At 37.4% G+C, this 72,089-nt stretch overlaps 1 protein-coding gene across 1 annotated transcript; it reads left to right on the top strand.

Moving 5' to 3' along the window:
- Nucleotides 1–15,469: 15,469 nt before the first annotated feature.
- LOC121374031 (eukaryotic translation initiation factor 2A-like) lies at nucleotides 15,470–62,936 on the top strand. The gene is made up of 18 exons (XM_041500910.1): nucleotides 15,470–15,526; nucleotides 18,481–18,550; nucleotides 20,359–20,433; nucleotides 22,781–22,899; nucleotides 23,324–23,423; nucleotides 24,779–24,861; nucleotides 27,557–27,657; nucleotides 28,881–28,998; nucleotides 30,012–30,122; nucleotides 30,946–31,014; nucleotides 32,182–32,283; nucleotides 33,783–33,957; nucleotides 36,683–36,849; nucleotides 38,835–38,936; nucleotides 41,551–41,618; nucleotides 42,799–42,924; nucleotides 46,053–46,118; nucleotides 61,419–62,936. The coding sequence occupies exons 1-18, from the start codon at nucleotides 15,508–15,510 to the stop codon at nucleotides 61,479–61,481; spliced, it is 1,734 nt and encodes a 577-aa protein (XP_041356844.1). The 5' UTR covers nucleotides 15,470–15,507; the 3' UTR covers nucleotides 61,482–62,936.
- Nucleotides 62,937–72,089: the final 9,153 nt, after the last annotated feature.

Genomic DNA, 72,089 nt, shown 5'->3' with positions numbered 1-72,089 from the left:
TTTACAACACCCCTAATTTCGCACACAATTTTAGTACTGTTTTTTACAGGTACCCCATACATGGTTCAATCACAAGGCTACTTATCACAGCGGTACCAGATGAAATAAAATTGCATACATCTTTTGTCCAGAAGAAACGTTTTCTTCTCTTTTTTTACAACCAACACACACATTGTTTTACTAATCACAAAACTTGTGGTGTTAACTTCTCGAACTTTGACCCAGCTGGAAGTTATTTGGTTTAGTACTACTTTTAGGGATACGACTAGGGTATCGACGAATCGGCATATAACTACATACTATACCTGTTCACATGGCTTGGGTTGCAAAGGCAGCTCTGTGACACTGCGGATTCGAGGGATTGTTGTACCCACCCTATTTCTGGCCCTGTGTGACTTCACCTGTTTTCCAATTTGAAGGGTTGTCGTCTCCTTTGGAAGCACTACGATGAAGACGACGTTGTTGTTGACGTTTATACTTATGTTTAAGGGTGGGACGTAGCCCAGTAGTAAAGCGTTCGCTTGATGCGCGGTCGATTTGGGATCGATCCCCGTCAGTGGGCTCATTGGTATATTTTTCGTTTCAGCCAGTGAACCATATTTTTTACATCCAATAGCCGATACACTTAATGTTTTGGTTTACCATGGTTTGACACCCAATAGCCGATGTATTTTTCATTCATTTTTTTTTTCCAATAGCCAATGATTAATAAATTACTGTGCTCTAGTGGTGTCGTTAAACAAAACAAGCTTTAACTTGATTTTCGTCAGCTATCTGGGCTGTCTGTCCATGACAGAGGGTTAGTGGTTTGTAAGAGAGAAGACGGTGCAATGCATTTACGCCTATACTACCCAGGGCGGGAGGTAGCCCAGTGGTAGAGCGCTCGCTCGATGCGCTGTCGGTCTAGGATCGATCCCCGTCGGTGGGCCCATTGGTCATTTCTCGTTCCTGCCAGTGCACCACGACTGGTATATCAAAGGCCGTGGTATGTACTACCCTGTCTGTGGTATGGTGCATGTAAAAGATCCCTTGCTGCTAATCCAAAAGAGTAGCCCATGAAGTGGCGACAGCGGGTTTCCTCTCTCAATATCTGTGTGGTCCTTAACCATATGTCTGACGCTATATAACCGTAAACAAAATGTGTTGAGTGCGTCGTTAAATAAAACATTTCTTTCTTTCTTTCTATCCTATACTACCCATTGCGTCGTTAAACTCTCTCTGGGTTGGAGCCGGTACCGGGATGCGAACCCAATACCTACCAGTCTTAGGTCCGATGATTTAACCACTAGAATACTGAGGTATGTGAAGATGATGAGCACGTCGGCTACAGAACAGTAATTAAACGAACAAGACAAATTTAAAGGAACATACCCTAGTTTTTAAACACTAAGGCATATTTCTGACTATTATAGCTGTTTTTGACAACTGAAATCGTACTTTACTTACATTTTATGGTTTAGATTATCCATTTCCGTACTTTCGAAGTGTGTTTGGTCATCCTAGTGTTTTTTTATATCACACAATGCATTTCTCATATTTTTAAAAACGCACGTGCGTCTGAGAAGTAACAGTTATGGATTCGAGTTTTAGTCTATTTTAGAGGGTATTTCACAATTTGAAAGTCACAGACTCATGTTTCACTCAATTGTAACTTTATCCAAATGTGTTACAGGTTTGTAGATTAACTAAACTTAGTGTTAATTTTCACAGGTTGAAATTAGGGTTTGTCCCTTTAACTAAACTTAGTGTTCCTTATCACGGGTTGAAACTAGGGTCTGTCCCTTTAATCTTGTATTTTAGTGGTTTAACAAGAGTATAACTGTTCGTGGTGACGATATATAAAAATAAAGTTAGTTATCTTTTACTGTCGTTAAAAAAATAAAAATAAAGGTATTGTTTGGTGTTATTTGTGCTTTTAATTACCCATATATCCAAGAATGGACGCTTTTCTTCACTTTTTTCCATTGTGAATTTTATATTTTGGTGCAGATTTTGAACGACAGTGTCGATTGTTTTAATATTTCCTTTTGACTGAAAGTTAAAGGTGTTTTGTTTTGGGTTTTTTTGTTAACGACACCACTAGAGCACATTGATTTATTAATCATCGGCTATTGGATGTCAGACATTTGGTAATTTTGACATAGTTTTAGAGAGGAACCCCGCTACATTTTCCCATTAGTACCAAAAGCGTTTCGTTTGTTTAACGACACTACTAGAGCACAAATGATTTATTAATCATCGGCTATTGGATGTCAGAAATTTGGTAATTTTGACATATAGAGTTTTAGAGAGGAAACCCGATACATTTTTCAATTAGTAGCAAGGAATTTTTTATATGCACCATCCCACAGACAGGCTGGCACATACCACGGAATTTCTTATACCATTCGTGGTAAAAGCGAGCGCTTTACCACTGGGCTATGTCCCAGATCCCTTTTGATTAATCTCAAAATATAGAACAATCGGGTAAATATCATGTGTTTAAAGCATTCAAAAATGTTTTATCCAGTTTACTTTTCTATCGTGACGCACCACCATGTTATATCTCCAAATCTAGAACACATAAAAGTCGAGTTCATCCAGCTTATCTCTACAAATCTAGGGCATATGATAAAAAACCAACACCACACGCACACAAAGGAAAACCTATTTTGGTGTCACGTTTTTCGGTAGTTTGTTTTTTTCCCCCTTTATTTTCCCAGAGTTCAAAATTATTAAACTTCAGCTTGTATGATGTATTTTGTTTGTTTCATAATGTATATTCAAGGGGTACCAATCCATCCGAGCCCAATTACTCGTCAAATTGCTTTAAGCATATCAAACTTTAAACTAATTTATTTTTTAAAACAATTAATAATTAATTAATTAATAGGGCCTAAATAGCTAAACAAACGACCAAGATTTCAATTCCCACTATACTGATGACCTTTTACCATTCAGGTGAGTGACGTAGCCCAGTGGTAAAGCACTCACTCGGTGCGCGGTCGGTCTGGGATCGATCCCCATCGGTGGATCCATTGGGCTATTTCTCGTTTCAGCCAGTACTTCACAGCTGGTGTATCAAAGGTCGTTGCATGTGCTATCCTGTCTGTGGAAAAGACCCCTTGTTACTAATGGAAAAATGTAGCAGGTTTCCTCTCTAAGACTATATGTCAAATTACCATATGTTTGACATTCAATAGCCGATGATTTATAAATTAATGTGCTCTAGTGGTATTGTCAAACAAAACAAAACCGTTTTGTACAGGTTTAAATTGGTCAAACACGCCTTGAGGTTTTTATTGATTCCGTTGAAATAGTTCAGTGTAAAGCCTACCCCTAGATCCGGACACTGGCAATGCCAGATGTGGTGCCTACGAGTTGGTGGTAGTGGGCGGGTGTGTCTGAACCTTTTGATGATGGGGCACGTTAATAGATTTACTTACGTATTTAGTGTATCATCCGATGTATTTTTGTGCCGGTGTGTCGTCCCAACCAGTGCTCCACGACTGGTACTTCAATGGCCGTGTGACCGGCCTCGGTGGCGTCGTGGTTAGGCCATCGGTCTACAGGCTGGTAGGTACTGGGTTCGGATCCCAGTCGAGGCATGGGATTTTAAATCCAGATACCGACTTCAAACCCTAAGTGAGTGCTCCGCAAGGCTCAATGGGTAGGTGTAAACCACTTGCACCGACCAGTGATCCATAACTGGTTCAACAAAGGCCATGGTTTGTGCTATTCTGCAAGTGAGAAGCGCAAATAAAAGATTCCTTGCTGCCTGTCGTAAAAGAGTAGCCTATGGGGCGACAGCCGGTTTCCTCCACTAGAGTTCACGAAGCTTTCCTATCCCACTCAAATAAAAGGTTAAATTTGTCTTTCTCGTTTAGTTTGATGTGTTTAACAACACCACTAGAGCACATTTATTTATTAATCATCGCAGACATGTTTTGTTTATTATTATTTAACGACGCACTCATCACATTTTATTTACGGTTATATGGCGTCAGACATATGATTAAGGACCACACAGATATTGAGAGAGGAAACCCACTGTCGCCACTTCATGGGCTACTTTTTCCGATTAGCAGCAAGGAATCTTTTGTATGCACCATCCCATAGACAGGGTAGTACATACCACGGTATTTGATATACCAGTCGTGGTGCACTGGCTGGAACGAGTAATAGCCCAATTGGCTTACTGACGGGATCGATCCTAGACCGACCGCACATCAAGCGAGCGCTTTACCACTAGGTTACGTCCCGCTCCCGATATTGGACAAGTGCACATAAAAGATCCCATGCTGTTTTATCGGTAGGAGTAGCCTATGTGGGGGCAGAGGCTTTCACTCACCTCTGTCTCTCGTCGCATGTTTAAACCATTTTAGGTGCCACATAGCCTTTGTTTTAAGAAAAATTCTATGGGGGTGCAACTTTGATGGCGCTTTGAATGATTACGGTGAGACGAGTTATTCCTCTTGTTTCTGTCAGGCTAAAAAGGTTAACCGTCCCAAATCTATCGGTGGGCTGGGCTGACGCTCAATCGAGTTTCAGCAGGGCTTCTAGATTATGATAGCCCCACTCCCGTGGCTAGTGATATTCAATGTGTTGCTAGCAAATCACTCCTATTGCCATGCCAGACGACTAGTGAAAAAAAAAGTTGTTAAATGCTGCATTTAAGTCTTGTTTTGTAAATACGAATATCCTGCCCACACTACCCCCAATCTTAGTGTGTTCATGCTCTATCTGTCTCTTTAGGTGACCTCCGATTATTAGTATTAGTAAAATTGTATTTACTTAAAGCAAAATAGGGCTAGTGGATTTTTAATCGTGGTTAGTAAAAATTACTAACCCAGACTAGTGGATTTTATAAAGCTGTAGGCCTATCTTAACCAGCCGTGAGCGATTATTTAAGAAATCATTGATTTCAATTGCCGCATCCTAACCGCAATAAATATGTCGCGTCGCACGCGTCCGGTTAAGATACTGCAATAATGGAAATCAATGCTTTCTAAAATTATCGTTCGCGGCTGGTTAGGATACAGATTAACAGGCAGTGTGCTCAAATGTCCTTAAACAAATCGGGAAAGGACCCAGATTTAATTTGGGTTTTTTTTTAAGTCATAATATACAAAACTAAATTGCGGCTCTGGGAATCTGTATTCCTAAAATATCTGGTGCGCATGTCTTCGACCCTGCCTACAGATTGGTCCCTTTGGAAGCTCGGCTTATTTGCCTTCAACAAACCGATATTAGTCTGTAGAATTTTGTGACCACCCCCACCTTTTTTTAATATACATAATCCTGGATCCGCCCCGACATCTTAACAAATGTTACATCGATAGGCCTAACCGGCCTCGGTGGCGTCGTGGTTAGGCCATCGGTCAACAGGCTGGTAGGTACTGGGTTCGGATCCCAGTCGAGGCATGGGATTTTTAATCCAGATACCGACTCCAAACCCTGAGTGAGTGCTCCGCAAGGCTCAATGGGTAGGTGTAAACCACTTGCACCGACCAGTGATCCATAACTGGTTCAACAAAGGCCATGGTTTGTGCTATCCTGCCTGTGGGAAGCACAAATAAAAGATCCCTTGCTGCTAATCGGAAAGAGTATCCCATGAAGTGGCGACAGCGGGTTTCCTCTCAAAATCTGTGTGGTCTTTAACCATATAACTGTAAATAAAATGTGTTGAGTGCGTTGTTAAATAAAAGATTTCTTTCTTTCTTTTCGATAGGCCTACTTAGTCGAGAGAAAAAAAGAAGTTTTTTTGTTGTTTAACACCACTAAAGCACATTAATAATCAAAAGCATTGGATGAGGTTAGGGAGAATGTTCCATTCAACCCATTATATGATGCAACTCCTCCCTTGTCGAAAGCCGAATCAACAGGGGTCTAGCTTGGAATGTTCAGGTGGTACGCAGACTTTTTCGGCGATCGAATAAAACTCTCTTGGCTGTGCGTTTATATCAAATATTTTAAGTTTTAAAAAACAATTGTAATCTCAGGTGGTACGCAGCTGTGTACCTGCGTATATAGAAGCTAGATCCCTCAATATAGCTGCGCCATTTCCCTCTTCTCAGTCACTATCGGCTTCCAACGCCTACTGCATGATAAGAAAAAAAACTGAGCTAGGTTCAGCCATTTAACCGTTTAGAGCACGGAATACAAAGAAACTCACATGTACATCAATATTTCAGTGTTTACACATACACGTGTATCAATATGTCAGTGATTACACATACACGTGTATTAGTATTTCAGTGTCTTATGGGGAAAAAAAAGAGAGCACAAATACGATTATGGTAGCACAGGTAATGTTGGGCTAGTAAATAACTACTATTGCCATGCCAGATGGCCAGTGAATTTTTTATTTTGTCAAATGTTGCAGTGGTCCATTTTTGTAAATATGAATATCTTGCCCCCATACCAACTCCCCAATGTTAGTGTTGTTAAGTTACAAGTTATATCTTACTCTTTAGGCGACATATCCGATTGTTACTATTATTTAGAATTGTATTAACTTGAACTTGTCAAGTGCCACAAAGCTTCACGCCACCCTTTAAAGAAAAATGGGAAAACGACAAAACAAACACCTCTGCTGGGTGTACAACTTGTTATATACACAGCGTACTTAAATTCTAATCTACTGGCACCAAGCTAAGCCTGGAAACTTCAGAACTATCAATGACATCAAACATGACAACGCCTTTCCTCAGATTTTTTTAAAAGACGCTTATATTTTAGCATCAGTAACACAAATCAAGCCAACATAAGTGGGGTAGTGGATTGAAAACAATTGTTTGCCTTCAATCCAGGAAATCATGTTTTTATTTTATTTTATTTTTAAATTAAAATTATTATATTATATTATATTTATTTTATATTTCTTAAATTATCTCTTTAATTTATATTATTTTATTATAATCATTATTTTATGTTATGTCAGCATTCTGTTTAGAACGGGCAGTATTCTTGTTGCATGAAAATTAAAGATACGTGGCTGAACGACTCCGACCCCCTCCCCCAGTTACCCCTCGTCCTTCCAAGTAAATCAGAAGAAGAAATCCATTAAAGACATTTGAACGCTTGGCTACCGTATATCGTTGCGTCTTAGTTGACTACGGATAGGCAATTGATTTAAGGTGTTTACACGCCGTCAAAGCGCTTACTTTACGGACCAACTCAAGGCGCGTTGGGCCCCTGTGCCGTACGGCCCTGGGGGAACCCCTGATGACATAGCAATTTGGTTGGACAAAAATGTTAGTAATAGTTTAAATGGAAAGTGCAATGCAAATAAATTGAACATATCCATATTAAGACAATTTATTTCATCAATTTGTAAATAATATGTACACAACATTCATGCAAAGGCATGAAGTTTGAACAAAACAGTCTCCATGGAAACAACCAAAAAGTGCATTGTAAAATTTTATTTGTACACGACTAAGTATGTACAAAACTGGAACAGTCAGAGAAACTGGGCAACTGAGTTGAATCTTCACGTTATGTTTTAGTCGGGTGTTTCCATTGAAGAGAATTGCATCTGATAACAAGCTGTCATTCTGGTGTCGGTCATAAAATATATTTGGTCCAAGAATGTTGAGATGTAGCGGGATAGAGGTCGGTCACCATGTTACGTCAGTCGAATGCTCTGGATGATTTGAAACACAGCTGGAAAGATAAGACAGCATAGCAGTTAATTATATGATCAGGGTTTGTGATTGCATCAGAGTCGAGGTAACAAACTCGGCCAAAATAATCACGACCAGAGTTTCTGCCTAAGGATAAAACTGGTATGGAAGGAGGGAAGGAAATGTTTTATTTAACGACGCACTAAACATATTTTATTTATGGTTATATGGCATCAGATATATGGTTACGGACCACACAAATATTGAGGGAGGAAACCTACTGTCGCCACTTCATGGGCCACTCTTTTCGATTAGCACCAAGGGATCTTTTATATGCACCATCCCATAGACAGGATAGCACATACCACAGCCTTTGATGTACAAGTCGTGGTGCACTGGATGGAGTGAGAAATAGCCCAATGACAGGGATCGATACCAAACCGTCCGTGCATCAAGCGAGCGCTTTACTACTGGGCTACATCTCATCAAAAATGGGTATGGAGCCATACCCAAATTTGTTGTGTAGGTTTTTTTTTAAGTTAACCATTTGACAAAATTAGTTAACTGTTTGAAAAAATTAATTACTCTTATCATTACTGTATGATTTTCGTAACCATAACCTTAAACTTACGCCATTTTCTTTCTGTTGACTGTAGTTGCATTCAATTTCATAGCGCTATACCCAAAAATATCTTTCTGGCAGAAACACTGACACCCAGATTAAGTACAAACATATTGACTCAAAATCGTTCACCCCAAAACCACTTAAATGTTATGTTTAATTAAGATTAAAAATAATTGAAATGTCTAAAATCTCAATATTAACAACTACAGCAGCTGTTAATGACAGTAATGAACTACAACCACCTTCCGCACTCAGAAAAGAGAAAAGTGCCTGTTGTGCCCAAATTAATGAGATCTAAAGCTTTGGTGATGTGAATCTTATCAGGATTTCAGCCAGAGGGTATGAAGGGTAAAATTATGTACCCTAACATCTTTGAAATTAATGGATACATTTTTACAATTTTTAAAAAGATACTAAGAGAACTCATGACTAGCTCTGGCACTTGCCAAATTCGCCAATTACGAATTTTAGAAACAACTGGTGAATTTTATTTCAATTTGGTGAATAGATTTCATATAATACTAATAGATGTTATTTTATTACAAAATAACAGTTTTTGCAATTTTTGAAAGTTAAAATGTTTATTTGGCGAATAGATTTCATATAATAGATGTTATTTTATTACAAAATAACTGTGCTTTTGCAATTTTTGAAAGTTAAAATGTTTATTTGGCGAATAGATTTCATATAATAGATGTTATTTTATTACAAAATAACTGTTTTTGCAATTTTTGAAAGTTAAAATGTTTATTTGGCGAATAGATTTCATATAATAGATGTTATTTTATTACAAAATAACTGTGCTTTTGCAATTTTTGAAAGTTAAAATGTTTATTTGGCGAATAGATTTCATATAATAGATGTTATTTTATTACAAAATAACTGTGCTTTTGCAATTTTTGAAAGTTAAAATGTTTATTTGGCGAATAGATTTCATATAATAGATGTTATTTTATTACAAAATAACTGAGCTTTTGCAATTTTTGAAAGTTAAAATGTTTATTTGGTGAATAGATTTCATATAATAGATGTTATTTTATTACAAAATAACTGAGCTTTTGCAATTTTTGAAAGTTAAAATGTTTATTTGGCAAAGTTTTCTGACCACCCAGAGCTAGCCCTAGAACGGCTGTTTAAAATTTGTCAAAGTACATGAAACACAGTGAATTGGGTCAATGTCAGAGTTCAGCCTGTATTAACATGAGTTTATCGATAAAGTGCTTAAATTTGCATAAAATGTCTGTCCTCAGGGCTAGATCTGACACTCGCCAAATTCGTCAATTGTGAATTTTGATAACAAATGACGAATTTTATTTTAATTTGGCGAAAGATTTTCAAGCATTAATTGATATTTTATTACAAAATAACTGGGTATCTATAAAATTTCGAAGTTTAATATATAATTTGGCGAAATGTTCTGCTGATCCAAAGTTAGCCCTGGTCCTGTTAACTGACATCACTAAGTTCAGCGATTCTTTCTCTCTACCAAAGGAAATTATTCTTAAGGGGAATTAAGATAGTCATTAAAATTATACTTTATAAATTTTGCAGTATTTGTTTTTCAATTAACATAATATTTTCCTTGAGCAGTATTCTGACATATTTAATGATTCAACCTGTACCAATACTCAGAACTTTATATAAACATCTGTTATCATTTAAAATATTCACCAATATTTTGGATTCCATCCATGCATTGTTGTTAATTAGAAAAAGAAAAAGAAACTTTAGTACAGACATTAAATCAAATTTAAAGTTTAACAATATATATATATATTTAATTATTTGTAAAAAATATGTCACACAGATTTTCATAGTCCTGAGGAAGTGAATCAGCCAATTTGAAACGGTTGGTGGTACGGTAGTAGGTTTCCTCTCTAATTATTCAGGGCTCGAAATTAACAGTGGCCATGCAGCAGATTTCTGCAATGCCAGTCTCGCTACCAGACTGGTCGTAACTTATTTCACTTGTTAGTAATTGGTCATCATACTCCAAATACATTCTGAAACATGTTTTATTACAGAAACATGAAACTGTTCAAACATAGTTATTTTGAATGGGTTCTGTTTTGTTGTATTAAGACAAAGGTTTGCCTTCTTATCCTGCTCTTGGCCATGTTCACCCCACACCCACCAGATCTCCATTGGTCTATGCCACAATGCCTTGCCCTCTTTATTTGTCACAATTCAGGGCCTGATTACATACATGTATTGTATTAAACATATGTATGTACGTACAATGCCATAATATAACTGTAATTAAAAATGTGTTGGTCATTAAATAAAACATTTCTTGCCAACATTGCCAAAGGAAAGTCCTTCCCATTTGCAGGGCTCGAATTTATGGATTCATTTCCCATGGAGAAGATTAATAGACTCCATCATATGTGGTGATGTGGGATATAAAAAAAAGTACACCCGATGTGGTGTAAATTTCGACCCAGCTTGCTTAGTCCCAGAGTCGAAATTTCCACCAACGAGAATGTAATTTCCTATCCCACATGACCGCATATGAGTGAGTCTATTAATCTTCTCCATTTTGTTAGATGCCAAAGTCAAAATCCTATTGATGCCGAGCACTGTAAATATATTATATGCATCAAGAAATAAGGGATAACAATCAAAATAAACAAAATTTTTATAACATTAATACCCATTTCTACTAGTCACTGCATGTGTATGTATATATGTTTACAAATTTGTGTCAACACACCTGATGTAAGCCAGTATATATTAGGTTATTATTTACACAAAAACATAGCCAGCTGACACAGTGAGAACTTTCTCATACATGCTGCAGTATGTATCGATAACAGACCTAATCAACTAAGGAGTGCCAGTCATGTGTGTACACTTATTTTATAAATACAAACTGATCGTACACATGTAGTTATCACACAATAATATATATTTATTATTACAAAACCGTCCATTTGTCATCTACAATGTAGGTCATCATACAGAGAACATTTTGTTTGACAGTGTTGCATTGCGATTCACTAAGCAAATGTCAGAGATCACTACACAATTTAAAAACATTTACTATTTAGCACTAGTTGCCAATCATTTTTTATTTGACTAGAAATATTGCCAATCAAGATTAAAAAAAAAAAAAATGTTCCCTGTCACACAATGTAGGTGAAATGACAAATAATAGCTTTACACCTTAATCTTTATGAACTGCGGGATAAAAATAATAACTAGCCAACGACGTAGGATGTCAGCTTTATCCTGTTGAAACTGGGATTTTTTGTTCACCAAGTCTCGTAAAGAGCTTGTCATGATGTTCAGGCCTCGATATTTAATGATGGCTGTGATATGAATTTTTCTATAGGAAGGGATCTTTTACATGCACCATCCCACAGACAGGGTAGCAAATACATATATACCAGTCATAGTGCACTAGCTGGTATGAGAAATAGCCTAATCGGCCCACTGACTGGGAACGAAGGAAATGTTTAATTTAATGACGCACTCAACACATTTTATTTACGGTTATATGGCATCAAGCATATGGTTACGGATCACCAGATGTTGAGAGGAAACCCGCTGTCGCCACTTCATGGGCTACTCGTTTTTGATTAGCAGCAAGGAATCTTTTATATGCACCATCCCACAGACAGGATAGTACACACCATGACCGTTGTTACACAAGCACTGGCTGGAACGAGAAATAGCCCAATGAGACCACCGACGGGTATCAATCCTAGACTGACCATGCATCAGGCGAACACTTTACCACTGGGGTACATCCCGCCCCAACTGGGAACGATGTCAAACTGACAGCGAATCAAGCTTTACCACTGGGGTACATCCCGCCCCAACTGAGAACGATGTCAAACTGACAGCGAATCAAGCTTTACCACTGGGGTACATCCCGCCCCAACTGAGAACGATGTCAAACTGACAGCGAATCAAGCTTTACCACTGGGGTACATCCCGCCCCAACTGAGAACGATGTCAAACTGACAGCGAATCAAGCTTTACCACTGGGGTACGTCCCGCCCCAACTGAGAACGATGTCAAACTGACAGCGAATCAAGCTTTACCACTGGGGTACGTCCCGCCCCAACTGAGAACGATGTCAAACTGACAGCGAATCAAGCTTTACCACTGGGGTACGTCCCGCCCCAACTGAGAACGATGTCAAACTGACAGCGAATCAAGCTTTACCACTGGGGTACATCCCGCCCCAACTGAGAACGATGTCAAACTGACAGCGAATCAAGCTTTACCACTGGGGTACATCCCGCCCCAACTGAGAACGATGTCAAACTGACAGCGAATCAAGCTTTACCACTGGGCTACGTCCCGCCCCAACTGAGAACTATGTCAAACTGACAGCGAATCAAGCTTTACCACTGGGGTACATCCCGCCCCAACTGAGAACGATGTCAAACTGACAGCGAATCAAGCTTTACCACTGGGGTACGTCCCGCCCCAACTGGAACGATGTCAAACTGACAGCGAATCAAGCTTTACCACTGGGTTATATCATGCCTTAAACAGAGAGGTTCTTGCTGCTGAATAAAAATTATTGTTTTTATTAGTTTAATTATTATCCACCCAGCTTTCAACGTTAAATATATAATTTTGAACCTACATTATTTAACCTCAAATTGTAAAAAAAAACCTACTAATTTAACACTATTTTCATGTCATAGTTTAGAGGACATATTAGTGAGTCAAATTATCAAAATAAAATTTACACAAGAACTCTCAAAATCTGTATGGTCCTTAACCATATGTCTGACGCCATATAACCGTAAATAAAATGTGTCGAGTGCGTCGTTAAATAAAACACTTCTTTCTTTCTTTCAACACATTATTTACAGTTATGTGGTGTCAGACTTACATCACTTTCAGTATTTTGTGCTAACATTTTTTTTTTTAAACCCTTCGATCACGATCCATATCATTGAAATAAGAGAAATAGCCCAATAGGCCTTCCGACGGGGATTGATCCCACACCGACCGACCGCTGTACTGCTGGGCTACGTCCCACCCCAGATAATGAGAGAGGAAACCTACTACCACCAACCTTTTCAAATTGGCTGATTCACTTCCTCAGGACTATGAAAATCGGTGCGACCCATTTACCGGTTACACAAAAATAAATCCAGGAAACCCATTTAGTTTTTACGTAACCCTTTATAACCAAGTAAATGGTGATCCAAATTTTGTGCTAACAAAAAACAGGCTATGCCAAATTAGATTTGTGAAAGCAACACGCAAACTGAACGATCGTTCTCGCAATATTCAGAGGCCTGTTTCCTTGAGGTGCATCTGAGCCAATTTGAAAGAGATTGACTGTATGAATGGTCGGCAGACTGAAAGTGATGTTAAAGTCTGACACCACATAACTGTAAATAATGTGTTGAAAGAAAGAAAAAAGTGTTTTATTTAACGACGCACTCAACACATTTTATTTACGGTTATATGGCGTCAGACATATGGTTAAAGACCATACAGATTTTGAGAGGAAACCCGTGGTCGCCACTACATGGGCTACTCTTCCGATTGGCAGCAAGGGATCTTTTATTTGCGCTTCCCACAGGCAGGATAATACAAACCATGGCCTTTGTTGAACCAGTTATGGATTACTGGTCGGTGCAAGTGGTTTACACCTACCCATTGAGCCTTGCGAAGCACTCACTCAGGGTTTGGAGTCGGTATCTGGATTAAAAATCCCATGCCTCGACTGGGATCCGAACCCAGTACCTACCAGCCTGTAGACCGATGGCCTGCCACGACGCCGGTATAATGTGTTGAGTGCATCTTTCAATAAAACATTTCCTTCCTTCCATTATAAAACAATTGTAGCATTTGGAAGAACTTGTCAAAATTCTTGTAATCAGTGGCTAGTATTATACAGTCTTAAATTGGTCGATGGAAAACAGTGTATTCACTTTTACCATATCATGTAAACGCGATTTGGCCAAATTGGTCACACCCTCTTCCAAATATATATGCATAGAAGTAAATCTCATGTTAAACTCAGCTGACAGCAGATATATTGATTGGATCTCAAGCCAAATTGCTCTTTTAACTGCACCACATAACCAAAATTGCATACACCCCATCTGACTCCTTGGGATGGGAGGAAAAAAGAGAAAAGTGAGTGAAAAACATAACTTCCATATGGAAGGAAGGAAGGAAATGTTTTATTTAACACATTTTATTTACGGTTATATGGCGTCAGACCACAAAGATATTGAGATAAGAAACCCGCTGTCGCCACTTCATGCACTCTCTTTTCGATTAGCAGCAAGGGATCTTTTGGAAGGACTTTCCTTTGGCACTGTCACTAACTCTAACTATTTATGACAAGTATTTCACTAACCCTAACCCCAACTATTTATAATGTTCTTTATACGTGACTGTGCCAAAGGAAAGTTCTACATAGAAATCGCCCAATGGGTCCACCGGCGGGGATCGATCCCTGACCGACAGCGAGTCAAGCAAATGCTTTACCACCGGGCTACGACCCACCCATAACTTCCATATGGAGGCTCACATCTAGCTAGATATGGTCCACATGATTCTGGGTCAACCTGAACATGCGAAATTTACAAATAACATCAGTGATTTTGACAGAATTTCTTACCAGATCCACACACAACAAAGACAAACAATCCAAGTAACCAAGGCCCAACTGGATATTTCTCTTCTGCAGGTTTCTGGAATAAAAAATACAATAAAACACATAAATTATTGTTATTAATATTACTTTTTAATTCCATATGTCAATTCATTGTTTACAAGACTTGAAGACAACTTGTTGTCTACGTGGAACATGTTACTTACCAAACTTTTTGGAACATTCCCTCTCGTTAATATGTTTTTACTGTGTTTTTCATTAGCAAGTCTCATCCGCTGCTTTCCTGCCATTTTTGGAGTCAGAAATGTTACGAATTATTGTAAAACTGTTTTAAAACGTCGATGCTGCGAAATAAACACAAGTTCTCAATTCCAGAATACAGTGAAAAGAAGGTCCTATTTTCATTTCATCACTGTATTATTCCGCACCAATGCGGAAATGCATACAAGTAATAATTTTTCAAATGCAACACAAATTGTCACACGCAGAAGACAAACATTTATACGGACAATTATTTTTGTAAATAAAACATAAAGAGAAAATAACCTTAACTTTACTATATATTATAAAATTAAGGGATATATTTTTTAAGCGAATGTATTTTAGCTAATAAGTTAGTCGGCTTGTGGACGTGGACGTGAATATACGTGATTTTGTGAGAGTTTGTTTCCAAGATGTCTGCGCCCTTAGCACGTGAGTTTATAAAATAGTAATACTTTTAAATATAGATCTCTGTAAGATGAGTGTCAAAATTCGACATTCCATAATACAGCAACCATAATTATTTAGAAATAATCTCGCCCCGCCCTCCCTCTCTCCCCCCCCCCTTCTCTCCCTCAATCCTTCATTCTTGTTTACCTCAGCCCCACACCCCTTCCCTTTCTCTCCGCTCCCTCTTTTTTTCTATCGCTCATTGTCTCTCTTTCTTCATCCCTCCCTCAACCCATCTCCCTATCCCTCCTTGTTACTTGTACACCCTACTAGTCATTTCGTACCAAAGTCATTTCGTACCATAGTTTATGGTCATTTCGTACCATAGGCATTTCGTACCTTAGGCATAGTCGTTTTGTACCATAGTGCTTTGGTCATTTCGTACCACAGTCATTTCATACCTACTTTTTACCATCTCGTACCATAATGTTTAGTCATTTCGTACCATTCTCGGAACCGAACATACGGGTACTCGACACCTGGCCGCCATTGTTTATCACGTGACCGGGTGAAGCTTCTCCTTAGTTACGTATGGTTTGATAGTGAAATGAGGAATCTTTGGTCGATCATTTACAACAGTTAACGATCACGATGCCTAAAACATCTTGTGCATTTGGCTGCATAAACCATAACATGATGTTAAAAAAAAATATTGTTTTACAAATTTCCAAAAGAAGAGACTAGGCGATCATTAAAACGACAAACCTGATGGAATTCCATGGCTTCCCTCACAGAATGTGACTACGTTGACTTTAATGTTGTTGCTTGTTGACACCAACAGAGATTAATTTAGTAAACAAAATGGTTAAAGCATGTGCAGTGATAAAAATCCCACATTATACTCTAAATAAAATACACAATTCCATCGTCTTCCATGAAAAGAAAAAAACCCAACAAAACGATGCATCCAGTTCTTGAATAAAGAGTATATTCCTTTATCATTAAATTTGTGTGAGTAGAGAGAGACGATATTTTCGACATTATTTTCTGAATGTCAATTATATTAGCTAGACCATAATGTCACGCATGGTATTGTTCCATTTTGACGAAAGTGGGTCTAAGAAACCCATAAATGAATTAAAATCCACTGTCATTGACACTGTCGACTAGTTCTAATGGCGAAAACATGCTTACATTTGCACGTAAATTAGGGCGAAAGCGAAAGGTCTGCTAAGTGCCCATAACTTGCTTTTTCACAAAGCGCTTCATTTGCACGCTTTGCATGTGTATTCCATGTTCCCAATGCTGAATTTCCGTATAATTGGAGCTTGCGTTCGTGTACGTTGCACACTCCAAATTCGACAATCGTACGACGTCAACTGACTATCGAAGATCGAGGAAGGGCTATTGCTTGGCTTCAGGATGGCAATACGCAAAGAAATGTTGCTCTGAGACTTGGTGTCAGTCAGAGTGTCGTTGGCCGACTGTGGCAACGGTACCAAGCAACGAATTCTGTTCGAAATCGTCCACTTTCGGGAAGACCCCGAAGCACTACAAATAGAGAGGACCGCTACATCACCAATATGGCTCTACGTCAACGCACAACCACTGCACGCCGATTACGTGACAATCTGCGGACTGCGACTGGAACTCGAGTGTCTGATCAAACCATACGCAATCGTCTGAGAGCCAATAATCTACGCTGCCGTCGCCAGGCTGTTCGACCACCACTCCTACCACGTCACAGAACGGCCAGACGTCACTGGTGCACACTTCATCTGCGGTGGCAACGTGTTCAGTGGGGTCGAGTGATGTTCACTGATGAGTCCAGGTTTAGTCATCAGTTCAACGACGGTCGGGTTCGTGTCTACAGACGTCCTAGGGAGCGCTTCGCTGACGTTAACGTTAGACGTCACCGGTTCGGTGGTGGCAGCGTCATGGTGTGGGGCGGCATCTCTATCCACCACAGGACCCCCCCTCTATGTGGTGGATGGCATTCTGAATGGAATCCGCTATCTGAATGAGATTATCCGGCCGTTGGTTCTCCCAGGCCTTCAGCAGATTGGCGGCGGGGCAGTTCTGCAGGATGACAATGCCAGACCCCACCGCGCCAGGGTGGTAACGGACTTTCTCAGACAACAAGGTATCGCCAGGATGGATTGGCCAGCATATTCGCCTGACTTGGCCCCAATAGAGAACGCCTGGGACGAATTAGGCAGGAGAGTTCGGGATAACCATGCCCCTCCGGCCAACCTTCATGATCTGGGTCAACTTCTTATGGCAGAGTGGCAGGCCATTCCCCAAGAGTTCTTCAGACATCTGATCAACAGCATGAGGCAACGATGTGTCGAGTGTATTCGCGCCAGGGGTGGATTCACACACTATTAAACTAATGTTCTAATGTGTAAAATCCATGTTTGACAACCTTCAACTTTGACAGCATGTCATGTGACTTTCTTGTATACAGTGACGTTTATTTGTGGTTTTTTGTAAATATGGAACAATAAATTAAATTTTTGGTGTAGTTTACATCATCAATCTAATACACTCTGAAACTTATTTGGTTATACATTTATAACCCTTAAATTCTTTTGAGTAGTATATAATTACCAAATTTCTGCATTTATATGATTTCCTCAATTCTGATTGGACAATGTCGAAGAAAAACTGAATGTTATCCTTCGATAAACCTCAGAAAATGACGTCATTACACCAGCTGGGATGTCATTTCGTAAAACAGGTTAGGGGTTGGTTCTAGAATTATTTTAAAATACACTTGCCATGTGGCCAGTGGATTTGAAAATGCACTGGCCATGGCGAAAAATTCACTTGCCCAATTTTAACTGATAATATGTAAACAAAAAGAAAAACCATTAAATTAAAATAAATAACTTTTTAATGTTTATTTTGCATACTTAGATCATGTGACTTTTTTATGAACAATTGTTATATATGTACAGTATACATGTATGTATGTTTATATGTTATTTTTGCAGTCCGAGGCTCGGAGGGAATATCTATGATTAATGGACCACCACAGCTTGGTTCTGCCCCTTCATTTGTTGGGTATGTATTGACCATATATATTTTTGGATGAATGAGATTCCTGTATGTATGTATATATATATATATATATATATATATATATATATATATATATATATATATATATATATATATATATATATATATGCATACATACATACATACATACATACATACATACATGTACGCACGCATGCACACACACATACATACTATTTTTGTGGAGCGTAGTTGGTCTGATTGGTGGCGTTCTGGCCCAACAATTGCGAGCGATTGGGTGCCACAGGTTCGGGTCTCGGTAACGGCGTGAGGAAATTTGTGAAGGCAATAAAGGATTTTAATATCCCCTGTGCCAGTGCGTCATTGAATATATGTATGTTTAAGTCAAAACCCGACATTCAAAATATAAAAATACATATATAGCCAGTGCCAGGTCTGTCCACATCTGCATGTAAGTCAAACGTTGCCAAGCCATGGGGCCTTAGAACCGCGTGGTTGTTGGACCGGTACGAATATGGTCGACTAACGAAATGTTTTATTTAACGACACACTCAACACATTTTATTTACGGTTATATGGCATCAGACATATGGTTACGGACCACACAGATTTGGAGAGGAAACCCGCTGTCGCCACTACATGGGCTACTCTTTCCGATTAGCAGCAAGGGATTTTTTATTTGCGCTTCCCACAGGCAGGATAGCACAAACCATGGCCTTTGTTGAACCAGTTATGGATCACTGGTTGGTGCAAGTGGTTTACACCTACCCATTGAGCCTTGCGGAGCACTGACTCGGGTTTGGAGTCGATATCTGGATTAAAAATCCCATGCCTCGACTGGGATCCGAACCCAGTACTTACCAGCCTGTAGACCGATGGTCTAATCACGATGCCACCGAGGCCGGTACAGTGTAACAGATGATCAATGATAAAATTGAAACCAACTCCCAACAATAGTTACATAGTATTACATATTTATATATATATATATATATATATATATATATATATATATAATTTATTTATCATATAATATCTTACATTTTCAGTGCAATCAAAGTATGTGATATTTTTCAGATCACATACTTTGAGAATTTGATAACTTTGCAAATTAGATGTAAATTAGTCAAGGTCTCGGCACTAGGTTTATTGACATTTAAGCAAACGTACTTGGGTGACACTCCATGATTGACGTATGCATTCATAGTCATCAAATAAAAACATTTCAATGGCAATTTGACACTGAAAGCTGTCCAGCGTTCAGAAAACAAAAAACAAAAAACAAAAAACGTTAGACATAACTTTATTTTGATGTAAGGACATCCAAAATGACGTCATTCGAGTTTGACGTCATTTCCATTCAAAAATACACCGCGTCACATATTCTTACGTCATTTGAATATCTAGTAATGGCGGACTGGAATTAAAGTTGCGTGTACAGTTTACAAAAACATGTTGTTATAAGCTTGAGCTTATATGAGCTTGTATTTCGGTATCGTCAATATCATATATTAGGAATAGAAATAATGTATTATGCTCGCCAGAGGCTCGCATAATACAATTTTTATTCCTAATATATGATATTGACGATACCAAGAAACACTCTGGTAATAACCTCTATATATATATATATATATATATATAATATTATTATTATATATACATGTATGTGTATGTGTGTATATATATATATATATATATATATATGTATGTATGTATGTATGTATGTATGTACCGGTACATGTAAATTGGTGTGATCTCATAAACTTATATATACAGACCATATACATATTGAATTATTTATGTTTTTATTATTATATTTTTTATAGAGATGACAACAACAACTGCAGGTCTATGTGTTTTAGTCAAGATGGTTCCTTGTTTGCCTGGTGCAATCCAGAAAGGTATTTAATATGAATGAATGTATGATGACACCCCAACACAAAAAATACACCTCTGGTGTGAAACTTAATTTTTCTCCCATCCCAAGCTATGCAAGACAGACCCATTCCATGACATCAGCCCATATGGAATAAATCTGTCTTGTATGGGCTATGACGTCATTGAATTTAACATTGGGAGTAGTACTCAAGGGTTCAAGATTATGGTAGCCCATGGCTAGTGATATTCAGTGTTGGGCTAGTAAATAACTAACATAACTAGCCCGATGGCTAATGAAAAAAACACCTGTCAGATACTGCATTTAAGTCTTATTTTGTAAATATGAATATCCTGCTCCCTCTTCCCACCCCAATCTAAGAGGTTTTAAGCTCTATCTCCCTCTCTAGGTGACATATCTCATTATTACTATTAGTAAAATTGTATTTATTTCAAGTAGAGCTAATGAATTTTTAATCATGGATAGTAAATTTTTTAAATCGCTGATCCCATGGCTAGTGGATTTTTAAAATCACTGATCCCATGGCTAGTGGAATTAAAAAAATTCTAGAAGCTCTGAGTACTAGTATATCGTTGGTAATATATGATGTCATATTAATGCGAGTTGGTTAGTTTCAGATAAAATGTTTTTTTTTTTTTTTTTTTTTTTTTTTTTTAAATAGTTTATTGCCCCAGAAATATGTTATGATAGTGTCAGGGTTGGGGCCCTGATTTCACTACCTTACAAAGTACATAGCAAACAATATACTAATATATAAGATCAATATTTTGTTATTAAAACCTTCATTATAAAAGCTATCTTGTTAATTTGTAGTGTTCAATTATATTTAGCACACGAAACAGATGCAACAAATATGATAGTGCAGTGATGTCATTAAAAATAAAAATAGCAGGTGAAAATCAAATTATAGGCGGCCATTAATCAACAAAAAGTCAACAAGCATTGTTTATTGGAAGTTCGATACCCGGCGACAATTGATTCAATAGCCGGCGAAAAATCGCCGGGTGCCGGCTATTAATGACATCCCTGTAGTGTAGTTTATGATAAAATGGTCAAATAAAGAACTTACTTTTTCAGCCATATTTATTTGTTTGTGTAAAATAATGGTTTATTTATCGAGTGGATGGGAGAAAAAGACTCCATCAAATGCAGTCATGTGGGATAGAAAAGTACACCCTTGGTGGTGGAAATTTCAAACCATGTCGTGGGTACTTTTTCTCTCACATGATTACATATGATTGAGTCTATTAATATGTTTGAAAATGTGACAAATGTGTAAGTTACATGTATTCAGTATGTAGGTTCAGCAAATAGAAACAAATTTCTATTATATTCTGACGTCCAAAGGAAACTATATCATGAAAAATCTATTTAAATTCCGTCCTCCTGTCTGTCTGCCTGTCCCACATACAGTTTTCCAGATGTTGTTTCCACAATGCCTCCAGATATTGGTCTGGAATTTTGTGTATAGCTTTATCAGGTACTGTTACAAATCAAGTTTGACTTTCATGGCGATTTACTCAGTTTTGACAGTTTGTGGCCCTTGAACTTAGAAAATACGAAGAAAAAAAATCCAGACATTTTTTTTTTTTACAAAGCTTGAAGATATTGAGTTTAAACTATATCAACATATAGCTTTGTCATGTACTATTACAGATTAAGTTTAAATTTCATGCTGGTTTACCCACTTTTCACAGAGTTATGGCCCTTGAACTTAGGAGATATGAAAATTTGTTGGGCCCTGTTACGGCACCATACCACTTGAACAGTTGTTATCAGTAACTGCTACATATATGTGTAGGGAAGGAAGGGAACTCTATTAACGTGCCCATATCCTGAAGGTTCAGGCACGCCTACCCCGGACTTAGCCTCTGACCAATAATTCCGGAGGGGTAGGGGGAGTTTGAGGTGGGTGGAATTTGGAAACATTTAGTAAAGTTGAGAAAGTCATGTCTGGTCAAAAAATTTGACTGCTCATCCAAAGTTGAAGGTGATTAGAGCAATTTAGACGGACTGCCAAAAATAAAGGGTGTCAGACTATTTACAAAAAACAAGCAAAGTTTACTAAGTGGTGGCCAAAAGGTTTAAAGTCTGACTAAGCATACACATGTACTAACCAATAGGTTATTTAAATACTACAGACGCCAAACTACCTGTAATGATCAAAGAAAGATTTCAAAAAGCATATCAGAACTTTGTAGTATTTTGTTTTATGAGGAACTATTTCCTAAACTGGACTATATTAAATTGCTATAGCAAGTAACGATATGCCAAATGATAGTGTGTTGCCTACAGGTTTTTTAATTCTATTTTAAAATGGGTAATATATAATTAAATACTTTATGTTTCAGTGTGCACATTGTGGACACTTCAACCCATCAAAGTCTCCACGTAATAGACAATCCAAAGGTATCTCAGATGAAATTTTCTTCTCAGGGTAATATCTTAGCAACATGGACTCCATATACTGGTGAGTAACTCCATATCAGAGTTAATCTTGGTTTTCTTTAATGACACCACTAGAGCACATTGATTTATTAATCATCGGCTATTGGATGTCAAACATTTGATACATGTAATTCAGACATATAGTCAGAAATGAGACTAAGTCCACTATTTTACTTTTTATCTTTTTTAAATTTAATGTAGGTGTTTGTTTTTTTGGGGGGTGGGGGCGCGCTGGTGTGAGATGCCTGGTATATGTGTACTGGGACTTATGCAAAGCTATAGACTGTAATTTGAACAAATAAATAATATTGCTTTGTTTTTAGATGTTTTTTACTTTTTCCCCAATTAAAACGTGTTTTTCTAAAATCTTTGAACATAAAAATCTGAGGTCATCTTGAATTGTGAATAAACCATTCATTTATGTTTGTTTTTGTTTTTTCTTACAGTGGATCAAAACACTAAAGCTGGACGTCCAAATTTATTCCTGTGGGATGTTAAGACAGGAGAACAGGCCAAAGCATTTATTCAGAAGAAACAAATGAACTGGTAAGACATTGTTTTAGGTGCCCCCCTCCCCCCCCCCCCCCCCCCCAAAAAAAAAGAAAGAAAAAAGTTGTGTCTCTGTTCAGACCAAAGTTCCAGAATTGGTGCTGCGATGCAGCTTTTTTTTCTTTTCTTTTTTCTTTTTTCTCCAAGGATTGTACAGAATAGGTGGATATATTTAGGGTCATCCTCATCTGCCTTGGTCCATCCTCAATGGCCATGGTGCCCCCTCCCTTGCCTTGGTACCCTAAATATTTTTCTTTACATTTTCCATACAGCCAAGACAACTTTTATTACTTCAACTTTGACTGCAAATATTTTAAAAACAAGACATACTACTCAGTTAGAACAACATGACCAGTTTTAGAGAGAAAATAAAGAAAGTTAAGGCCCAAGCTTAGAAAATGATCAGACATTATCAGAAATGCATTGAATTAATTTTATAGACTGATATTGATTTGGGATGGGATGTAGCCCGGTGGGCCAGTGCACCACGACTGGTGTATCAAAGGCTGTGGTATGTGTTTTCCTGTCTGTGAGATGATGACATTAATTTATTAATCATCAGCTATTAAGTGTCAAACATTTGATAATTTTTGACTCGTAATGTTACTGCAAATCTGCTACGTACTTCCATTATCAGCAAGGGATATTTTATATGTACTATCCCACATGCAGGACAGCACATACCATGACTTTTGATATACCAGTCATGGTATACTGGTTGGGATGGGGAAAAAAACTATCAAGGAATGGGTCCACGTGTCTCTGAAAATTGTGAGAATGTTTGTTTCATTTGTGCGTTGGTCTTGCAAATCTTAATTTTGCGTAACCTATTTTTATTCGCACAAAAAGTTGAGCACCATTTACATGGATATAATGGGTTAAGCAAAAGGGAAGTGGGTTACATCAGGGGTCTTGCTACATGTCATAAGCAATGGCTGGCCAGCCATCTCTTAAGAATAATTTCCAATACGCCTGCCATCCATTTTATTTAGGCCGCCATCCAAAATCACAAGTCATGCCATCGTCTTGAACTATCAGAGTGATCAGGTTCATCGTCGTTTACAAGACATTTTCGAAGTACTTGTACCCTGCAAATCTTAGGTACCATCCCTTCCTATAAGTGGAAACAGCTCTATCGATTCCCTCCATCCCTTTCCTGAATACTGGAGAGACCACTGTACATGGATTTATTTCTGCGTAACTGATAAATGGGTCACGCAGATTTTCAAGGTCCACTGAGGTGGTTCGATCCTATGACGCAGAACCCCAGGCAAGCACTCTCCTGACTGAGCCCGATCCTCGGCTAATAAAAGAAAGTGCCAGTTAATAAAAATGTATTGGGATATTTCTAGGTGTCCTCAGTGGAGTCAGGATGACACAGTCTGTGGTAGAAATGTCAACAACGAGCTACAGTTCTATGAAGACAACAAGTTTGGTTAGTATTATATTTAAATATAGTCTGTCCCACAGGGATCGCCATTTTTCATGCTATGGAATTTATTACAAGTTATTTATTTCTGAGCCTTTATTTTCTAAATTGCACATAAAAATAGAATTTTTTTGTTATTTCTAAAAGACGTTTACTTTTCTTCTACAAGTGTCAAACAAAATTTAAATTATTTACAAAAAACATTTTTGTAGGAGGATGGGACAGACTATAGTTAAAGGGACATACCCTAGTTTCATCCCGTGAAAATTAACACTAAGTTTAGTTAATCTACAAACCTGTAACACATTTGGATAAAGTTCTAATTGAGTGAAACATGAGTCTGTGACTTTGAAATGGTGAAAAAATAAACTACAACTTGACTCCATAACTGTTACCTCTCAGACACACGTGCGTTTTTAAAAATGTGAGAAATACTGTTTGTGATATTAAAATCTCCAGGATGACCAAAAACACTCCGAATGTACGGAAATGGGTAATCTAAACAATAAAATCTACATTGTAAGTAAGGTATGATTTCAGTTGTCAAAAACGGCTATAATAGTCAAAAATATGTCTTAGTGTTTAAAAAACTAGGGTATGTCTGTTTAATTCTTTAAAACTAACAATCAAACTCAAAAGAAAGTTTACATGAGGTGTGTTGGCCGTAAACTGGGCTTTTCCCTGAAGCTATATACACGTCCATGGTTATATAACCATTCCAGGGGCGGGACGTAGTCCATTGGTACAGCGCTCGCTCGATGCACGCCAGTGCACCACGACTGGTATATCAAAGGCTGTGGTATGTACTACCCTGTCTGTGGGATGGTGCATATAAAAGATCCCTTGCTGCTAATCAAAAAGAGTAGCCCATGAAGTGGCGACAGTGTGTTTCCTTTCTCAATATCTGTGTGGTCCTTAACCATATGTCTGACGCCATACAACCGTAAATAAAATGTGTTGAGTGTGTCATTAAATAAAACATTTCTTTCTTTCTTTATGACCATTCCTCTGTTAAATAACAAAGGTGGCGGCATCCGTTCAGGGAACATTTTGTTTTCTATATCTTGATTAGTGATATTTCTCGTCAATTGAAAATTTATTAGCAACTTCTGTTTAATGTCTTAAAATTGTGTAGTGATCTTTGAAACTTGCGTAGCGAATCGCGATGCGAAAATGTTCCCTGCCATTATGGTTATATTTATGGAATTCATCTTAGTATGCAGTATTTAGTGCGATGTGGCCACAGACCACAATTTATTACGCTATATGTTTCTATATTGCGTTAGTGGCTATAAATTTTTTATTAATATCAGCAGGCCCATGGATACGTTTGCCTGCCTGGGGGAAACATACCCTGAAAAGGACAACCCCTATTGTCCAGCTCTTTCTCCCAGCATATTGATTTAAACAAACACACCTACTAATTCTGGCCGGAGTACACCCATTTTACACAAAAAGCACTACTTTTTCATGGGCCAGAATTACCACAAACACGTCTTCAATGTCAACAAGTTACACATGTTTACAAACTACATGCTTTCCCCTGTCAACTTCAGTCAAATAGTTGCCACTTCAAAGCTGTCTGCCATGAAATAATCACAATCAAACTGCAGACTATATGCGCAGACAAATTTCTGGATTTTGGACAACCAAATGGGAAGATAACTGTGATCTGTGGCCATGTTTGTAAGGTAGTCGACCGGATCCAAGCACAAAAAGATCCTTGTAGAATGTGACATCAGGTTAGTACAAAGAAGACAGTAGGATGAAAAGAGAAGAAGTGATCAGAATGATCGGAAACTGTTAACTTAAAAATGGCCTTGTATATATTATATACCGGCCTTGGTGGCGTCGTGGCAGGCCATCGGTCTATAGGCTGGTAGGTACTGGGTTCGGATCCCAGTCGAGGCATGGGATTTTTAATCCAGATACCGACTCCAAACCCTGAGTGAGTGCTCCGCAAGGCTCAATGGGTAGGTGTAAACCACTTGCACCGACCAGTGATCCATAACTGGTTCAACAAAGGCCATGGTTTGTGCTATCCTGCCTGTGGGAAGCACAAATAAAAGATCCCTTGCTGCTAATCGGAAGAGTAGCCCATGTAGTGGCGACAGCGGGTTTCCTCTCAAAATCTGTGTGGTCCTTAACCATATGTCTGACGCCATATAACCGTAAATAAAATGTGTTGAGTGCGTCGTTAAATAAAATCTTTCTTTCTTTCTTTCTTTCTTTCTTTCTTTTGTATATATTATATTATACTATTTATAATAAATTAGTTCTATTTTAGTTATAACTCACCTGTGCTGTTGTAAGCAGGGTTTCTGCCAGACGGTAAAACGGGTAAAATCATATCCCCCCAAAAATATTATTTGGGTAATAAAATAAAATAAAATCTGCAAAAACAAATTGGGGTATGGCATCATACGGTATGATGCCATACCCCAATTTGTTTTTGCAGATTTTATTTTTTTAAGTTGACCTTTTGACAAAATTAATCAATACTGTATGATTTTCTTAACCCTAAACTATTTTCTTTCTAGGAGAAGTCCCCCAGATCCCACGTCGACTGTGGTCGCATTCAGCGCACTCATTCTAAAAATTCAATTCCATAGCGCCATACCCGAAAATATCTTTCTGACAGAAACCCCGGTAAGGGAGTTGTAGCATTTTAATCATGTTGTATACTTGTTTCTCTTGCCAGACGCCATCAAAAACAAGCTACATCTTCAGAAGGTCTCCGAGTACAGCATTGCCCTGTGTCCCAAACCCTACATGGTAGCAGCATATGTTCCTGGAAGCAAGGTATTCTGTATTCGGTATTCGGTATTCTGTATTCTGTATGCAGCGGAACATAGCCCAGTGGTAAAGCGTTCGCTCGATGCACGGTCGGTCTGGGTTCGATCCCCGTCGATGGCCCCATTGGGCTATTTCTCGTTCCAGTGCACCACGACTGGTATACCAAAGGCTGTGGTATGTACTACCCTGTCTGTGGGATGGTGCATATAAAAGATCCCTTGCTGCTAATCGAAAAGAGTAGCCCATGAAGTAGCGACAGCGGGTTTCCTCTCTCAATATTTGTGTGGTCCGTAACCATATGTCTGACGCCATATAACTGTAAATACAATATGTAGAGTGTGTCGTTAAATAAAACATTTCTTTCTTTTTTTTTCTTTCTTCTGTACAGTCTGAGGTAGTATTATTTCTCTTGTCCCCTCCCAAGTCTTTAGAAATGTTAGTGCATGATCTAGTTCTGTCAGCAGAGTGCTTAGCGAGGTGCATAGATCGTACGGTCGAACACCATCAGTGGATCGACTTTTTTCCATCCCAACCAGTGCCCAATGACTGGTATATCAAAGGCTGTTGTATGTGCTGCCCTGTCCTGTCTGTGGGGAAGTGCATATATAAAAGACCTCAGGATTCTGATGGAAAAATATAGCCTGTACTGGGCTGCGAACCCTGTACCTACCAGCCTGTAGTCTGATGGCTTAACCACTGCACCACTGAGGATGGTGTAACTTAAGAGAACTTTGTGAAGTAGTCCCCTGTCTGTCAGTGTGTATGTCTGTCTGTGATTCTGACTTGACATGGCCGGGACGTAGCCCAGTGGTAAAGCATTCACTTGATGCGCAGTCAGTCTAGGATCGACCCACATTTGGTGGCCCATTGGGCTATTTCTTGCTCCAGCCAGTGCACCACGACTGGTATATCAGGGGTCGTGATATGTGTTACCCTGTCTGTGGGATGGTGCATATAAAAGATCCCTTGCTGCTAATTGAAACGAGTAGCCTATGAAGTGGCGACATCGAGTTTCCTCTCTCAATATCTGTGTGGTCCTTAACCATATATCAGACGCCATATAACTGTAAATAAAATGTGTTGAGTGCATCGCTAAATAAAACATGTCTCTCTTTAACCATATATCCGATGCCATATAACCATAAAATGTGTTGAGTGCGTCGTTAAATAAAACATTTCCTTCCAATTTGACATAGTAAGCTGATAACTGTTGTTGTGTATTTGTACAGGGTCAGCCGTCCTATGTGCGAGTCTACCGATATCCTAATTTCGGTGGTCAGACAGCAGCTATAGCAAACAAGAGTTTCTTCAAGGCAGAACGGGTAGCTCTCTGTTGGAACAAAGCAGGTAGATACATCAAGTATCAAATATTTACTTAAAATTGTGATTGGTAGATACATCAAGTATCATATATTATAAGTAAAAATTGTAATTGGTAGGTACATCAGGTATCAAGTATTGGAAATTATAATTAGGTAACAAAAGCCAGCATAAAGCTACTGATTAAATATTGTAGTTGGATCAGTTGGTAGAAAGATGCCAGAAAGCCATGCTAGAAAAAGGATCTACCACGGATGGTAAAGTGCCCTTTTCATTGGTTAATTGGTATCGTCATCCAGGAGGTAGACTGCTGTTGCTACCTCACTGATTATGTCATTCTGTAAGCAATGTACATGTAGTACGTGACATCACATACTAAATGAAGAACTTATTTCCAAAACACATTATATGCCAATTGGAGTTAACAATGAAGTTATATACTAACGTTTGTATAACTCAACAATATGTCAATAAGTTTCCGTCAAAAAGCAGTCGTATGCACATTAAACAGGATGTTAATATACTGCAATTTTTCAATGTTGGACTAGTACAGCAAAGCAAAATTATTGGCGGTAAAAGGGTTAATTGATTTTACTCTCTGAATCGGTGTTTACTCAAATTTACTTCAGCTTTTACTTTTCATGAAGTTACCTTTGTTAGACCCCCAATAGCAGGCACGTGGATCAAAAATATTATTGGTAGTAAATCTGAATTTTACTTGTAGAATGCAGGAAATGGCATTTCAGAACATCTAGTTTTCAAAATTTTACGGGGGGGGAGCAGGTACCCCCGAACCCCCTAGAAACTTTGCTTTGATCTCGGTCACCTCCCTCTCCCCCCCCCCCCCCATTGTCTTCTTGCTTCTGCTGAGCCTGAATAACCGATGTGTATTTTTGTGCTGGGGTGTCGTTAAACATCATTCATTCAGCTTTTACTTAGTCGTTGTTGAATGCTGATGCAAATTGCAAGGGCTGCATATTTTGTGCATGTTCTTTAACTTTTGATAAATTAATCACTTGTTGTTTGGTTGTTGTTTCTAGGTACCGGTCTATTGATCCTGACGTCCACGGAATCCTCTGACTCTTCCTATTACGGAGAACAAGGTCTGCACTTCATTGGAACGAACGGGGACAGTTGTCTCGTTCCACTGGGTAAGAAGGAATCTCAGTTGAAGGACTAGTTGAAGACTTGTTTTATGTCGCAGGATCGAACCACCTCGGTGGATCCATTCAACTAATTGGGTTTTTTTTTCTAGTTCCAATCAGTGCTCTAGAACTGGTCAACGGCCATGGTATGTGCTTTCCTGCCCGTGCTGCTAATGGAAAAATGTAGCGGGTTTCCTCTGATGAGTGCATGTCAGAATTACAAAAGGTTTGACATCCAATAGCCGATGATTAATTTATCACTGTGCTCTAGTGTTGTTTTTGGTTCTGTCGTTTGAGCGCTTGCCTGAGGTGCTGGCCTTGCAGGATCAAACTACCACAGTGGATCCGTTCAACTGATTGAGTTTTTTCTAGTTCCAACCAGTGCACCACAACTGGTCAAAGGCTGTGGTATGTGCTTTCCTGTCTGTGGGAAAGTGATATAAAAGAACCTTGCTTCAAATGGAAAAATGTAACAGGTTTCCTCTGATGTCTACATGTTAGAATTACCAAATGTTTGACATTCAATAGCTGATGATTAATTTATCAATGTGCTCTAGTGGTGTAGTTAAACAAAATTAAACTTTTATTTTTGGGTCTATTTGTTGCAATAGTTACCAGTTTAAAATTGCTGTAGGCAAACACAATTGCTATAGGTGAGCATATTGCCTGTTGCAAAAACCTTTTAAAATTGCTGTAGATAATAAATTCTTACATTTAAACCGTGGTTACATATATCTGTGAAAATACATGTGGTCATAAATATATTGATAAAAAGAAGGCCATACTGTTAAAATGTAATCACGTTGATTCATTAACTTTTTTATTGCAGCAAAGAATGGGCCAATCTACAGCATGGACTGGCATCCTGGCTGTCAGGAATTCTGTGTTGTGTATGGATGTATCCTTTGTATTAACGTTTCTATAATGAAATAACAGCATATACATTACTGGTATTGGAATTTTGCAAAACACTGATTCATTTGGAATATATAGTAGTGATTTCCCTAGAAATTTGGCAAGGCATGGTAGACCAAACACTTTTGGGGCATTTTCACCATTTTCGGGGCACTTTTATTTTCTTAAAAATACACAAAAATTATTTGAAATAAACATTAATGTAATTTATGTGCTTGCTTTAATAAATGAATGGCAAAAGATATAAAAGGCATATTTTATTAATTAATAATACATTTTTGGGTATTTTATAAAGGCAATTTTAGAATTAATTATTGAAAAAGGCTTGTTTAATCTCAGGGCAGCATGTCGCTGATTAAGGTAGGATGGTGCTAGACTACTGAGGCATGGTGCCGCACCATACTGAAACAAGCTAGGGAAAACACTATATAGGGGCGGGACGTAGCCCAGTGGTAAAGTGCTCGCTTGGTGCTCGGTCGGTTTGGGATCGATCTCTCGCTCCAGCCAGTGCTCCACAACTGGTGTAACAAAGGCCGTGGTATATACTATTCTGTCTGTGGGATGGTGCATATAAAAGCTCCCTTGCTGCTAATCGAAAGAGTAGCCCATGAAGTCAGGGGTCGAATTTTACGCTATTCCGCAAATAGTAAATTTCGAAATGGAATAGTAAAACAATTCTTCCAATATTCCGTCATGAAAGTGAAAATAAAGCACGGAATACCGAAAATTGCCTGCGACTATTCCGCTTACGCTTCTTCTTCAACTACATTTTTCTGCAGAACAAATCCTCACGCTACTAAGACCTTTCTCATGCACTTACCGGTACAAAATAAACGTCTTTTTGATCGAGACTAATGTTTGGAGTGAGTTTGTTTGTAATTCCATCTAGTACGCAGTCATGCATAGACTGGTATATAAACAATTGTTTGTTACGCAATGTATTTAAAGTATAATTTTTATTACTATTTTAAACAGGCATTGTGTGTGTGTGTGTATGAAAATAATTGCTTGCCTTCCTGCCGAATATTGTTTAACATTAAGATTCAAAATGACCAAGAAGCCATTTGTTAGTTGCTGCAACATTTTAGTGTTATAAATAAATAATGTCTTGTAGCTACATGTGTTGTTAGAATTCCTTAACGACTGCTAGACATGCCATCAAAGACCACAGTGTACAACCTCAAGTGTGAGCCACTGTTTGACTTCGGAACGGGTCCCAGGAATCTCAACTGGTACAACAGTCACGGAAACAGTATCCTTTGATAAACACACTTCTGTTAATGATACGAAGGTATACATTTGTCAGCAGCACTTCATTAGCAAGATGGGAATAATAAAAGAGGAATGGGAAGGGCAGTTACATGTAGATATATAGAGGATATTTCATGGTTTTTGTCAAATATGATTTATATCTCAGTGAGTGAAATGTGCAATCATATCTCACGAGTCGCGCTTGCATGACAAGTGTGATGTGATTGCCAACTTCACGAGATGAGATATAAATCATATTTGACAAAAAACATGAAATGTTCTATTTATTATATAACTCTTGGCAATTTAACTTTATTTTTAAAATGCCAGCAGCAAAATAGCTCCAGCTTTCTTACAGTGAAAATACTTTGTAAAGTGACCATAACACATTTTAGAGTGAAATATGAATGAATGTTTAACGACACCCCAGCACAAAAGTACACATCGTCTATTGGGTGTCACAAATGGTAAAAAAGTTAAATTTTCACTCTAAAATGTGTTATCATCACTGAGTGACTGATAACACTTTTATTTCACTGATATTTTAAGATATTCCCACTAAATGTTATATAATAAACATGCATATATATAATATGCTTAGCAATCGGTGTATTATTGTGACAACGTTTTAAAATTTGTGTTGTTAGTAAACTATAATGCTAATTCACTCTGTATATAATGCAAAATTGGCTAATCAAATCCATTTGCGGCAGTAAAACGAGCATGAATCTGTCAGAAATGTTTGTGATTCCCCATGAGCCTATTTACATAACCATATGCTACTTCTCAATGTTTAGTTGGGATGTATTTACTTTTAAAATACCAATGTTGAATCTTTTTCTGAAGCAAAATGTGCACTTCTCTAAATTTTATGTTATAAATGCTGTTTATAAACGTTTGTGTAATGTCACCTGTGTGATGCTTACAAGAATGTGGAAGTGAGTAATGGCAACTATGCCAAATTATGAATCATATTATCGAGCACTGGTTGTCGTGATGAGTATTTGGAATAAGTGGAATCAGCAATAATGGTTGGTATAGTTGTTAATAAAACAATAAAATACTAACGATATTAGGAGCAGCAGTTGTATTAATGTAAAAACTTATTTTTCAAATCTACTTGCGCTATAATTATTTTTCAAGGCGGATGACTTGAAACGGGTAAAGTAGTGACCAGGTTTTTAATTATTGAGACAATTTTTAAAAAGAAAATGCATTTATTGAATTAGAATGGGGATAACTGTTGTATTTTACCATTTGCCGACGTTCATGCTAGTTTTACAGTTGCAAATATCTGTTTTATTGTCTCCACTCCACGTCGCCAATAAAACTCAATTTGCTACTGTAAAACCAGCATGAACATCACTAATGATCAGATACAACAGTTATCTCCTTATTATTGTAGTTTAAAAAGACACATTCTGTTAGTAAAAGATGCTTTATATACTTTTTAAAGTTAATTACCACTTTTAAAAAGTTTACTTTTCTTAACATTACCATTCCTTTGCCTTGCTGGGTTTGGGAATCTGAGTGGCAATTTGGAATTCTGGGATATGAAGCAAAAGAAGCTGATTTGTCAGACAAAAGCTCCCGATTCGACAGCCTTTATGTGGCACCCTGACGGGGAACACTTCGTCACGGCAACCTGTTCTCCACGGTTACGAGTGGGAAACTGGTAAGTTTGTATTACTGTTTGAGTTAACATTTTGTATTACTGTTTTAGTCCAGAAATGTAGTCCTAATAGCTGTTGATGCATGGTATTGTGGTCTATTAGAGTGCGCCGTGTGGCCCAATACCTCTGACTTCAACACTCGAGGTTTCTGTTAGGGTTACCTCACCCTTAGTCAATATCAGTCTAGCCTCTACCCATTGACCAGTCCAGCTTGGGTGTCCCTAACAGAAGCCAAAGCTCCTGCTGGCGTAGCTCTCTGGTCACTGAGACATACACCATGTCAAGGAATGGACTATGAAGGGGACTGTTTTAGTTAACAGTTTGTATTACTGTTTTAGTTAACAGTTTGTATTACTGTTTTAGTTAACAGTTTGTATATCAACCACAATTAAGTGAGTGCCCAAGCAATCCGAGCTTTTCACCTGTTACCGTAAGAACATAATTTGTGAATCTGTGCTGACTGATACATACTGAGAAGTAATAAAAAAAAAAGTGGAAATCAGAATGAATATGTAAAGCTTTTATACAGAAAAAACATGGACCCTAATTTCACACGTATAGCCCGCTGCACCAAATAAGCCACATTAGGTAATAAATGGTTATGGAGTAAAAAAGATGATCAGGCAGCCCGCTCCAACACATAGCCCACATTAGTTTGAACGGTTAACGCCTGATGAGAAAAACACCAGCCATTGTTAGTCAATGATCTTAATTACCGATATGCACTTGTAGCTTGCATTGTTATTTTGCTCGGAGTGTTAGCTTACATTGGCAAATTAGGGAACGCAATTAGTGAGATGTTTTCACCTTTGAAACTGACTTGACTGTTAATCGTGTGTTTAAAGTGAAAGTGTGCGAACAATGGGAGAGCTGCATGAGCTACAACATGCACACATACATGAAAACCACACGCATGCGTAGAGCAACTTATGGCAAAGTTGTAAACTGGGTCGTCACAGCGTGGAAAAAGAAAGAAAGAAATGTTTTATTTAACGACGCACTCAACACATTTTATTTTACAGTTATATGGCGTCAGACATATGGTTAAGGACCACACCGATTTTGAGAGGAAACCCGCTGTCGCCACTACATGGGCTACTCTTCCGATTAGCAGCAAGGGATCTTTTATTTGCGCTTCCCACAGGCAGGATAGCACAAACCATGGCCTTTGTTGAACCAGTTATGGATCACTGGTCGGTGCAAGTGGTTTACACCTACCCATTGAGCCTTGCGGATCACTCACTCAGGGTTTGGAGTCGGTATCTGGATTAATAATCCCATGCCTCGACTGGGATCCGAACCCAGTACCTACCAGCCTGTAGACCGATGGTCTGCCACGACGCCACTGAGGCCGGTCACACACACACAGCGTGGAACGCAGTAGACAACCGTATCATCGTAAACGCGTTTCGGAAGGCAAGCATAATTGAATCCGATGTCTCTGTACGTGATGACACTGACAGCAATGATGATGATATCCCGCTATCTACACTAGCGGAACATTTAGAAGAAGAACAGCTGCAACTATTCCAAAGTTCCTCAGAAAGCTCTGACTTAAGTGGGTGGGATTAATGTGTGCTTGGTGCAGTTTACATGTTCGTCAATATAAACAGTTCAGTTAAATTTTGACATACCATGCCTTTTTTTGCTTCTTTTTTGTCTGAACACTGGATAAACTGCTTTTGACAATAAATGGCCATTGAGTAAACAAAAAAGATTGTGTAACCTGCAGCAGCAGATAAGCCGCAGGGGGCAATTTTCAATGTTTTAAAACGTATAGCCCGTGGGCTATACACATGCAATTACGGTAGTGAGTTAGCAAAGATGATGTTCAATCTACAGATGCAGGGCTAGCTTTGGAACAAGAGAAATTTTCACCAAATTATCTATTAAACTTAAAAAATTGCAGAAACACAGTTATTTTGTAACAAAATACAAATTATTACATGAAATTATTTCGCCAAATGAAAATAAAATTTGCCAGTTGTTTTTGAAATTTGCCATTGGTGAATTTGGTGAATGCCAGAGCTAGCTCTAAGATGGGGAGGAATTTTTTAATTAGCGTTTTGGTAAATTAATTATAAAATCAATTCGCCAAATTCAATTTTAATTGACATTTTGCAAACGAAAGATTAAACCCTGCCTATGCATGCATTATCACTTAGTCTTGTCATTTTTAAGAGGACATTTTACCAGACTGCAACAAAATTGAGACCAACTGTTTGTTATGCATTGTACAGTGTCATGTATTTGATTGAATGTTATCTGTCACATATGTAAAGTCTCCACTCGGACTAGGGGAATAACATGTTGAAATTGAATATTGATCATGGTGGGACATAGCCCAGTGGTAAAGCGTTCGCTTGATGCGCGGTCAGTCTAGGATTGGGCTATTTCTCGTTCCAGCCAGTACTCCACAACTGGGGTAACAAAGGCTGTGGTATGTACTATCCTGTCTGTGGGATGGTGCATATAAAAGATCCCTTGCTACTAATCGAAAAGAGTAGCCCATGAACTGGCGACACAATATCTGTGTGGTCCTTAACCATATGTCTGACGCCATATAACCGTAAATAAAATGTGTTGAGTGCATTGTTAAATAAAACATTTCCTTCCTTCCTTGAATATTGATCATGATTCATTCAGTACATCTGTTGAAATTAATATTTGTTAAACATTATTTATTGCTAAAAGTCATCCTTGTTGTTATTATCTGTGTTCGTACAGTTACAAGATCTGGCACTACACAGGAACCACTCTGTCTCACGTCCCCACAACCCAAGGCAAGGAATTGTGGGAAGTGTGTTGGCAGCCGGTGCCACCTGGTTTCTACCCCGAGAAGCCGATCCGGTATAAACCGGTTGAGGGTGCAGAAGGAGTGCAGCAGCCTATGGGTTTGTACACGTGTTGTGTTTACCTTTGTTTAACATTGGTTGTACTGTCTTCAACATTGCCTACCATTAGTTGTAAATTGTCTTTAGAATTGGTTACTACTGGATGTATTGTCTTTAACATAGCTTACCATTGTTTGTCCTGTCTATAGCATTCGACAAATCCGCTAGCCCGACGCCCGTGGCTAGTGGTTTTTAAGTTCGGGCTAGTGAGAAAAGCAAAACCACTAGTCCTAGTGGTTTTCCCCCTCCTCTCGTTATCACTCGATCATGGGGGGGGGGGGGGGGGGGGGGTCTTTCTTTTTTCTTTTTCTCTCGGCTGAAATTTCGTTTAATAAATTTGATTGTGACGTTTGTCATCGAATAATATCAACAACACAATCAGTATATAATAATAATAATCCACTTGAGCTAGGTCTGCAAACTGCAGTAACATTCTATCTCTACATCGTCACAGTTACAGCATGCATTGTTTACCTTTCCCTTTCAAGTTTCTGGCACAGGAAATAAGTCTAATGACATGCGTGGTTTGATTGGTAGTTAATCTCGCACATATGTTTTAGGCTAAGAACTTGGAAATCACCAATCTCAACGACAGGTTAATCTCAATCAAGTAAACCCCAGCCATGCTTTGAATTTCAGTGTTTGTTTTATTTACCTATTGTTTTCTAATTTAACACTTCGCTGACATGTGGTTATCGCCAATCAGGAAAACAATTTACTTTAATGGTAACCGCACATGCAATGACTCGGCTTGGCCTATTACGTGTAGCGGTTTGGATAATACGTCACAGCTGCCGATACAAGATAATACCTTTTTTGTTCATCAATTAACAACGGATTAGATGTCGCCGTTATATTCTTTTGATATCGGTCTGACACTGGATAATGCCCTGTATTTGAGCAATTGGCATCAACTCTTACGCCGTTGCATAAAGGCCTGAGTGTAATAAAGTTCTGTCCTGTTCCTGGTGACATAAATAGAAGGCACTAAATATATAACCGACTACCAAATACACTGAACCATCTATTACCGTGTGTCACACTGTCGTACCCTCATTTAAATTTAATTATTTTGATAGTGTCTTTAGATACCAACCAAGAGTTTCCTCAATTATTTTTCCCCGGGGAGAGGGCAAAAGCGAAAACGGGACAATGACGATGGATCACACTTGACAAAAGACCAAACGTACGACACGACAAAAAACTGAAAGTTACACATGATTTAAGTGTTTGTTTTATTTTACTGTTGTACCGTAAATGTGTAATGTTACAAAAATTATATAAAAATCCAGTTATAATTGATCAGGAATTTGGGCTAGTGCTTTATGTTGGTGGGCTAGTGGTTTTCACAAACCCACTAGCCCTGTGGCTAGTGACTTTTCAAAATATGTCATACTCTGTCTATAGCATAGCTTACCATTGGTTGTAGTGTCTTTGGTATTGTTACCATTGTTTGCACTGCCTGTACAATTGTTTATCACTGTGTTTAGAATTGCTTACCATTAATTGTATTGTTTTATGAATTGCTTACCATTGCTTATACTGTCTTTAGAATTGCTCACCATTTTAAGTATTGGCTTCAGAATTGCTTTATGTGTGCAATGATATTATGCTAACAAGCAGAGATATATTTGATAGACAAAATGTGATGGAATTGCTTCAGTTTTATCCTGAACGTATTTTTAAATTGTTACATGATCTTGAATTTTATTAAAATTAAAAAAACCCATATCTGTCATATTTTTATCTTTGCACAGCTCTATACTTTGTATTTTAATTTAACTTTGATTTTTCGTATTTAAATTGATCATTGATAAGCATATACTTAACGTAGTTTGACACCCAACAGCCGATGTGTTTTTCATGCTGGGGTGTCATTATGCATTCACTCATTCATTGCTAAGAGTGCTTTTGTTGGAATTGTTCACGTCCTACCTGTAGATATTAGTTTTTCTTTGTTCTCAGTGTTTGTGTTGTACTTTCAGGTAAAGTGGCTGCCTACCGTCCTCCCGGTCTACGTGACAGGCCAGCAAGCCGACCACTAGACGAGTTAGAGCCAGCGTCCAACATGAAACCGGTTGATCCAGGTACAAAGCTTTACACACTAATTAATCTATAAACCTCAAACTTGCTATGAAGTAAGAGTAACATAAGACTCCTAGTGCTGGAGGGGTGGGACGTAGCCCAGTGGTAAAGCGCTCGCTCAATGCACGGTTGGTTTGGGATCGATCCCTATCATTGGGTCCATTGGGCTATTTCTCGCTCGAGCCAGTGCACCACAACTACATCAAAGGCCGTGGTATGTGCTTGTCACGTACCAAAGACTATGGAAAACATAACTCAACAAAAATTAAATATTATATATTTAATACAAAAAAATCAACAACTATATATATATATATATATACATACATATACACGCACACCAAAACCGCACATTCACTCACCACCCATCTCATTCGTCCCAGTCATCCATCAATCCAACCCCATGTTGGAAAAAAAACAAAAATAAACATAATCACAATACTTCAGTTTGTTCTAGAACATTTTCCGAAATGAAAATTACTCAGCGTTACAAACGTTCCAAATATAAAAATAACAAAATAACTCCGGAATTTTATAGAGACAACGTTCGTATACACCTCCCGATTCCGACCTCATGAATCCAACCTCATGAATCCAACCTCAGGAAGTCCAATCACGGGAGTCCAACCTCGGGAATCCAATCTTGGGCCAGTCCAACCTCGGGAATCCAACTTCGGGAATCCAACCATATGAGTCCACTCATATCAATCTAAGGGTTCAGTCTCCACCCCAACCTCAGGATTCTACACCTGGGACCACCCGCTGTAACAATATAAAATGCATTGCATGTATTGCATTCTACAGTCCCGTATTTTATATACATGTACCAAATTATTTACAAACAAATATCACTATAAACGTGTACATGCATTGCCCAACATTTAACAAATTCTAACTATACATAATCTTTGTTGCACAAATAATGTATCTAATATTCACAAAGTCATTTACAACAATCTAGTAATAAGAATAAAAACTTACGTCTTTCTTAACACCGTGAGAAATACAAGAGCACCTTCCTCCTTAACGAAAATGATAACTCTGCCCAACACCTAATAATTCTTTCTATTTACGCATTCCCCGACACAATTAGTACATGCTTTCCATGAATTTCCCATCCCAATACAATACACCATTTTCCCCGTGTCTTCCACTGTTCATCCACACACTGCCCCAGCAACATACTACACCACACAACAAAAGTCACGCACACAAATTAAATTAACTTATTTAGAATGCCCGTCAACAAAAATAAAGCATACATAAAATATGACATGTGACAGTGCTATCCTGTCTATGGGATGGTGCATATAAAAGACCCCTTGCTGCTAATCGAAAAGAGTAGCCCATTAAGTGGCGACAGCGGGTTTCCTCCCTCAATATCTGTGTGGTCCTTAACCATATGTCGGATGCCATATAACCGTAAATAAAATGTGTTGAGTGCGTTGTTAAATAAGCCATTTCCTTGCTTCCTAGTGCTGGAGCAAAACCTCAAATTCGGGCAAAAATTTGAGAGATATTCGGGCAAAATTTGCTTCCCGGATACCTTTTTAACATGTATTATTCTACCCTCAAAATTAGTTGTAATCCATGTAAAAATGCGTAGTGATTCCTTTGCAACCCTATATAGCTGTTTAGTAGTAAATTTAAATACTAAAAATAAATATGCATAAATGTTGTTATCCAGATTCCGGCAATTTCGTTTAATTCAGACAAACGCCAGCCTGCCCCCTACAAAAATGGGAGCCTGTACGCCTATGCAGAGTAATGAAATTTAAATTAATAGAACTGTTTTGTATTGAATACAGTGTATTATTACCCATATGGGCTCAAATATACGGGGTAATATTTTTTCGATCTCTGCACAGTGTGCAGATTGCTTCTACAGCCACTGATTGGCTGGCTTAAAAATCACGACGTTTGGTTGGTTGCTTGCCATGGCCGGAACTTCACTTTCATTCATATAATGTTTCCATTCATGAGTCCGATTACACGTACGTTATATGATCTACAAAGATTTACAAGAACAAATAGACTCATTTGTTTCATAAACATGAAATGGTATATTTTCATAAGCAGCGGCTTTAGTAATATATAAAAACAATTATTTTCAAATGCAAATACAGTCGTATTATTTTGTACTGTAAACATTTGGCTGTAAAAAGAACGCCGTTATGCTATGACGTCACTTACATTACGTCATGTAATGTGCGTATGTCATGTAATGTGCGTAAGATTATATGACGGAATGGCTGATGGCTTTGTTGTATACTGCAGACGAATTTTTACATTAAAAATCAGTTAAAATTGATAATGGGTTATAAAGAGAATAACCAACTCGCTACGAGGAGTTACGAATTATCTGTCCCTCGTGAATGAATGTTGTAAAACCCTCGCCAAAGGCTCGGGTTTACAACATTCATTCACTCGGGACAGATAATTCATAATTCCTCGTAGCTCGTTAGTTATTCTCTAATTATATATGGGTGTTAAATAATGGAACAATAAACACGGGCAGCATAAAGTATTTATTCTGCACATTTAACACCATCATAGAAAGCAATGTTTTTCTTTACATTTTGTCTTTTTGACACCAAATAAATTACTGTTTTTCAGACAAGCCTTTGACTAAGAACCAGAAAAAGAGAGCTGCAAAGAAAGCCAAAGCTACATGTAATGATGAGGTAAAGTTTGTTTCTCAAAGTGAAATAAACGAATGTGATTTTTCACCTTTTTATCTGATTTCAGCTTCTTCTTTTTTGCATAAAAATTATTTTCATAAAATGCTGAAGTTATCTTAGTTTATAAAATCATTTCAACTTTCATTTTTAAATGTGTATCACATCCATGAATAATTTTTCAAGGTCATTCACATTAGATTTTAATGTTACCATTAATCCCTACTCACCACCCACTTCTCATGATCACTGGCAATCAGTAGTAAGATTTATCTCCCTTGTTTAACTGAATTTTTACCTCCCAATAAATATATATATATATATATATAATAGGAAATAAAGTGAAGGTTGGGCTATTACAAGCACTGTAAAACAGCACCGGCACGTTACATAGATAGATACTGAAATTGTAAACAAGAATATGTACCGGTATGTAATATGTAATTTTATTGACTAAAATAGGTCTCGGACTGGTAAAAAATATTGTTACTGATATTTTAAACAAAAAGAAATGTACTGTATGTAATATGTAATTTTAGTAATTAAAAAAAAGGCTTTGTTAATGGGGGAACATTGTTAAATAGTAACAGAATAGTCCTTTTAATATTTGATTTTTATACGCCTGTCTATGATGGGTCGTATTATGGTAGGGCTTTGTCCGTCCATACGTCCGTCTGTTAACGTTTTCTTGTCCAGACCATATCTTGCATACAGATGCATACAGGACCATCAAACCTCACATATAGGAACAACTTGGGATGGCAGTATGTCGCGTACTATTACTAGGTCACTGCGACCTACTTTTCACGGTCTTTTGCACATAACTGTAAATCCTTGTCTTGTCTTGTCACAATAACTTCATTAATCAATATCTGTGTGGTCCTTAACCATAAGCCTGACACTATATAACCGTAAATGAAATGTTTTGAGTGCGTTGTTAATTAAAACATTTCCTTCCTTCCTTTAATCAGACAGCATCTTCCCCAATGGATACAGTATCATCAGTAGTTGGTCCAAAACAAACTCTTCATTCATCCCATTGCAAATATTTCACATAATTAGAATTGAATCATACCTGTGACATATTCATTAATATAGATATGGTTTTCCATCAAACTCTTTGACGGGCGTATCATATACCTCACCGGTACTCTTGTTATTACATTTCTGATGATTTTAATTTCAGAAGGACACTCCGGTAATGGCTGCTGCTCCACCAGAACCAGAGCACCCAGCTACTCGCTCTCTGTCCGACGATGTCCTGGTTAATGCAGACCCAGAGACACTGAAGAAGATTAAGAATGTGAAAAAGGTGCGTCAAAGTCTGCTACACCTTCACTGTCTCTGTTGATATGAGTAGATCAAGGGTTCAAATCTATGCCACTGGGCAGTAAAAAAGTAAAGTTTGTTTTATTTAACGACGCCACTAGAGCACATTGATTTTTTATCTTGTCATCGGCTATTGGACGTCAAACATATGGTCATTCTGACACTGTTTTTAGAGGAAACCCGCTGTCGCCACATAGGCTACTCTTTTTACGACAGGCAGCAAGGGATCTTTTATTTGCGCTTCCCACAGGCAGGATAGCACAAACCATGGCCTTTGTTGAACCAGTTATGGATCACTGGTCGGTGCAAGTGGTTTACACCTACCCACTGAGCCTTGCGGAGCACTCACTCAGGGTTTGGAGTCGGTATCTGGATTAAAAATCCCATGCCTCGACTGGGATCCGAACCCAGTACCTACCAGCCTGTAGACCGATGGCCTGCCACGACGCCACTGAGGCCGGTGCCACAGGGCAGGTGCCAATCACATGATTATGTATTCGACCCGCATATTTTCCCATGTGCCTCACATTAAAGGGACATTCCTGAGTTTGCTGCAATTTTTAAAGATGTTATCAACTTGCAGAGACTTAGCTGAGATGATCTAGCCGAGTCAATAGCGCACTTACATGTACCTGAAGTACTTGGCTTATAGCATTGGCAGATCCATTGTCTGATTGTGTTTATCCCATCCCAGTCCCACAACTACTATATCAAAGGTTGTGGTATGTGCTGTCATGTCTGTTGGAAAGTGCTAAAAAAAAAGATCCCTTTCTTTTAAGGCAGGGTGGGATTTAGCTCAAACGGTTGAGTGCTCGCCTGAGGTCCCTTTAATATGACTTTCAAAACCAAGCAGGAATGGTGGGGGTGGGGGGTGGGTGGGGGGGTGGGGGCATGATCTAGCTGAGTCAATAGTGAACTCACCTCAAGTGCTTGGCTTATAGCATGGGCAGACCCATTGTCTGCTTGTGATTATCCCATCCCAGCCAGTGTGCCACACCTAGTATATCAAAGTCTGTGGTATGTGCTGTCATGTCTGTTGGAAAGTGCATCTAAAAGATCCCTTTCTTCTAAGGCAGGGTGGGATTTAGCTCAAACGGTTGAGTGCTCGCCTGAGGTGCTTGCATCGCAGGATCTATCCACCTCGGTGAATCCATTCAACTGATTGGTTTTTTCCTCATTCCAACCAGTGCAGCATAACTGGACAAAGGTCGTGGTATGTGCTTTCCTGTCTGTGGGAATTAGCATATAACAGATCCCTTGCTGCATTAGGAAAAATGTAGCGGGTTTCCTCTGATGACTACTTGTCAGAAGTTCCAAATGTTTGACATCCAACAGCCGATGATTAATTAATCAATGTGCTCCAGTGGTGTCGTTAAACAAAACTTTACTTTCTTCTAAGAAAAAATGTAGTGGATGTTCTCGGAAACTTTGTCAAACTTGCCAAATATTTGACATCTACAAACTGATGATTGATGCATCAGTGTGCTCGAGTGGTGTCGTTAAACAGAACTGACGATTGATGCATCAGTGTGCTCGAGTGGTGTCGTTAAACAGAACTGACGATTGATGCATCAGTGTGCTCGAGTGGTGTCGTTAAACAGAACTGACGATTGATGCATCAGTGTGCTCGAGTGGTGTCGTTAAACAGAACTGACGATTGATGCATCAGTGTGCTCGAGTGGTGTCGTTAAACAGAACTGAGGATTGATGCATCAGTGTGCTCGAGTGGTGTCGTTAAACAGAACTGACGATTGATGCATCAGTGTGCTCGAGTGGTGTCGTTAAACAGAACTGACGATTGATGCATCAGTGTGCTCGAGTGGTGTCGTTAAACAGAACTGACGATTGATGCATCAGTGTGCTCGAGTGGTGTCGTTAAACAGAACTGACGATTGATGCATCAGTGTGCTCGAGTGGTGTCGTTAAACAGAACTGACGATTGATGCATCAGTGTGCTCGAGTGGTGTCGTTAAACAGAACTGACGATTGATGCATCAGTGTGCTCGAGTGGTGTCGTTAAACAGAACTGACGATTGATGCATCAGTGTGCTCGAGTGGTGTCGTTAAACAGAACTGACGATTGATGCATCAGTGTGCTCGAGTGGTGTCGTTAAACAAAACTGATGATTGATGCATCAGTGTGCTCGAGTGGTGTCAATAAACAAAACAGACTTTAACTTTAAAAAATGAGCAGTTCATTTGTTGTTTGCTTTACAATCCAAAGAAACAGTATTTTATATATCAACTCTTCCATAAGAAATTGACATCTGTGACATCGAGATTTGTAAAATTAATGTCATTTTCGATCAGGCATGTGCATTATTAAATTTTATTTCCTTTCAATCCATTCTGTGAAACATTTCATGGACATGTTTAATCGACTCATGAATGTGAATAATGACTGAAAGTAAAGTTGCAGCCATCGTGAACAACCAATCAAAGGTTGTAATTGTTTTAGGCAGCCAATCAGTGGCTGTAGGAGCAATATGCCCAGTATGCAATTATCAAAAGAAAAGTCCCAAGATATTTTGGCCCATATGGGTAGTAATAGAAGTAAATTATGACAGCCATAATAATTTCATTTTATTTGATGCCAGTTATAATAACTTGTCCATTTTATTTGACACTTGCAGAACTGTAGTAGTGTTGGTATAAAGTGCTCCTACTGGCAGTAGCTAGTGGGAAGTTCCCTATTAACTCTGTTGGTAGAGTATGGATTTTCGTACTGAGCATCTCTATGTGGTTGTTTGAGGGGCCAGACGTAGCCCAGTGGTAAAGCATTCTCTTCATGCATGGTCGGTGTAAGATCGATCCCCGTTGGTGGACCCATGGGCTATTTCTCGTTCCAGCCAGTGTTCCACAACTGGTTTAACAAAGGCCGTGGTATATACTATCCTGTCTGTGGGATGGTGCATATAAAAGATCCCTTGCTGCTAATCGAAAAGTATAGCTCATGAAGTGGCGACAGCAGGTTTCCTCTGTCAATATCTGTGTGGTCTTTAACCATATGTCTGGCACCATATAACCGCAAATAAAATGTGTTGAGTGCATAGTTAAATAAAAAACCATTTCCATGTGGTTGTTTATCAATTACTTTGTTTACTCTTTCAGAAGCTCCAACAAATAGAGAAGTTAAAAGCGCAACAAAAGTCAGGAAAGCAGTTGGAATTAAATCAGGTTAGTACTGTGTAATAGTGACTGTTGTAGTTCCCAGAAATAAAAAGGGAGATAAATCACCCCTTTCTGTGACAAATCTCCATTATGTTTTGTCAAGTCCCACAGTTGTATTCTACTCGGCACAGCCTTTGCCATGAGCACAATAAAGGTGCACTGAAGATCACTCCCCTGAAATGATGTAAAATACAACTTATAAAATGGTGTCAAATACAATTGATTAAATTAAATATTTTGATTGCAAGGCAATCTGTTTGCCACTCTCTTAAGACTTTCCACCTCAATGTGGAGGGGACCGTGAGTGATCATTCACCTTTCCTGGTGAAGACTGCAACATATGAAATTCTTGTATTGTCCAGTCACAGGCTTCTTTCTACAAATATATATATTTTTTAATAACCTGATAAAGCATTGTGTCAGATCAATTTGCCTAAACTACTTTGGTTTGCTTTACTTTTTTTTTCTTCAGACTGATGACAAACTAAATAATACAATATTCCTAGGACTGATCATTGAGTAAATTTTGTACAATCATAAATTGCTTATGACCCACATAATTGTATGACCGATGCACTGGGGCAAGATTTAGCTTAGTTGGTAGAGCGCTTGCCAAAGAATGTCGTATGATCAAACAAACCCCCATGGTGGGCCCATTCACTGATTGTTTTCTTCCCATATCAACCAATGGTATATCAAAGGCCATGGTATGTACTGACCTGTCCAGGAACATGCATATAAGAATTCTCTTACTGCTGGTGGAAAAGTATGATAAAACTATTTGTCCTATAACTTACCCATGATATCCATGTCATACATCCAAGTGATGATTTAGTGTATTAACTCATGTAATAATTGTATGCAAATTTAAAGATACATGCAAATTTGCAAGGTCTCTAGGTAATAATGTGTTGTTGTCAATGGGTCATTTGTTTCCAAGCCAACAAGACCTGTATACCTGAGCGTAACGTGTATATAAGATTTAGTTAAAATGAATGACGTCAAACTAATTTGTGATAATCATGATAACGTCATATTACCAATGGTGGCTACTTAGTACTGTGATTTACTAAATATTGAATAAAAATGTTTTTTTTAGAAGTGTTATAGGATAAATAGAATTCACTATTCATATTTTTTAATATGTAAAATATCAACCTCGTCTAGTTATTCGGTATTTGTCTCAGCAGAGCCTTGACAAATACTGATTAACGTAGACTCGGTTGATATTTTACATATTAAAAAACACTTGTGACGAATCCTCTGTTTATTACATACCTATTCAATCTTACTATATAATGATAAAGATATTTTCAAACTGTGTGATTAATTGTATCACATGTGTGTTATCTGGACTGGAACTTTTAAATGGGGAATTCCGTTTTTGTTTTTATTGGAATATGCACCTTTTTTGTTACTTACATCATATATGATTTACAAATTACATCACATCATATTTGAATAATTAAATTTGCGTTACATTCATTACAAATATAACGTCATCCCATTAGGTCCAGACATAGCAACGGGAGTTTGTTCAATTCTCGATGAACGAAACAATGATATCATCAGGGAACGTCATATCTGATGACCTCGTTATATATGGGCAAGTTGTCTTATTGAGCGTTATTGTTTATGAACCAGACATAATTCAAAATAAAGTATAAACTTTTAGTGTTATTATTAGCAAGTATGATTCAAATTTAATGATAAGTATTGCCTGTCATTTCTTTTACGTTTATCGGGGTATGAACCAAAAAAAAAAATCATCTGCAAACATGTCTGAATGGCTTTTTTGATTCACACAGTTTACAAATGTTTTTTTTGGTTCATACCCTGATAAACGTAAAAGAAATAACAGACAATCCTTAAAACAATTACAGGTTGCCACAGAGAATGATTCTTGACGTTAACTCAGTTAAGTAAAGTTAACTCAGTTAAGTGAAGTTAACTCAGTTAAGTGAAGTTAACTCAGTTAAGTGAAGTTAACTCAGTTAAGTACAGTTAACTCAGTTAAGTACAGTTAACTCAGTAAAGTTAACTCAGTTAAGTACAGTTAACTCAGTTAAGTACAGTTAACTCAGTTAAGTAAAGTTAACTCAGTTAAGTAAAGTTAACTCAGTTAAGTACAGTTAACTCAGTTAAGTAAAGTTAACTCGGTTAACTCAGTTAAGTAAAGTTAACTCAGTTAAGTAAAGTTAACCCAGTTAACTCAGTTAAGTAAAGTTAACTCAGTTAAGTAAAGTTAACTCAGTTAAGTACAGTTAACTCAGTTAAGTAAAGTTAACTCGGTTAACGCAGTTAAGTAAAGTTAACTCAGTTAAGTAAAGTTAACCCAGTTAACTCAGTTAAGTAAAGTTAACTCAGTTAAGTAAAGTTAACTCAGTTAAGTAAAGTTAACTCAGTTAAGTACAGTTAACTCAGTTAAGTAAAGTTAACTCGGTTAACTCAGTTAAGTAAAGTTAACTCAGTTAAGTAAAGTTAACCCAGTTAACTCAGTTAAGTAAAGTTAACTCAGTTAAGTAAAGTTAACTCAGTTAAGTACAGTTAACTCAGTTAAGTAAAGTTAACTCGGTTAACTCAGTTAAGTAAAGTTAACTCAGTTAAGTAAAGTTAACCCAGTTAACTCAGTTAAGTAAAGTTAACTCAGTTAAGTAAAGTTAACTAAGTTAAGTAAATCCATGAAAGGAGTATTGATCATAGATTTAAGAAAGTGTATTTATAACGTTAAATTAAAAAAAAAAAGAAAAGTGAAACATAAAACAACATATGTAATAGATACAGAACTTTGCTTCCTGTTTATTTACTTGTTTATTTTGAGCAAGAACATCCCACAACACCGAGTCAACCAACAAGTCAATAAATAGGAAGCCAAAACAACGTATGTGAAGTTCTGTATATCTATTACCCATGAGCTGAACTTCTGGGTGTGTCGTACAAATTACATACACACCACCAGATACATATTAGTTGCTAAATGATGTCATTTCATTGAGCGATGTTATCTTCTCTGGTCTTAGCTGTGCGCATTCCCATGTCTTATGATTTCGGAAGTAATTGTCAGATCTTACATTACTTGAAGGTGGGTAATAAATAAAATACAATACTCGTTTTCGCTAGATATAATTTTTACCAAACCCATGAAGTTCCTATGGTACGTGACCTCACTTTTGTTAGGTCAGATACTAACATGGTCCAGGGAAGTTCACTTGTTTCATTAAAATATCTACTGAAAACTCATTTAGTATTCTCTATGTGTCAGAAATATCAAATATTTGATATCCAATAGCCAATGAATAATATATTTTATGTGCTCTAGTGGTGTCGTTAAACAAAAAACTTGGAACTTTTAACTGATGCAAAAATGAAACAACCATTCATGTGGTTTTTCAAAACCTGCACTGTCGTTTAAAGGTCACAGTAAGCATTTCTACTTAAATTTTTTATTAATTAAATTTTAAAACTATTTTCCATAATAGATGAAATTAACGTCCTGATGATAAATTGTTTCAAAATGATGGGATCAATTTGTTCAGAGAACACAGTTGGGTGAATTTGTTTTTTTAAGACCAGCCTCGGTGGCGTCGTGGTTAGGCCATCAGAAAACAGGCTGATAGGTACTGGGTTCAGTTCCCAGTCAAGGCATGGGATTTCTAATCCAGATACCGACTCCAAACCCTGAGTGAGTGCTCTGCAAGGCTGAATGGGTAGGTGTAAAGCACTTGCACCAACCAGTGATCCATAACTGGTTCAACAAAGGCCATGGTTTGTGCTATCCTGCCTGTGGGAAGCACAAATAAAAGATCCCTTGCTGCTAATCGGAAAGAGTAGCCCATGAAGTGGCGAAGCGGGTTTCCTCTCAAAATCTGTGTGGTCCTTAACCATATGTCTGACGCCATATAACCGTAAATAAAATGTGTTGAGTGTGTCGTTAAATAAAACATTTCTTTCTTTGTTTTTCTAAATGGCTCTTTTCATGTTTGGACGGGACGCAGCTCAGCGTTAAAGTGTTCGCTTGATGCATGGTTGGTCAATCCCTGTCAGTGGGCCTGTTGGGCTATTTCTCATTCCAGCCAGTACACCACAACTGGTATATTAAAGGCTGTGGTATGTGCTATCCTGTTTGTGGGAAAGTACATATAAAAGATCCCTTGCTGCAATAGAAAAAATATAGCTGGTTTCTTCTGATGACTACATGTCATAGTTACCAAATGTTTGACATCCATTAGGCGATGATTAATTAATCTGTGCTCTAGTGGTGTTGTTAAACAAAACAAACTTTAACCATAACTTTTATTGTTTCTGGCTTTAAATGCAATTAGTAAATAATATTTAGCAACTTTACACTTTTGTAATGTCTTTTTTGTGTAACAAAATGGTATGCATGCATTACGAAATAAGTAAAAATTAATTTGCTAAAATTGGTCATGAATGTAACACTTTTGTGTGACATAGCAGCTGAAAGTGTCATTTCTGATGATTGTGGTGTGGAAATGAGGCACATTATAATGATTTTAGGGAGTACTGACGTTTTAGTGACAAGTCTTCTTCACACCTGTTACAAAATAAATGGATATATTGAATTTTGGGGATTGGAAAACAGGCTCTAAAACATCTCTCTCTACTCGCACGAAGCCTGGTAAAAACATCAATCTTGAGAATTTGTTATTTTTAGTAATACCTTTTTAGCAGAAATAAAATATTACATTTTTGGAGTTCATTCAATGTTAAATCCTTGCTCAATTTGTGTATATTCCTAATTGCTGTGGTTTTTCATAATGTATGAAATGGCATGCCTGATGTGCTAATTTGGACCACTCTGAATTTTCAAACCTTGTGTCACACAAAATATCCATTTTTCATTTCACCCATAAAGCTCAGTCTTTGCCATGAGAGCGGAAGATCAATCTTCTCTTTGTACGACATATGCCAGACGAGCTGAAGATCATTCCTCTTAAATAATGCCAGACGAGCTGAAGATCATTCCTCTTAAATAATGCCAGTCAAGCAATCGGAGGAAGTTTCTATTTAAATTTGTTAAATGTTTTATTGCAAGGTGATAAATTTGCAGCTTTCCTAAAATGTTCCAAGTGAGTGTGGAGGGAAGTGGGAGGGTTCACTCACTTTTCTCGGCAAAGAGTGGGGGAGGAGATAGCTCAGTGGTAATGTGATTGCTTGATGTGCAGTTGGGGTCTGGGATTGATCCCCATCAGTGGCCCCATTGGGCTGTTTTTCATATCACTCCATGCACCAGCTCCACAAGGCTCAATGGGTAGGTGTAAACCACTTGCACCGACCAGTGATCCATAACCGGTTCAGCAAAGGCCATGATTTGTGCTATCCTGCCAGTGGGAAGCGCAAATAAAAGATCGCTTGCTGCTAATCAGAAAGAGTAACCCATGAAGTGGCAACAGCGGGTTTCCTCTCAAAATCTGTGTGGTCCTTAACCATATGTATGACGCCATATAATCGTAAATAAAATGTGTTGAGTGCGTCGTTAAATAAAACATTTCTTTCTTTCTTTCCGTGCACCACCGATTGGTATATCAAAGAGTGTGGTATATGCTGTAGGATGTTGCATATAAAAGATCCCTTGCTTCCAATGAAAAGATATAGCAGGTTTTCTCTGTAAGATTACATGTATGTATGTATATGTCAAAATTACCAAAGGTTTGACATCCAGTAGCCGATGATTAGTAAACCAATGTGCTCTAGTGGTTGTGTTAAACAAAACAAACGTAAACATTAAACAAAACAAACGTAAACTTTTTTCGGGGGTGAAGACTGTAGCTACCGAAATGAGTCATCTCTTGAGTAGCTGATCTCTCACAGGGTTGAGCCGGCCTCGGTGGTGTCGTAGTTTTAAGCCATCGTACATAAGGCTGGTAGGTATACAGGGTTCGCAGCCTGGTACCGGCTCTCACCCAGAGAACACTACACACTCGTCTCTCTCACTAACAAACTAAAAACTAACCCACTGTCCTGGACAGACAGCCCAGATAGCTGAGGTGTGTGCCCAGGACAGCGTGCTTGAACCTTAATCGGATATAAGCACGAAAATAAGTTGAAATGAAATGAAATGAATGCAGGGTTGAGAGTTTAACTTGGATATTTGCAGCAGTCGATTCTGATGCTTGGAAGTTTTAATCTGTTAATGCATGTCGGCATTAGCTTGTTGATCTGCGGATATAAAGAATATTGATTTAATGAACTAAAGGTTCCTAACAAAAAACTTGATTCAATAACTAAACAGGCTGTACTCTGGTATGATTGTGTATATAATATATTCTAACACTAAATATGACACAACTGTTAATTGCATTAAAAATTAAATATAAATTATTATGATTATAATAATTGTTAAATGGCAAGATTTAGGTCTTACTTTTTCGACAGCAATTAGACCCATTTCTCAAAAACTATACAAGTCCTAGATCAGTGAAAGTTGGTTTATAGTTGCATCTATGAATGTTGATTTAATCGTTGTTGGGACCGGCCTCGGTGGCGTCGTGGTTAGGCCATCGGTCTACAGGCTGGTAGGTACTGGGTTCGGATCCCAGTCGAGCCATGGGATTTTTAATCCAGATACCGACTCCAAACCCTGAGTGAGTGCTCTGCAAGGCTCAATGGGTAGGTGTAAACCACTTGCACCGACCAGTGATCCATAACTGGTTCAACAAAGGCCATGGTTTGTGCTATCCTGCCTGTGGGAAGCACAAATAAAAGATCCCTTGCTGCCTGTCGTAAAAGAGTAGCCTATGTGGCGACAGCGGGTTTCCTCTAAAAAAAAACAGTGTCAGAATGACCATATGTTTGACGTCCAATAGCCGATGATAAGATAAAAATCAATGTGCTCTAGTGGCATCGTTAAATAAAACAAACTTTACTTTCGTTGTTGGGTTTTTTTTTTTTTTTTTTTTTTTTAAACTAGATTAAAGGAACATACCCTAGTTTTTAAACACTAAGGAATGTTTTTTAGTATTAGAACCGTTTTTGGTAACTGACTTCATACTTTACTTAGACTTTATGGTTTAGATGATCAATTTCCGTACATTTAATAAATAAAAATGATTAATTAATCAATGTGCTCTATAGGTGTCGTAAAACAAACAAATAAAAAAACGAATAAATAAAAATGCTGTCATACAAGACACATTTATTTATAGATTACATCTGTCTTGCATAGATAGGGATGGCAGAAATTTAATTCTACAGAATGAATGTTTTTTTATAAGGTTGACAACTGGATATTTTAATAATACTGATAGCAACAAAATTATTGGCCCCCCCCCCCCCCCCCCCCCTCCCTCTCTCTCTCTCTCTCTCTCTCTCTCTCTCTCTCTCTCTCTCTCTCTCTCTCTCTCTCTCTCTCTCTCTCTCTCTCTCTCTCTCTCTCCCACCCCTTCCCTCTCTCTTCCCCTCTTTCTCTCTGTACTTGTGTGTGTGTGTCTGTATATCTCTCTCTGTCTCTGTCTCTCTCTCTCTCTCTCTCTCTCTCTCTCTCTCTCTCTCTCTCTCTCTCTCTCTCTCTCTCTCTCTCTCTCCTCTTCCCCCCCCCCCCCCCCATATCTCTCTGTCTCTTTCTGCAAAGTAACAAAGAACAATGTATCAGAGAGTGGCACAAAACCAGTTTGTAAAGCCAAATTGGAGTCTGTTTGCCGTATTAGAAACACGTTCTGAGGGAACACTTGTTCCACGGATGCATAATACTCGTTTCAAAGCTAGATTTTGTCCCGGACCAGACCACTGGCTATCTAGAGGCCAGGCCCGGTATGGACATGCTCGAAACCTTAGTGGTATAGGGACATGTTAAAAGGGTACTCTCTCTCTCTCTTTCTCTCTGTCTGTCTGTCTGTCTCTGTCTCTGTCTCTGTCTGCAAAGTAACAAACAACAATGTATCAGACAGTGACACAAAACCAGTTTGTAAAGCCAAATTGGAGTCTGTTTGTGTTAAGAGATTTTACTTAGATATTGGTATGGAGATAAGCATCTAATAATTGTTTTTATCCCAAAATAATTGTCTTTCTGCATTTATACATACATCTTATCGAAAACCATTATCTGCCACAGTAATTTAGGCCTTGCATTTTAAAGGGACTGTCCTGAGTTTGCAAGTAATAAATCCTGTATTTCCTAGTAATAAATCCTGTATTTCCAAGTAATAATCCTGTATTTCCTAGTAATAAATCCTGTATTTCCTAGTAATAAATCCTGTATTTCCTAGTAATAAATCCTGTATTTCCAAGTAATAAATCCTGTATTTCCAAGTAATAAATCCTGTATTTCCTAGTAATAAATCCTGTATTTCCAAGTAATAAATCCTGTATTTCCTAGTAATAAATCCTGTATTTCCTAGTAATAAATCTTGTATTTCCTAGTAATAAATCCTGTATTTCCTAGTAATAAATCCTGTATTTCCAAGTAATAAATCTTGTATTTCCTAGTAATAAATCCTGTATTTCCTTTTTAACAAGTTACATCTTAAATACAGAACGTAGCCCAGTGGTAAAACGCTTGCTCGATGTGCGGTCGGTCTGGGATCGATTCCCATCGGTGGGCCCATTGAGCTATTTCTCATTCCAGCCAGTGTACCGCAACTGGTATATCAAGGGCCGTGGTATGTACTACCTTGTCTGGGATGGTGCATATAAAAGATCCCTTGCTGCTAATCGAAAAGAGTAGCCTGTGAAGTGGCGACAGCGGGTTTTCTCTCTCAATATCTGTGTGGTCCTTAACCATATGTCTGACGCCATATAACCGTAAATAAAATGTGTTGAGTGCTTCGTTAAATAAAACATTTCTTTCTTAAATACACTTTATTGTCTAGACTACATTTGTATCTGTTTCTGTATATATCAAATGTGGTTTTCGTCATCTTAATCGTGTGGTACATAGAGGATTCATCACAAGTATTTTTTAATATGGAAAATATCAACAGAGTCTACGTTAATTGGTAATTTTTGAAAATATAAGACAAACAAAATTGTTTACCCTTGAGACATACTAAACACTGTTTTAAGAGGGCTGCATTTCTTTATATTTCATTAAAGCTCCCCTCTTAATATATTTCAAAACACAAGACTGTAACAAGTCTTTTTACCCTTGAGACATACTAAACACTGTTTTAAGAGGACTACATTCCTTTATATTTCATTAAAGCTCCCCTCTTAATATATTTCAAAACACAAGACAAGTCTTTTTACCCTTGAGACATACTAAACACTGTTTTAAGAGGACTACATTCCTTTATATTTCATTAAAGCTCCCCTCTTAATATATTTCAAAACACAAGACAAGTCTTTTTACCCTTGAGACATACTAAACACTGTTTTAAGAGGACTACATTCCTTTATATTTCATTAAAGCTCCCCTCTTAATATATTTCAAAACACAAGACAAGTCGTTTTACCCTTGAGACATACTAAACAGTGTTTTAAAAGGACTACATTCCTTTATATTTCATTAAAGCTCCCCTCTTAATATATTTCAAAACACAAGACAAGTCTTTTTACCCTTGAGACATACTAAACACTGTTTTAAGAGGACTACATTCCTTTATATTTCATTAAAGCTCCCCTCTTAATATATTTCAAAACACAAGACTGTAACAAGTCTTTTTACCCTTGAGACATACTAACACTGTTTTAAAAGGACTACATTTCTTTATATTTCATTAAAGCTCCTCTCTTAATATATTTCAAAACACAAGACTGTAACAAGTCTTTTTACCCTTGAGACATACTAACACTGTTTTAAGAGGACTACATTCCTTTATATTTCATTAAAGCTCCCCTCTTAATATATTTCAAAACACAAAACTGTAACAAGTCTTTTTACCCTTGAGACATACTAACACTGTTTTAAGAGGACTACATTTCTATATATTTCATTAAAGCCTCCGCCTCTATATATTTTCCACAACTGTGTAGCGTGACATCACACTAGGCTCCTCTTTCATTTGATTGACATTTATAGTGGTAGGTTTTCACGTCAGTGGTGTCGAGAGCATTTATCAGGCAAATTGATACTGACACATTGCTGGACTTCAGAGTTATCCTGTGGGACTCCACTCCAACACTTCCAACTGGCCTGCTTTCAGCGATACAATCTATCTATAGTCCATCCCATTGTACAATCTATCTATTGTCCATCCCATTGTACAATCTATCTATAGCCCATCCCATTCTCCTAAAATAATGTATTTTGTCAATAATTTTGAATTTTATTAGACGGAGAAAAAAAAGTAAAAGTGTTTTTGAAAAAAAAAAAAAATTGTGTCCAGTTTAGAAAACAATCTGCTCAGAAATAAATACAATGTAACTTGTAGTAAATTTAATAGTATGAAAAATGATGTTCCCTGTGGGATGGACTGTAGAATTATTGTACATGCATTTAGGAAACAAAATATCAGCGTATATTGAATCATTGTTATAACCGGGTGAGGGGGGGATGGGGAGGGGGGGATTTAGCTCAGTCGGTTGAGTGATCACCTGATGTGTTTGCATTGCAGGATCGAACCACTGGTGGATCCATTCCATTTTTTGTTTTCTCTCTCTCAGTCCAACTAGTACACCACAACTAGTCAAATGTTGTGGTATGTGCTATCCTGTCTGTGGGATATGGTGCATACAAAAGATCCCTTGCTTCTAATTAAAAAATGTAGTGGGTTTCCTCTCTAAGACTATATGTATTTGCAAAAATTACCAAATATTTGACATCTAATAGCCAATGATTAACAAATCAATATTCTCTAGTAATGTCATTAAACAAAACAAACTTTACCTTTTCTGTTACAAAATATCAGTAGGTTGAAACAGAAATTCACCAAAATAATTTGGTTTACTAGAGAACAGTCTGTACAGTGATAGGAAAGAAAATGTTTTATTTAACAATGCACTCAACACATTTTATTTAGGGTTATATGACTTCGGACATTAGGACCACACATATATTGAGAGAGGAAACCCGCTGTTGCCACTTCGTGGACTACTCTTTTCGATTAACAGCAAGGGATCTTTTATATGTATCATCCCACAGACAGGATAACACATACCACGGCCTTTGATATACCAGTCGTGGTGCAGTGGCTGGAGCGAGAAATATCCCAATGGGCCCACCGACGGGGATCAATCCCAGACTGACCACACATCGAGCGAGCGCTATACCACTGGGCTACATCCCGGCCTGTACAGTGATCTCAATCAATCAAGCAATCAATAAATAAGTAAAATTGTGTTCTTTTTGGATTTTCCAGAATTGTTTATTGTCAGAAGAATTTAATCCCTTCCCCCCAACTCCCCAAAAGCCATGACTTTGGACATACATGCACACAGTTCTACATGTAATTATCAGCCATCTTTGTTTCTTTAAAATGTTTTCTCTAAAATAATTGCCTTATTCTGCTCTGAAATTCACAACACACATGTATGTATTGATCTGTATCAATCAATGTTCATTTCCTCTACTTTTCAAGAAAAAAGAAAGAAAGAAAAAAAACCCATTCTACCCATGTCCATTATCAGACTGGCAAAAAATATTGATTCAGGAACTGTTAGAATAATTTAACCCAATCATGAGCTTACAGGCACAGGCTCCTTAGGGGGTCGTTTGGTAATTACATAACACAAAACTTGGCAAATATTATATGTTACGTTTTGTAATGTTACGCCACTCCCTTCTCTAAAATTATATGTAATATTCAACAATTCCCTTCCCGACACACACACTTTCCCTATCGTATGATTCATTATGATGTAATTTTTCAAATATTATTGCTCTTTCAGTTTGTATTTTGATTTGGTTTGATTTAATAATAAATATTAAATCAAAAATCATCTCTTGAAGGAACATTCCTGAGTTTGCTGCATTGTAAAATGTTTCCGACTAATAAAATAGTTCTACGATTAAACTTACATATTACATATATTTTCTTGTTTAGAATACCAGTGTCTGTATATTTAATGTGTTTCTGGTCATCTTAATATTTGTAAGCAGCCCAAACTGGATTTTTTGTCTTCAAATACTTCGTACGTATGAAAAAAATAAATGTTTGGAAATAAAATGAAATTTAACCCAGTATAAATATTAGAACGATCAGATTTTTTAAAAATTTACAGCCACTAATATTTTATGCAGAAAAATATATTTGATATGTAATTACAAGCATTAAAAAGTCTCTGTTAGTCGATAACATGTTAAAAATTGTAGCAAACTCAGGAGTGTCCCTTTAAGGAACAAAATAGTGTATTGGATACCAGTGTTAGCAACATGGCTGAATTAGTTAGAAATCATTTTTGTTTGTTCAGTTTAGATATGAATAAAATTAAACTACATTGTATTACATTGTAGTAGGTAGATTAATTTTTAGATGGTATTTATTGATGATAATTAGATTCTGCATACAAGATTGGTGAACGAAAATGGCGACATTTCTGCTGGGGATTGAATATGTTTTTAAGTTTTTTTGTGTTTTTTTCTGACTTGAATGATAGAAAAAACTACAAGTATTTACTAGCTTAACCCTAAACAACACTTGCCACAGGCGTTGGGCTACTATATTCTAGAAACCCTGTGACCTCAAAATGGTCTGTCGATCAAAAACTTGTTACAATTTAGCCATAACATGAGGACAATCCCTTAATAGGTCTGGTAAGAACTGTTAAAATACATTGTGTAAGTTGTTTTCATGGAGGTAGACTACAGTGTACAATATAAGTAATTACATTGATATCCACTCAATCTGTCTAGCCTTCAAACCACCATCATCAATGTCTGGTCAAAGGTCGGGTGTCACCTTCACATACATGTGTAGGCCTACTGTACCCATGGGGTTTTATGGTTAACATTGTAATGTGTACAGAAATGAAAGTTTTCCAGAATTCCAGATATTTAATCATTTGTGCAGCGTTTCCACGGTTTTGTCTAAAAAAATTCTTTGTACAAAACTTATATAGGATAATAAACTCGTTACCAATTATTATCAAATTTACATGTATGTACATGTACGGACAATATAAACCACTTTACACTGTTTTGCATATTGTTTTAGCTTTGTATTTTAATCACGGTTCACAGATAATTTTAAAAACCCAAAGTTTTATATATTCTGTAAAAAATCATTGCATTAAACTACCATTTTATTACAAGTTTAACACTGAAACTGAAAAACGTAAATGCAGACACTTTAAATTACGTGACATCATTTTGTGTGCATTGCCAAATTGTGATGATATCATATTTAGTACCAACAAGGTGATTGGTTTGTAAGCGTCAAATCGTCCAATAGTAGTGTGTGTTAAACCAGTGCAGAATATTTCCCACTGAGAAATTATGAAAAATATTTTCCCCGTTACAAGTGACCGGTAGGGTAATAAAATACTATGTGATATGGTTTTGACTGATACTTTGCTTACATTTTTAATAGGTATTTTGTATACGTTTTTTTTCGTCACCCACTTTCATGTCTGTCTGTATGAACACTTACTAATACCAGATGAAGTTTGTTTTGTTTAATGACACCACTAGAGCACATTGATTTAGTAATCATCGGCTATTGGATATGAACCATTTGGTAATTTAGTACTTGATGAATTGATATCTTTCATTTGAGGAATGGGATCTGTCTCACCTCAAGTGCTTGGGTGGGTTTTCTCATCCCAACCAGTGCCATGCGACTGGTATATCAAAAACTGTAGTATGTACTGTCCTGTCTGTGGTAAAGTGCATATAAAAGATTCAAGTGCATTTTCTCTAATGCTATGCTCAGTTGGCCAACTTTCTGCTGTCACGACTTCTACGACTGACCAGTTGCTAGTCTGATCACTCTTACAACTCGATTCTCATCGTATAACTCATTAGTTGTTAATCTGAGCACACCTGTTGTAAATCGGGAGTCGGGGAAATTACTACTCCACCGTCAAGTTGGCAAACTTCGTCGTCACAATTACCAAATGTTTGGCCTCCAGAAGCCGACGATTTGTTTAATCAATGAGTTTTAGTGATGTTGTTAAAGAAAACAAACGTTATAATTATTATACATTTGCTAGTCCCATAATAATAAAGGTGAGGATTAGTCTATGTAGACATTGTTTAGGAGTGTCAGGTGTACAAGGAACTAAAGTTTGTTTTGTTCAACGACACCACTGGAGCACATTGATTAATTAATCATTTGCTATTGGATGTCATACCTTTGGTATTTCTGACTCATACTCATCAGAGGAAACCAGGTACATTTTTACCAATGCAGCAAGGGATCTTTTATATGCACTTTCCCACAGACAGGAAAGCACATACCATGGCCTTTGTCCAGTTGTGGTGCACTGGTTGGAACGAGAAAAAAAACCAATCAGCTGAATAGATCCACCAAGGTGGTTCGATCCTGCGACGCAAGCACATCAAGCGAGCACTCAACCAACTAAGCTAACTCCCGCCGTCTAATAATAAAGATGAGGATTAGTCTATGTAGGTGTTGTAATGAAAAACAAATAGAAAGAAAGAAAGAATGAAAGAAAGAAATGTTTTATTTAACGATGCACTCAACACATTGTATTTACGGTTATATGGCGTCAGACATATGGTTAAGGACCACACAGATATTGAGAGAGGAAACCCGCTGTCGCCACTTCATGGGTTACTCTTTTCAATTAGCAGCAAGGGATCTTTTATATGTACTATCCCACAAACAGGGTAGTACATACCATGGCCTTTGATATACCAGTCATGGTGTACTGGCTGGGATGAGAAATAGTCCAATGGGCCCATAGACAGGGATCAGTCCCAGACCGACTTCGCATCGAGCGAGCACTTTACCACTGGGCTACGCCCCGTCCCTGGAAGACATACATGTGTATAGTGTTTTCCCTAGACATTTGGCAGGGTATAGTACTTAGACTAAAATATATTAATGTTTAGGGCATTTTCACCATTTTCAGGGCACTTTCTTTTTTTCATTCATGACAAAATTAATTGAAATAAAAATAAATGTAATTAATGTGCTTGCTTCAATAAATGTCATTGCAAAATATATAACAGGGATATTTAATTAATTAATACATTTTCTGAGAGTTTTATAAAAGCAATGTTAGAATTGGTTATTGAAAAAGGCTTGTTTAATCTCAGGGCAGCATGGTGCCGATTAAGGAAAGATGGTGCTAGACTATTTAGGCATGGTGCCGCACCATGCTAAAACAAACTGGGGGGGGCGGGGGGGAGGGAGGCGGAATAAGTTTTTGTTCATTATTTGGATTTGCTTACATGTGCTTTAGCGGAGATGGTTGAAATTTAACTGTTAATGATTTGTGTTTCAGATGGAGAAGTTGAAGACGGAGTCGGTCTTGTTGAAGGAGCTGGAGGAGCTGTCTATAGGTTGATGTGCTGGATGTTCTCACACCAGGATGTCAAGTCTGTCTAGTCTATAGTTTGATCAATGTATTCATACAGAAGACCAGGAAGATTTCACTTGATGTGCTGGTCAATTTTTGATACCAGGAACTGTTAGTATCTCTATGCTTGAGACCCAGGAATTATTTAAGTTTAATGATGTACTCAGACCAGCTTGATCATGTTCCCTATGTTTGAGACCAGAAATGTTTGCATTGATGATGTACTGCAGGTGCTGATTCGAGGATTTTTGATATGTTTGTCAGACCTGAATTTCAAGTTTTTCTGTAGATTGATTTCATTCCCCATTTTTGAGACCAGAAACGTTTGTATTCATGATGTACTGCAGGTCCTAAATTTGAGGATTTGGGGTATATTTGTCAGTCCAGAAATTCAGGTTTCTCTATAGAATGATTTCATTCTCCATGCTTGAGACCAGACATCTTTACATAGATGATGTACTGGAGGCAATGAATTTGAGGATTTTGGGGTACATTGTCAGACCAGAAATTCCAAGTTTTTCTATAGAATGATTTCATTCCCCATTCTTGAGACCAGATAAGTTTATATAGATGATGTACTGGAGGCAATGAATTGAGGATTTGGGATACATTTGTCAAGATTAAAAAATCAAGTTTTTCTGTCATTTTTATATGTAACTTAATGATGTGCTGCACATTCTGCAACAAGGAATTTGAGTTTTTATATTTAACTTGATCAGGAATTTGACTTTGTGGAGAATTAACTGAACATCAACAGCTAATCATGTTTACTAGTACATCTTATTCTCCAGGTTAATGTATAATGCACAGAAACTATGAGTTTGTGTTTTGCTCAGGACCTTGTGTTAAATTGTTAACATTAAAGGTGTCATGTACACTCATACATTTTGCAGAGATGTTTTTTTTTTTTGGGGGGGGGGTTTCCCCTTTCTTTTTTTCATAGTATAAAATAATTTTCACAAAGTACATTAGATTTGATTTAATCTGAAATTTTATTTCTATAATTCTCTTAGCATTTCAACTGATTTTAGTACTAAGGGAAAAATAACACATGGACCAACTTGTTAAAAAGGCAACCCAATGGAAATGTTTTTGAAAAGCCAGAAGAAAAGAAAAAGATACTTAGGGGAGATGGGTTCGTGTGTCCTTGCATCTGCCTCTGGTTTTGCTACCATTTTCTCTTTTGATTAAAAAATGAAGCAGGTTTCCTCTGATGACTACGAGTCAGAATTACGAAATGTTTAACATCCAATAGCCGATGATTAATTAATCAGTATGCTCCAGTGGTGTCGTTAAACAAAACAAACAAACATTCGATCCCGAGAGGACATTAGTGTTAAACAGTTGAATTTAAGATTAAAATTCTGTTAATGTTTGTTGCTCACTTTTAAATTTTATTGTTCATTCTTGATCATAGTAGATTAATAAGATTAACAATGTAAATTTTGTTGTTGTTGTTGTTGTTTAATCTACATTCTGTAATTGTTAATACAATTAGTAGTTATATCAGTCCTTCACTCCTTCACATCTGAGGTGCGCAATCACGCTTGTCTACCCAAGTGCACCGTAACTTCATCTCAGGAGGGTTTTTAATCGTCCACCTAAAACTCAGGTAACAGCGCACCTTCCACTGGTTGTTTGAACAAAAACTTCAGCCAGCCCCAGTATTTGATACATCCTTAAGTTATTAGTTTCCGACTGGTCCAACTGAAGAGGACTATTAAGTTTCATCCTGTCCATCCATCCATCTGTCTTTCTGTTTGTCCCACTTATAGTTTTCCTGATCTTTTTGTGGTTAGCTTTATCACGTACTGTTACAGATCAAGTTTGACTTTATTGGCGATTTGCCCATTTTTCATAGAGTTACGGCCCTTAAACTTAGGAGATATGAAATTTAGTTTTCTGACCTTTTTTTAATATTTTATTTTGGGGGGGGGGGGGCAATGCCACAAGATATAAGGCAGGAATGTTGTATATAACTTTATCATGTACTATTACAGATCATGTTTGAATTTCATGGTGATTTACCCATTTTTCATAGAGTTATGGACCTTGAACATAGGAGATAAGAAAATGTGTTGAACCCGGTAGTGGAAATGTATTGCCTCAGAATGCTTATTATTACTATAAATCAGTTGGGATCTTTTACATGCTTGCAGGGATTGAACTTAACGACGGCACCAATAGTAATTGCCATCATTGAGATATAAATTGCCGTGAGTCAGGAGAGTCACCCCTGGATAACAAATTACTGTCATCAGTAAAACTCGAGCACAACAAAATGTATACGCTCAAAATTGCCGTCCGTGGATCGTTTTACCCACAGCAGGGTTAAATTTCGAGCTTTGTGCTTGTTCTGTGAGTTATCATAAATGTGCCACTAATCACTCACCGTGAGCTTATGAGGAATATGATGTATAACTCCCCTGATATATTTAAATGTGAAGGACTGTTATATGAAATAAGGGGGGTGGGGGGGGGGGGAGAATCTAAATAAGATTTGACCAATAATCATGTAATTAATCGGCAGTATTCACAGGGCCGTAGCTAGCTGGGGGGGGGGGGGGGGGGGGGGGGGGCAAAAAGTCCAGGAATTTTTTTTAGAAACTTAAAGAAAATTTTCTTCTTAACCGTAAAAGGAGTTTTAGACTATTAACTACTCAGTTGACTCTCCACCCCCAACAAAATATCCTAGCTACGCCCTGATTCAGGGTTTAAACTGTCGCTCGCCAAATCGTCCAATGCAAATTAAAGTTTAATTTGGCGAACCTATTTCATTACTAATTCACTAAAGTGGTAATTTGAAAATCGTCTTTGTTTATAGAGTTACATAGATGTAGCGCCATATTTGCTCCATGACTAAATGAAACTTTAATTTGGTTAACAGAATTCTGAACAAATTTACCAAATTGGTAATATTTTATGGGCTTCAGTCTAAACCCTGGATATCACTTGTAGCAAGATTGTTTATGTTTATAGTGCATTCTGTCATATACATGCACATGTACTGTGATATTTGGAGGCAAAAACAAAATAAGTTAAAAGCATTATTATGTTTATTTTATGTTTGAGCATTTTGTTAAATTAGCCCTGTTTTCTAAATCCATCTTTGATCACTTTATCCTTTTGAAGTATATGAGTCGAATTGACGAAGCCTGTTTATCTTAAACGCAGGTGTAAATGTGTGTAGTTACATGCGCAGGTGTTTAAATATATGTAGTTACACGCGCAGGTGTTTAAGCATCGTAAATGTGTGTAGTTACTCGCACAGGTGTTTAAGCATTGTAAATGTATGTAGTTACACGCGCAGGTGTTTAAATATATGTAGTTAAACGCGCAGGTGTTTAAATATATGTAGTTACACGCGCAGGTGTTTAAATATATGTAGTTACACGCGCAGGTGTTTAAATATATGTAGTTATTCGTGCATGTGTTTAAATATATGTAGTTACACGCGCAGGTGTTTAAGCATTGTAAATACATGTAGTTAAACGCGCAGGTGTTTAAATATATGTAGTTACACGCGCAGGTGTTTAAATATATGTAGTTACACGCGCAGGTGTTTAAGCATTGTAAATATATGTAGTTAAATGCGCAGGTGTTTAAATATATGTAGTTACACACGCAGGTGTTTAAATAAATGTAGTTACACGCGCAGGTGTTTAAATATATGTAGTTACACGCGCAGGTGTTTAAGCATTGTAAATATATGTAGTTAAATGCGCAGGTGTTTAAATATATGTAGTTACACGCGCAGGTGTTTAAATAAATGTAGTTACACGCGCAGGTGTTTAAATATATGTAGTTACACGCGCAGGTGTTTAAGCTTTGTAAACATATGAAGTTACACGCTCAGTTTTTTAAGCTTTGTAAACGTATGTAGTTACATTTGTACATGCGTGTAAGACATAAATAGGCTTTGTAAATTCGGCCCTATGTATTATTGTTTTTTAAACATCAAGACTATTTGGTTGTTGAAAATAAATAACATTTATATTATGTAAGTTTTTGTGTGTTCTTTTTATACTACTTCGAAATTTTGTATGGAGGGCTGGACATAGCGCAGTGGTAAAGCACCCACCTGATGAACGGTCGATCTAGCAACGATTCCCATCAGTTTGCCCATTGGGCTATTTCTGGTTCCAGCCACTGCACCATGACTGGCATATCAAAGGCCGTGGTATATACTATCCTGTCTGTGGGATGATTGATATAAACGATCCCCTAGCTGCCAATGAAAAAAAAAAAAAATGTTGCGGGTTTCCTCTCAAAAATATGTCAAAAATTACCAAATGTTTGACATGCAGTAGCCAATCATTAATAAATGATTGTGCTGTAGTGGTGTCGTTAAACAAAACAAACAAAACAAATTTTTGTATCATTAACTTCACTCTTGTTGTTTGGTTTTGGTTTTGGGTTGTTCTTTTTTGTTTGGTGGTGTGTTTTTGGGTTTTTTTATGGTTTTTGTTGTGGGTTTTTTTTTGGGGGGAGGGGTGGGGGGGGGGTCCATGCTAACAAATTTACCAGTAGTCGGTATTTGTTTAGAGTTGGGACTTGGTTTGAATTTCATCATGATTTATAATTGATTTTGACCAACTGATCAACTTTTAGTTGCACAATCGGTTATAAGTATAGACACTTTAAAAGGCGCTGACCCTAGTTTCAACCCGTGAAAAATGACACTAAGTTTAGTTAAGTTACAAACCTGTAACACATTGGGATAAAGTTACAACAGAGTGAAAGAAGAGTCATCGACGTTAAAATGAGAAATATCCTTAAAATAGACGAACTCAAATCAATAAACCGCTACTTCTCAGACGCACGTGTGTTTTTAAAAATATGAAAAATGCTTCTTCTTTTTTATTTTTGGGGTATTAGAAATATCAGGATAACCAGAAACACTTCGGTTGTACGGAAATGGATAATCTAAACAATAAAATATAAGTTATGTTTGATTTCAATGATCGTAAACGGCTCTAATGATGAAAAAAAAAGATGTCTTAGTGTTTAAAAACTTGGGTCTGTCCCTTTAAACGGAATATTTAAATTGTTAGGATAATGCACCTGGAACAGATCCTACATATATCAGAGTTTACTTAATGTTCACTATCCTTTTTCTTTTGTTACACATGAAAACAGACACAACCTCCAGAATATTTACATCAATTTCGTCATCCATACTCTTGCAACAATTGCATTTAACATTTTCATTAACATCAACCAACCAATCAACTTTCGATAATAATTGATCATTGGAACATTACTAGTATTCAACATTTTGTTTATATATACATCACAACATTTGTAATATAATACAATTAAGTCCATTGGGGTGAGATGTAGCCCAGTGGTACAGCGCTCGATCGATGCGCAGTCGGTGTAGGATCGATCCCCGTCATTGGGCCTATTGGGCTATTTCTTTTTCCAGCCAGTGCACCACGACTGGTATATCAAATGCCGTGGTATGTACCATCCTGTCTGTGGGATTGTGCATATAAAAGATCCCTTGCTGCTAATCGAAAAGAGTAGCCCATGAAGTGGCGACAGCGGGTTTCCTCTCACAATATCTGTGTGGTCCTAAACCATATGTCTGACGCCATATAACCGTAAATACAATGTGTTGAGTGCGTCGTTAAAGAAAACATTTCTTTCTTTCGATTGAGTCCATAGATTTATATGTATATTATAATACACCCCCCCACCCCCCCCCCCAAAAAAGAGTCATCTTTTTAAAAAGTGAGAGAAAAAAATTCATCAAGATAAAAAAAAACCTAACTGTTTTGTAATTAAGAAACGTTTTTCCCCCGTTTTATACACAATTTGTAGAAATAGTGGTCAAGATATACGGATAGAAAGAAATACGGGAACACATCTAATTGTAGACCAAATTTAATTCACAACTAGCGTAGTAATGTCTATATTTCATAATTCTGACAATATGAATTGATTTTTGATGCAGTCATCATTTGTTGTGATCTGTGTGATCCTTTATTTCTTTCCATCAGTATATATAATACAGTATGAATAAGATGGCAAATCTACCCATAGTGAAGAGTGTTGTTTGCCTCAAAATATTCTGGCTACGCCCCTAAGTTTGAACTTTGATACATCATCTGTAATCTCTCTCTCTCTCTCTCTCTCTCTCTCTCTCTCTCTCTCTCTCTCTCTCTCTCTCTCTCTCTCTCTCTCTCTCTCTCTCTCTCTCTCTCGTTTTGTTGGTGTTTTGTTTGTGTTGTTTGTCTTTCTTTCTTTCTTTCTTTCTTATTATTTTTTTTAATGATCTCCATTGATATATTTATATGTTCAAAGGAAAATATAGGAACACATTAAAAAAGCAGTGATAGCAGAAACCTCGAGTAGACTGGTTAACAACTACTCAGTTCGGTGAGAACTCGGTTGAAAGTGCTCCAACTTAATCAGCGATATCAATAATAAAGCAAATGGGTATACACAACTTTGGCATATTTTCATTTATTTGTCAGATTCCTATCTTTGCCCTTTAAAATTAATCTTGTGAGAAAATTGTCTTGAATGCAGTCCATCAATTATTGACAATATCTCTTTGTTGATGGCGTGAAGCCATCACGGTCAATTACGACAAGAAGTGGAGTATTGGATTAGCAGGAACACCCGTTCCTTGTAGCTTAATTGTAGCTTAATTCAGCTGTAAGGAATACATTCTGAACGTCTTTGCCAAACTGATTGCCTAAGGTGATTTGATCGTATGATCAAATTGCCTTGGTGGCCCCATTCTATGAAGGTCACGATAGGCTCTGCTATCCTGTCTGTGGGAATATTTATATTCAATAAAATATCTTTTACTGAAAGTTCTTGAAATTCCGGATTTATAATCGTCAATACAGTGTTTTTCTGCTGTTATCCAAAATTCTTCATATTTTCAGTCCAAAACTTACGATATCGGCTGATATCTTGCATATATTCTGTATGGAGGCCGTCATTTTAGACAATTGTGCAAATCTAACCCTAGTGCCAATCTCAGTTCCCGACTACCAGTATTAAAATTTCCGGATTTGTTTTCGTAACCCACTTACATCTTTGATCTTTATCATGTCAGTTTGAACAAACTCCGTTGCAGTCACCTGCTGAAATATAATTTCACTTGATATAATTCTTACACACCCATTGGTGAGAACATCATGCGTTATTTTTTATAACACATGGTTGTTTACACGTGTGTGTGTGTGTGTGTGTGTGTGTGTGTGTGTGTGTGTTTTAACAATTTCAAGACACACGACTGGCTGCTCCTAGGTGATGATCAGGTCACTACCGCCATACATCCAATGAAAAACTACACTGCAGTCACATTTAATCTCAGCCTGGAAATAAACCTATCAAACATCCGTAATACAATGTTGTTGGGGTTTTTATGTGTGTGTTATTGGGCTGTTCCTTCTTTTAATTCCCTCATATTGATTTAATGGTTATTTTGCAAAAGGCACGTGACCTAATTATTGCAGAATAATGTAAGTATAGTCAGCACTCACGTTATATATTAGCTCTGCTACATGGTGCTAGTCAGCAAAGCTTTTCTAATTCCGATTTGTCTGGCATCTGTGGGTCCGTGCCGACGCCATATAACCGTAAATAAAATGTATTGAGTGCGTCGTCAAATAAAACATTTCCTGTGTGTCCGTCTGTCAACTTTTCCTTTGACGTTTATCTTCTCCATAAGTTTTGTTTAAATTGTCCTGAAACTTGGTACAATGATCCTCTGTGGAATCCTCTAAAAATAATAGAGAGTTATTTCGAATTTTTATTAAATGTTTTTAAAATTTAAAATGAAAATATATGAAAGTTTGTCGTCTTGGGTTTTGATTGTATAGTTCTAAAACGTGGAGCTATATTTCCCTGGAGCAGTCTTCAAAAACTAATAAAGTGATATTTTTAAAATTTCGAATTTGTGATTTTGTTTTGTTGAATTTAAACATTTTTTAATAGAAATTTAACAATGGAAATTTAAAAGTCTATCTTCTAAAGTTTTGATCGGATAGTTCTAAAACGTAGTATAAGTATTCTCATGGGCAGTTTACACAAACTAATATATATTTTGAAAATGTTGAGGGTTTTTTTTTTTTTTTTTTTTTTTTTTTTGATAACTGAAATCATACTTTACTTAGATTTTATAGTTTAGATTATCAAAGTGTTTTTAGTCTTCCTGGTGTTTTTAATAACACAAAATGTATTTATCATATTGTTAAAAACGCACGTGCGTCTGAGAAGTAACAGTTATGGAATCGAGTTTTAGTCTAATTTTAGAGGCTATTTCACTATTTCAAAGTCACAGACTCGTGTTTCACTCAATTGTAACTTTATCCAACTTTATTGGGAATAGCCGTATATAGCTGTATATTAGTATTATTTTCAACTGCTGGGAATGCATTATTTTCAAAGTTGAGGGGTCAGTTCCCCCCCCCCCCCCCCCCCTTCCCCATCGCCTTTATTTTCAGTAGTTTTTAATAACGTGTATGAAATTACTGATAAAAATGCACGTACATGTAATTAACATGTAATGTTACAAAAACAAACAAACTCAATATTTCAATACTGTCATTTATTCAGTCTTTACAAGGCCCAGAAAAAAAGGTTTTACTTCGTTGAAATTAGAAAAGCACAGTTCATTGGTACTACTATGTAGCAAGCAGCGATTTTTGATACTGCTGCTGGTGTCGAAGCTCTGACAAAAATGTACGTTTTTTGTGTGTGTGGTTTTTTTCCTACTCAATATAAAGATAAAAAAATCTGGCGTGTGCCCTACTCCATACATTAGATTGTGCCCAACCCCCTGCCTCCCCGCTAGAGGCTATGTCTCCCCCCACTGCGCCTATTTTGCTGTTTACAATTACTTGCTAAGTCAATCTAATTAAAATTAGTTCCACTGGTTAAGACCAGTAGAACTAAGTTTAATCAGATTGCGTTTAAGTACTCAGCATTAACTTTTAACATCAACTTGCCCATTTGTACTTGTCATATCTAGAAATGTGTTTGTCCCACTCATATTGTTTTGTTGAAACAGTAGTCAAGTTTGGCAGAAAACCCCCCACATCCCTTTGATTAAAATTGAGATGACAAACACGTTGCAATGCTGTAAAATTAATTAATAAATGATCGTTATGCCAAAGTATTCTTATTTTTCTGTTGACTTGCAAATATAATTCACGTAACCGAACAATCGGTTATCTAGGTAAAATTTACATGAGCCAACTCCCGGTTACCTAAAATGTTTTAATGATTTGAGTTGAATATATGTTAGCCGTATACCTATCGACTGCATGAACCACTGTACTCGACACCATAGGCGACGCCAGTCAGGTGTAGTGAGGCACAACTCCACCCCACCCCCAATAATTGTGTAGCTTCTGTACTTTTTATGGCATGTTATTAAGTATTCCAAGATCTGTTTTTGGTGTATATAATATACATGCATTCGTATCTACATCAGTCAATTATATAAAATACATAATTAAATAATCATGTTCCACTATATCCTTCAGAACCCCTTCCCCCTACATCATACCTGGTCTGCCACCCGTGGTCCCACAAACAAGACATCACCAAATATATTTATATACATTTATAAAATACAAGTAATGCATATTATATAGCTTTGTAATAATGATAAAACAAAACTAAACTAAATAACGGCAGCCAAGACATATTATACAATTACGTAATCATAAAGTTGGTTGTCATGGTAAAAACTATTTGTTTCCTCAAGATGAAAACGAACCTACATTAACGGGTAATTTCGTGTTTCTGACCATTAAAAAAGAAAACGAAGAAAAACCCTCGCGTAGTCCATAAACTCGTCTAAAAATGTTACCATTTTAGTAAAATTATGTACCGCCTGAAACTGGCAGACACTGATGAATGTCCATGTCAAACAGGACCACAGTCCCCAGAGCACATCTTGCAATTCTGCCCCCTCTACGACGAAGCCAGGATAAAGCACTGGCCGAACGGAGCAACATTGGCTGTCAAGCTTTGGGGTTCCAAAGAAGACTTGACAGAGACAGCGTTGTTTATCACCACGACAGGACTCCAACTCTAAAGCACGATCAACTATAGCTTGAACGCAGAAGAAGGAGAAGATTTACTATACATCACACCAGTAGCCTATAGCGCAAGTAACATTCTAGAAACGAGTATAACTCTTATTCATCTGTTGTAAACACATGTTGTCAAAAGAACTATACATGGTGCCAGAAGTGAGTTTAACGGTGTACAAGTAAAGTTCTAGAAACGAGCTTCGCTGTTGTTCATCTGTTGTAATTGTACATGGTGTCAAAAGTAGTTTTAATGGTGGTTAAGTAAAATTCTAGAAACGAGCATCATTCTTGTTGATCTGTTGTAACTTTAAATTGTGCCACAAGAGGTTAATGGCGTACACATACAGTTATATTAACACGCATCATACTTGTTCGTCTGTTGTAACTTTAAATTGTGTCACAAGGGGTTACTGGAGTACAAATACAGCTATATTAACAAGCATCATTCTTGTTGATCTTTTGTAACTTTAGACCGATATCTTAAATAAACTAAAACTATATATTGAGGTTTCTTCATGTGGGATGATTC

Source organism: Gigantopelta aegis, chromosome 1 (assembly GCF_016097555.1).
Source record: "Gigantopelta aegis isolate Gae_Host chromosome 1, Gae_host_genome, whole genome shotgun sequence".
Taxonomy (NCBI): domain Eukaryota; kingdom Metazoa; phylum Mollusca; class Gastropoda; order Neomphalida; family Peltospiridae; genus Gigantopelta; species Gigantopelta aegis.
Note: the sequence above shows the minus strand (reverse complement) of the source record. Positions and strands in the feature narration are given on the sequence as shown.

Bases quoted from the DNA above. Each gene is read 5' to 3' on its own strand.
- LOC121374031 (XM_041500910.1), top strand. The intron at 24,862-27,556 runs GTTAGTATTATA...TTCTCTTGCCAG, and splicing joins CTATGAAGACAACAAGTTTG to ACGCCATCAAAAACAAGCTA. The intron at 30,123-30,945 runs GTAAGAAGGAAT...TTTTTATTGCAG, and splicing joins CAGTTGTCTCGTTCCACTGG to CAAAGAATGGGCCAATCTAC.